This window comes from Zea mays, chromosome 3, assembly GCF_902167145.1.
Source record: "Zea mays cultivar B73 chromosome 3, Zm-B73-REFERENCE-NAM-5.0, whole genome shotgun sequence".
NCBI classification, from domain to species: Eukaryota; Viridiplantae; Streptophyta; class Magnoliopsida; order Poales; family Poaceae; genus Zea; species Zea mays.
The window spans coordinates 216,087,152-216,158,244 of record NC_050098.1 but is presented as its reverse complement, the minus strand read 5'-3'; the positions used below and the strand labels follow the sequence as shown (position 1 = coordinate 216,158,244).

At 45.9% G+C, this 71,093-nt stretch overlaps 5 protein-coding genes across 9 annotated transcripts; 3 read left to right on the top strand and 2 right to left on the bottom strand.

Annotated features, from left to right (window-relative positions):
• The first annotated feature begins 33,426 nt into the window (after nt 1-33,426).
• On the top strand, nt 33,427-35,124 carry LOC100193085 (Ras-related protein RABA1f). Its single transcript, NM_001358608.1, has 2 exons — nt 33,427-33,986; nt 34,448-35,124. The coding sequence occupies exons 1-2, from the start codon at nt 33,763-33,765 to the stop codon at nt 34,884-34,886; spliced, it is 663 nt and encodes a 220-aa protein (NP_001345537.1). The 5' UTR covers nt 33,427-33,762; the 3' UTR covers nt 34,887-35,124.
• A 204-nt stretch (nt 35,125-35,328) lies between these two features.
• LOC103651381 (protein ALP1-like) lies at nt 35,329-39,993 on the top strand. 5 transcript variants are annotated; one of them, XM_035966443.1, is made up of 4 exons: nt 35,329-35,755; nt 35,949-35,992; nt 37,962-38,345; nt 38,447-39,993. In XM_035966443.1, the coding sequence occupies exons 1-4, from the start codon at nt 35,695-35,697 to the stop codon at nt 38,990-38,992; spliced, it is 1,035 nt and encodes a 344-aa protein (XP_035822336.1). In that variant the 5' UTR covers nt 35,329-35,694; the 3' UTR covers nt 38,993-39,993. The 5 variants fall into 5 exon arrangements, with proteins under 5 accessions (XP_035822336.1, XP_020406111.1, XP_008675231.3 ...); XM_020550522.1 differs by lacking the exon at nt 38,447-39,993 and adding an exon at nt 36,809-37,034 and having other exon boundaries at nt 35,704-35,755; nt 35,949-36,729; nt 37,110-38,047; XM_008677009.4 differs by having other exon boundaries at nt 35,725-35,838.
• A 7,665-nt stretch (nt 39,994-47,658) lies between these two features.
• LOC100285691 (Grx_I1 - glutaredoxin subgroup III) lies at nt 47,659-48,702 on the bottom strand. Its single transcript, NM_001158582.2, has one exon. The coding sequence runs from the start codon at nt 48,549-48,551 to the stop codon at nt 48,072-48,074; it is 480 nt and encodes a 159-aa protein (NP_001152054.2). The 5' UTR covers nt 48,552-48,702; the 3' UTR covers nt 47,659-48,071.
• Nucleotides 48,703-59,110: 10,408 nt separating this feature from the next.
• Nucleotides 59,111-61,701, top strand: LOC103651380 (CBL-interacting protein kinase 17). Its single transcript, XM_008677006.4, has 4 exons — nt 59,111-60,462; nt 60,553-61,021; nt 61,186-61,295; nt 61,381-61,701. The coding sequence occupies exons 1-2, from the start codon at nt 60,201-60,203 to the stop codon at nt 60,894-60,896; spliced, it is 606 nt and encodes a 201-aa protein (XP_008675228.1). The 5' UTR covers nt 59,111-60,200; the 3' UTR covers nt 60,897-61,021; nt 61,186-61,295; nt 61,381-61,701.
• A 1,023-nt stretch (nt 61,702-62,724) lies between these two features.
• LOC100192072 (uncharacterized) lies at nt 62,725-63,761 on the bottom strand. The gene has a single exon (NM_001137495.1). The coding sequence runs from the start codon at nt 63,677-63,679 to the stop codon at nt 62,930-62,932; it is 750 nt and encodes a 249-aa protein (NP_001130967.1). The 5' UTR covers nt 63,680-63,761; the 3' UTR covers nt 62,725-62,929.
• Between the last annotated feature and the right edge of the window lie 7,332 nt (nt 63,762-71,093).

Here is a 71,093-nt window from a genome sequence, read left to right as displayed (position 1 = left end):
TTCACCCAGATTTATTTATGTTTTTCAGCAGCTGAAGACTTCTTTTCTGCTATGCTCGACTAGAAGGGGGTTGTATCTGCACCCATTCTGCCTGTGGCTTGGGCTAGTTGATCTTCCACTGTGCTTTGTATTTCAGGCTCGCTAGAGCTTGTATTTTGGTATTGTAATAACTTTTATTCGAAACTTTGTACTATTTGAAGTAAGGAATGTGGTTACTAGCCTACTGGGACTAGTAATTGTTTCACATTTGAGTCCCAAAGGATCAGGACGCTTCAGGTGGTATCAGAGCCATAGGACTGCCCATAGATCGCAGCCCTGACCTTAAAAGTTTTTCTTAAAAGAAAAGACCTCTTACCCTCTAAAAAGAATCTTCTCTTCTTTCCCCGATATTAACAAACCCTTCTTCTCTTGCTACCACATGGAAGGCTCCTTTGTCATTAGGACATCCTACTGCTCGGAGGTGGAAGGATTCCCTCATCTTCTACGGAGTTGCGCGCTTCGCATGGGGATCCGCAAGAAGCCGGAGTACGTCTCGAAAGAATACCACGAAAACGGAATTGGGAAATGCTCTATGGCAGTCTACCTACGAGAAAGCCGAAACTACCCAAATCACCCTCCCTTCCAAGTCACCGCCACTGGGCACCGCTTTCTAAACACTTGCCAGAATGCTACCCAAAGAGCCCTCCACCAGCTATGCCAAAACTACAGCAGGGAAGTCTCCGAGACACCCCTTCGTTACTTTCCACCTAGCAACAAAAATATCCCTACCTGGAGGAAAAAACTTCAGGCCTTGTCAGGGAGAAATCCTAATGAGGATGACCCCACCATAGTCTACATGGCCGGATATCTCCACACCCTTGACAACCACTGTGACGACCTTTTCTCCCACTACACCCACCTAAATTCACGGGTGGAAAGCCTAGAGCAACAAATCAAGGAATTAAAAGAGGAAAAGGCGTCCCTCCAAGAAAGTCTTGAAATAGCAGAAGGAGAAGAGGCCAACACTCGTGAGGCCTACCGAACTCTGAAGATGGACTACGCTAAGAAGTTAAAGAAGCTCACCCCCACTAAGAAGATCCAGAAACGGACCAAGAGCCAAGGATGCCAGACTGACCGAAAAGAGGAAGCCTCGCCAACACTGCCTCCCTCCAGGATAGAAAGCTTGTCAGACGTTGAGGAGATGTCCCTGGCTAGCCTTGACGATCTTCTCAGGGAATTTGGGACACCTTAGAAAGGGAGTTTGGAAGCACCTTAGAAAACGCCCACGCGTAGCGTGATCTGTGACAATTGTATGCTTGTAATGAACTTGAGTGATGAATAAAATAATGTGTTTAAAATATATATATGGCATGTGCATAGTAGTAATCCTTTCCCCCTCGCAGATGGCTTCGGATAAAACTACGCCTACCGCCTCAGGGATTGGAGCAAGGTCACCCCTAGGTGCCGAAGGAGACATCGGTGGAGAAGGGAGTGAAACCCACCTCCCACACCTCTGGAGCTGCCATTAGATTTAGCCCAAGTTCTGGCCAACCAAACCCGACTCATTGAGGTCCTCACCATAAGCCTTGAAAACCAGCGCCCAAATGGTGGAAGGCCTCAGGACAGGATGGGAGATTTTCTAAGGCTCAAGCCTCCCACATTCGCTGGATCCAGCAACCCGCTCAACGCTGATGACTGGTTGCGCACAATAAAAAGGAAGTTAGAGGCCATCGGATGCCCTGAAAACCAACGTGTTCATCTTGCTTCTCATCAACTCTCCGGGATGGCCCTATCCTGGTGGGATACTTTCAGCGCCACCATCAGAGATGCTATCTGGGCAGAATTTGAAGCCGCCTTCCGAGAGCATCATGTGCCCCTAGGGATCGTCCAGCTCAAGGAAGAAGAATTTCGGGAATTAACCCAAGGAGGGAGATCTGTTAGTGAGTACGTCCACAAGTTCACGTAATTGGCTCGCTGTGCGCTTGATGATGTCAGCACAGAAGCCAGGAAGATGGCCTGTTTCTTGAAGGGACTAAGACCAGAACTCAAGACTATCCTCGCCAGCCAAGGTTTTCTCAGCTTCTCGCACCTCTCAAACAAGGCCATACAAGTGGAAAGGGCTAGAGAAGAAGAAAAGGGTCACCTCAAGAGGAAGTTTCAAGTCCTCCGAGCTCAGCAGCAGGACATGCACCAGAGAGTTCGATCTTTTGGGTTTCCTCCCAAAGGACCAAGCTTCAACAAACCAGCAGGGTCTGCTCCGTCACGTTTTAGTCAGCAAGCTCAAAGTTCTTTCCAGGCCCCCTCCGTTGCAAGCAACCAACCTCCATCCAATGCTTGTTGGCACTGCGGAGACCCCAGTCACTACAAGAATAATTGTCCTCAGTTGAAGACATCCGTGCCTACCTACTCCAACTCGGTGAATGGCCCCAAGAGTGCCCCAGCACCCACCTCTAAGGCACCCTCCAACAACCAGCTAAGCAAGACCCAGTATCATGGCAGGGCACGAGTGAACCACGTCGACGCTCAAGAGGCTTAGCAAGCCCCGAGAGTAGTACTCGGTGAGTTCCTAGTTGAATTTACCCCCGCTGTTGAACTTTTTGATTCAGGAGCATCCCATTCATTCATAGCCACTGGTTTTGTGGAAAAGCATGGCATTCCCACTGCATCTCTAAAAATTCCCTTGGTCACCCGAACCCCAGGGTCAGACCTTCTATGCCACCTCAAATGCTCCCAAGTCAGGATTCTTTTAAGTGGGGTAGTGTTCTTGGCAGACATAGCCATCTTGCCATCCCACGGAATTGATGTGATCTTAGGGATGGATTGGTTAACCAAGCATAATGGCGTCATAAGTTGCGCAGATAAGACCAATCTTCTCAATGACCACCAAGGAAAGTCAGTTTCATGTAAGGCTCAGCCACCCGCCCAAGATCCAATGGTGTTTAATCTAGGAGCAGAAAGCATATCTATAGTAGAAGAATTCATGGATGTATTCCCAGAAGAATTGTCAGGAATGCCGCCAGAAAGAGATGTGGAGTTCTATATTGATCTAATTCCCGGCACCGCACCAATCGCAAAAAGACCATACCACATGGCTCCCACTGAATTGGCAGAGCTAAAACTCCAGATCGCAGAACTTCAACAGAAAGGGTGCATTCGTCCCAGTTCATCTCCTTAGGGAGAACTAGTCCTGTTCGTCACCAAGAAGGATGGAAGTATGAGGATGTGCATTGACTATCGATCCTTAAATGAAGTTACAATAAAAAAACAAGTACCCACTACCTCGGATTGATGACCTCTTCGACCAGCTTCAAGGGGCCAAGTATTTCTCCAAGATTGACCTAAGGTCAGGATATCACCAGCTGAGAATCAAGGAAGCAGACGTTCAGAAGACGACATTTGTCACCCGGTACGGACAATATGAGTTCACAGTAATGCCATTTGGACTAACCAACGCACCAGCCTTTTTCATGAATCTTATGAATAAGGTATTCATGGAAGAGTTGGAGAAGTTTGTCGTAATCTTCATTGACGACATCCTTATCTACTCCAAAAGTCGCAAGGATCATGAGCATCACCTTCGGATTGTCCTCGGAAGACTCAGAGCGCATGAACTCTATGCTAAGCTCAGCAAATGTGAATTTTGGTTAGAGAAAATAGCCTTCCTCGGACATATCTTAACTGCAGAGGGAATAGAAGTGGACCTATCCAAAGTAGAAGCAGTATCCAAATGGAAGCAGCCATCCAACGTTAGTGAAGTTCGAAGCTTTTTGGGAATGGCAGGATATTACCGCCGTTTTATCAAAGGGTTCTCTAGCATAGCAAGACCCATGACCGAGCTCCTCAAGAAAGACAATAAATTTGTGTGGACCCCAAATGTGAGGAAAGTTTCCAAATCATAAAGAAGAAACTCACGACCGCGCGAGTGTTGACACTACCAGACATCCACCAGAGTTTCGTCATCTTCTGTGATGCTTCAAGGCAAGGTTTGGGATGTGTGCTTATGCAGAATGAGAAAGTCATCGCCTATGCATCACGCCTACTCATGCCGCATGAGCAGAATTATCCAACACATGATTTGGAATTAGCAGCCATAGTGCATGCCCTAAAGATATGAAGGCACTACCTGATTGGGAACAAATGTCATATCTTCACAGATCACAAGAGCCTAAAGTACATTTTCACCCAGCCAGACCTGAATCTCTGTCAGCGAAGATGGATGGAATTGATTAAGGATTATGACATTGAGATTCACTACCACCCCGGAAAGGCCAATGTAGTGGCAGACGCCCTCAGCCGGAAACCTTTCGGGGAGAAAGCAACTACCTTTTTAGAAGACTAGAAGAGAGAATTAGCCCAGCTGAATGCTTGCTTAGGGGACAGTGGCAGCCTAGAAGTTAAGCCGATGCTAGAAGATCTCATAGGCAAGGCTCAGCGCCTGGACACCGAGACGACAAGTCTTGCAGAGAGAGCTCGTAAAGAACAACCCCCGGACTTCAAGACAGATGAAGAAGGAACCCTCTGGTTCAGGGACCGTTTGTGCGTGCCGAAAGGAGAGGCACGAGGGATCCTGTTCGACGAAGCCCATAACTCAGCCTACTCTGTCCACCCAGGGACCACCAAGATGTACCTAGACCTCAAGACCAGATACTGGTGGAGAAGGATGAAAAAGGAGATAGCTCAGTATGTGGCCCGGTGTGACACTTGCCAGCAAACTAAGGCAGGACATCAGAAGCCTGCAGGTCTACTACAACCTGTCCCAGTGCCCAAACGGAAGTGGGAAAAAATAGGCATGGATTTCGTAATCGGACTGCCTCGGACCCAAAAAGGGAATGATTCTATCTGGGTTATAATCGATCATCTTACCAAGGTACCTCACTTCATTCCAGTAAAAACTACCTTCGGAGGAGCAACCCTTGCCCGGATATATCTTAAAGAAATCGTCAGACTCCATGGTATTCCACGGAAGATAGTGTCAGACAGGGGAACACAGTTCACCTCAAAATTCTGGATGAGTCTTCAGCAAGCTATGGGTACCAAGCTAGACTTCAGCACCGCCTATCACACCCAGTCAGATGGTCAGACAGAAAGAGTCAACAAAGTCCTCGAGGATTTATTGAGAGCTTGTGTGTTGACCTTTGACAAGAGTTGGGAGTCCAGTTTGCCGTATGCAGAGTTTTCTTATAACAACAGCTACCAGGCTAGTATCAAGATGTCACCGTTTGAAGCCTTATATGGGCGGAAGTGCGAGACCCCTCTGATGTGGTCCAACGTAGGGGAAAAGACACTGGAAGGGCCTGCCTTCATTAAGGAGGCAGAAGAGAAAGTTGCCCTAATCCACAAAAGATTACTCGAAGCTCGGAGTCGGCAGAAGAGTTACACAGACAATAGAAGGAGAGAACTCAGTTTCGAGGAAGGAGACTTCGTCTACCTCAAGGTCTCCCCAATGCGTGGGGTCAAAAGGTTTCAAGTGAAAGGGAAGCTAGCACCGTGATTCGTCGGCCCCTATCCTATCATCGACAGAATAGGGCCCACAGCCTACTGCCTTCAATTGCTAGAATCCATGTGAGATATCCACAATGTGTTTCATGTATCTCAGCTCCGCAAATGCCTAAAAGTACCAGAGAGTCACATCAAAGAAGAGACAATTCAGATTCAGAAGGATCTGCAGTACCGAGAAAAGCTAGTGAAGATTCTTGATTCAACCATCCAAAAGACCCGAAACTGAGAAGTGAAACTCTGTAAAGTTTAGTGGAGCAGAGAAGGAGAAGAGGAGGCTACCTGGGAGAGTGAGGACTCATTGAGGAGGGAATACCCTTACCTTTTTTAAAACTCAGTCTGAATCTCGAGGGCGAGATTCTTTTAAGTGGGGTAGGTTTGTAACATCCCAATTTTTCCCCAAGGTTAGAAACCCTAAACTCCTAAACCCCCCTATTTATCTCCTAAGACCCCATCTCATGAAACATTTCATTCATCATATGCATACACCATGTTTGCTAGTAGCACTTCACATAGAATATTTTATTTTGGGCACCTAGGAAATTTATATGAATATTTGCTAAAAAGGAAAAAGAGATTAAGAAAAGAAAAGTGAAAAGAAAAAGGAAAAAAGAAAAAGAAACCCCCCTCGGCCGGGCCGAATCCGACCCAAGCCTTCCCTCTCTCTCACGCGCGCTCGCGCTCTCCCCCTCCCTCGCGGCCCACGCAGCCCAACTCCCGCAGCGCCGCACTCTCCCCTGACAGCCCGACCCCGCCTGTCAGCCGCGCCCGCCCTCCTCCCTCACGATCGCCCTCTCTCTGGCAGGCGGGCTCCTCCTGTTAGCTCTCTCTCTCTCGCCTGTGTTCGGTTATCGATGCGATCACCGCCGGACACCGCTCCGCCACATCCCCTCGCCATTACTCGCCCACCAGCCGAATTGGCACCTTGCTCCTGCCCCGAGCCATCCCGTCGCCACCACTATGCACCATCATCGCCGCCGCGACAAGCGTCGTCGGTGCTCGCCACCTCTCCTCTCCCCTCCCCGGCCGCCTATTAAAGGGACCGCCCGAGCTCCAGCTTCCTTCACACCAGCTTCAGCCACCTCTCTTCCCTTTCCCTAGCTCAATCGAGCCAGCGCGCCACCCTCTTTCTCCGCTCCGGTGAGCCCTCCCTCCCTTCTCTGGTAGCCTAGAGTTCAATTGGTTTGGCTCACAAGGTTCACTGCTCCATCACGAACACGGCGCACTCTTTCCCTTCACCTATTACACCCGTGGGCATCACTGGCCACCTCACCGCCGCGGGCGCCCGCCACCTCACCGCAGACCGACCGTTCTAAGCCCCCACCGGCCAAATTGACCCCTCCACCACGACCCCCTATCCCCACCGTGCTTTGCCACCTCCCCGACCGCCAGGAACCGGGTCACCGGCGGAGAATCGCCGTCGAACTCCAGCGATCGGTTTTCTTCTCGGTCGAACCCCCCATCACCCCCTAACACCGTTCTTCTCCCCCCTCGCTGGCACGTGGGCCCACTCCCACGGCGCCGTCCCCGCGCCACTCGCACTGGCGGGCCGAGTTGGGCCGCCTGCCCGCGTGGTCGCGCGCCCCCCCGGCTGGGCCAAAATTTCCCCCCGGGCCCATTCAGCAAGGAAATCCTTTTCCTTTTATTTTTCCCATTTCTTTTCCCATTTTCACATATATGTCTTTAGGTTGATATTTTATGCACCAAAAATAGTCCAAATAATTTTATATGGCACAAAATAATAATGTTTAAAACTTGGCACACATCATTAAGCCACCATGGTTGATGTATTGTTCATTGCCTACTTTTGCTAGGAGGAGAGGGATCCGATCCTCCAAAAATTGTAGCTCCGGAAGAAGGGCAGGAACCCGACCTCTCCGAAATAGACCTTTCGTGCCAGGAGAGCTTCGACGAAGGCAAGTCCATTCTTCCCTTGATGCATAAATTACCTACTCTTTCTACCACTACCTAAGCTAGGAATAAGGGATTGGGTTCTTTGCATGGTGAGAAGAGAGATAGCCCGCATTAAAGAATATCTTTTGAGTACAAAATGTGGGATGAGAAAAGGGTGGTGTTTTTAATGAATAATGTTTTTAAAAAAAAGTGTATGATGAAGGGTATTCACCCTTATCACCTTTTGAGCGGGATAATCAGGGACTCCCTGGTTTAGGGGAGGGCCTCAGGTGTTGGCTCAGTCGGGTTAGGTGTGAGAAGAAGGATTGTCCCCTCATATAAGGACCGGGTTGTCATCCTTCACTATCTGTACTCATGACATGTACAACCACTCGAGACTGTATGGGCAGTCACTCAATCTAAACTCGTACGGTCCAAACCCCAAGGTTATGATGGCTGGGGAGCACCGGGAGGATAAAGAGGGGGAATGTTTTGTCCGGTTTGGACATGGCGGTGGCCTGAATCCTTCCGGTATAACCGTTAAGGTAAGGATGTGCGGGGAAGGAAAGAGATTCGGATTCGGGTCTCATTGGCCATGAGACTGCAAAGCCGGACTAGTGGGTAAAGTGTACCCCTCTGCGCAGAGTTCAAACCTATTCGAATAGTCCATGTCCACTGGTATGGACGAGTCTGGTGTAGTATGACAATTAGTGTTTATGATCTCCGTAAACAGGGAAATGTGTGTGTGGGTGTTTTTGGAAATAAAAACAATGCCACAGGAGCGGGAAGCTCAGTGGTTGTTGAGTGCGAAAATGTGCTGCTTATTTCTTTGAAAACCATCAAAGTATTGCCTTTTCCTGAAAAAGAAGAGTGACTTCAACTCCATCATATCAAGCATGTACTATATAAGTCCCTCTCTCTTTACGGGCGAGATGGGCTTGCGGAATACCTAGTGTACTGACCCAGATTTATTTATATTTTTCAGCAGCTAAAGACCTCTTTTCTCTGCTATGCTCGACTAGAAGGGGGATGTATCTGCACCTAGTCTGCCTGTGGCTTGGGCTAGTTGATCTTCCACTGTGCTTTGTATTTCAGGCTCGCTAGAGCTTGTATTTTGGTATTGTAATAAATTATATTCGAAACTCTGTACTATTTGAAGTAAGGAATGTGGTTACTAGCCTCCTGGGACTAGTAATTGTTTCACATTTGAGTCCGAAAGGATCGAGACGCTTCAGCCTCCCAGTGGGGGAGGTTGAGGAGGAGCATAACACGGAAGATAAGGAGCACGCAAAGGCGACATTGCAGGGTTACAACCATGGGGTTAGGGCCACCGCCGATTAGGTAGATGAGGGCGCGATGTGTCCACCACCGTCGGGCTCACCCACAGTCTCTGATCCTATGAGCATGAGAGGGACCGATGGGGTGTGCAAGGAGGAGGAGGAGGAGGAGGGGTGCCTCAACAGTCGTCGGACATGGGGATCTCTCGTGGTGCACGGGGCAGCGAAGAGTACGACTCCACGTTGTAGAAGACAAATAGAGGAAGAAGAACATGGGATACATAACGGGATGCAACTATTTTCTTTCTTTAAGAGTTAATTGGTATAGGGGTGATAAATAAGGGAAATAATTGGAGAGAAATTGTAAATAGGGAAGAATCTTTTAGTGGGATAAAGTAATATATTGTAGATAGTACATATAAGGGGAGTTGTATAGGGGGATTGTTGGAGAGATCCTTATGTGACCATATGATTTATCGAGTGCGAGGAGTCATGGGTAGAGTCAGGAGTAGACAAGTAGATGCCATAAAAGATATGTAAGATTGTTTTTATTTTTTTTACAAATTACTAGTTGCTTAATTTGTTGTGCTTAGGGTATGCCATAGCATAGCTTCATAGTCCATTAGGTCTCCCCTAACTATAGCAAAGGTAAAATATTAGGAGTCATTGGTCATTTCAATGCCCATCCAATTGTCGCCCAATTACTAAATTTTCTATAGTACTCAATATAGAATTTAGGACAACAAAGCATTTCCAAGTTAGGTATAGCTGACTTTAGCTTTGCCTTCTCTCGTGTAGTAAGAAATCATTTTATATCTTTTATTAAAATAAACTAGGAGCTAGTATAATCATTATTTTTAACTTATTCATTCACTATGCTAACGAGCTAGGGCCATCTGTGCTCTCACATCCGTCTATAGCACTGGTACACCACAGCCGCTATATTACTAAGCTATGGGCGAGAGGACAAAAAGAGATATTATGCAATGCCATGTTTGGATGTTGTACGGCTACATGTTGTGTAAATGGCCTTACATGCCAAAGGCACTATGGTTTATACTATGCTTTCAAAAAATTTAGGCTATTGTTGTTTGGATGCTAATTTTAGCCATGGATATAAATTAGCCAATTAGATATTAGTTGGATGGTGTTTAGATCCTAGCTAACTATTAGTTGGTTGACGTTTGTGTAGACTATATTGGCCCTCTTATCCCTTTTTGTTGATCTCTTAATGCTAAGCCTTGAGCGGTCGATGCAGAGGACGTTGCTCCCGCTGTTGGAGGGTTGTTTGATGGACACCTTTCAGTGCCCTTGGCTCCTGGTTGAAGGTATTTGGGGTGAAGGTGTGAAGGGAGATGGAGGTCGATTGATGTTGTTATTGTCGCCCACGAGTAACTGTTTGACTACCTCCTTGAGACTTGGGATTGGATCTAGGCATAGGAGGCAGAGGTGGATTGGTGTGGCAGGTGGTGGAGGTAGCAAGGGGGAAAATTAACATGGGGCGGTGGAGGCATTGGTAGTGTTGTATGATGCTATGTCGTCGTTGGGATCTACTTCACATAGAGGAGGCGAAGGAGTCATGTTGAAAGGAGGTTAGAGAAGAGTTTTTAGAAGCAAGTAGTAGCTTTGATTTGAAGGCCTAATGGACTAATGGCTAAGTCAGGATGGGGGGCGGGGATGACTAAAAATTACCCCACTATTTAGCCTCATGCTATATAGCTCTTTTGTTTGGATCTTTTTAGGAGCTAAAAATCAGCTGCTATGCCCTTATTATGACGTGTAGTTTTAAACAATAACTACATTCAAATGTCTCGTGTTTATTTTGGTCTCCCTTACAAGACATATAAACAGTTTACTTTCACCGTAATGATGTATAAAACTGGGGAAAACATCACCTGATAAAGCAGGCCTTCCTTTGTTTTTACATTCCTCTATTATGTTGTAATTACATATTCTTTCACGTGTTTTTTTCTCGGTTTCTCTCTGTCTTTTCTTCTTCTTCTTGTCGAATTCTCGGTTCCCAGCGACTGGTTCGACCGTGCGGCCTGGAAGATGTAGACCAGACGTGTGGCCGTGCTGGCTGTGGCGCCCTCCTGCGCAGGGTCTGTGCTCTGCTGAAGTCGCGTGTCTCCTCGTGGGGGTCGACCCTGACACCTGCCTATGGAAACACGAACATGAACGAGCTAGGCCCGCCCAAATGAGCGAGCGAGAGAGAGAGAGAGAGAGAGAGAGAGAGAGAGAGAGAGAGAGAGAGAGAGAGAGAGAGAGAGAGAGAGAGAGAGAGAGAGAGAGAGAGAGAGAGAGAGAGAGAGAGAGAGAGAGAGAGAGAGAGAGAGAGAGAGAGAGAGAGAGAGAGAGAGAGAGAGAGAGAGAGAGAGAGAGAGAGAGAGAGAGAGAGAGAGAGAGAGAGAGAGAAGCAACGGCGCTGCAGAAAGTGCGGAAGGCAATCCCGTCGTTCGTGAGGCAGGATGCAGAGCGGCCACCGCCCAGAGCCCGCAGTCCGCGCAGTGAATGCCATGCCATGCCAAGCGGAACGCCAGTTGGGGACGACCTGCGTGTTCGGGGCCTTGGGTGCGCACGCACGGCCTTCCCCTCTCCGCTCTCTTCGCGTACTAGTACTTCTATCTCATCGCCCGCTTGCAGTTCACGTCACGGTCGACATGGCTAACTAAAGCTGGAGTTCAATTCAGGCTACTAGCTAGCCATCTCCGTGGTTTTTCCCCCTTCCCTCTTTGCTGTCCGTCCCGGTACGATCCATGACGCATGCGTCTGCAATTCTGCATGGGCCATGACATTATTATATTATATATAGTACTATTGCTTACCTAGCCGCAGAGATTTGCTTGGGCGGGCCAATTTTTATTAATAAATGGCTGATCTTGTGCAATCCAAGATCCAGGCTCGTGCGTGGTATTTGTTTGTGTCCGCCGGTGGATCCGTGGCTGGCACGGAAACCCTCGTTTGGCGGTACGTAGTAGCGCGCCGTGCTGTGCTGCCGCCTCTCTGAACCGGTCGAGGTCGTCTGTGTTTTCTCCAGCCCTTCTGCTCAATTGGCGGGGCTTCTCACGGGAGCGTCGATTAAACAAACTGCCAGGGGAACGAAGCCTCGGTTGTTGACTTGCAAGCAAGCCTCCCCCCTCATTTCTCACCCATCATCCACATGCCATCCCCGTTCCGGCCCGTGCATGTGCAGCACACGACTACACGAGTGCTGGCTGATGAGATGAGACAGCGGGCGGCGTCTGCAGACTGCATGCGATGGGTCGTCGTCTCCTCTTTCTTTTTTTTCTCCCTTCTCCGATCAACAGGTTTTCTTGTTTGCGGTCTTGCGGATCTTACACGAGACCGTGCATCATCCCTTGTGTTATTGGACCGTCTCAATTGTTGTGGAGGCGGCGTACGTACGTGTACGGTGCATCATCATGACCCCTTGGATGCCCCATGTCCTCTTGCCCCTACTTTCTTTTTTAATATAATGCATTCAAACTGGCTCGAAAATCTTTTATACATGTACATCCAGTTTGTTTCAGAAAAGAGAGAGAGAGAAGAAGAGCGTACTACATCGAGTAAGCAAGTTATGGGCCGGGCCGGCCTCGGCAGCCCAACGCTCCTATCTGCCGGCGGGGCGCGTGGATGAAGGCACCGCAGCTTAGGTCCGTTTGACTGGAGAGACGTACGAGTGGACTGGTTCCATTTTAGATTTCGAGAGTGAAATAAAATCGTTCTATTTTTTTTTGTTTAGATTCAGTGTAAAGAGAGAGAAGTGGAACGGTAACATTCTACCCATTTTTTGGAGCGAGCTTGTCCCAAATCTGATGGGAATATTCTTGATCTAGAGTTACTCCGTTCAAACCAAACAGAGCTATCTAACCAAACACATTAGCAGCTCCATCCCACCTTGCTCTCCAACCAAACGACTCACTTGCTCGTTCAACATGGGTTGGTGAGATTGTGGGGCATTTATTTTTTATTATCTTTATAGATATCACCAAATCATTAGTTACTGATTAGTGTGCCTAGTTGAGTCACTAAGGTCATTCTCAATGGATGCTTTCATTGCACTGTTTTCCGAGGCTACCGTATCAATATTTATCTAGAAAACAATGTATTTAGAGTTTCATCCCCATAAAATTCTCCTGTATCTAGTGAAACTCTCTCATATCTATCTTCATTAAATTCCATGTCATCACTCTGTTTGCTTCGGTGGCATCTCATATAATGAGAATGAAACCCCACTAAGAATGGCTTAATGGGATATTTAGGGCCTGCTTGGGTCTCGACTAACTACATCACAACTCGTCTAAAGTTAGTCGGTTAACTTGAAGAACTAACATTATATAGAAAAAGTTAGACATACTGCAAGTTAGACAGTGAATCAAACGGACGTTAGTCTGTCATTCTCTCTGTACTAGTTAGGTGCCCGTGCATTGCTACAATTTTTTTTATATTACATGGGTAGACTTTGTTTTAATAGAACACAAAAAATATATGTGTTTTGTTGGTTAATTGGATGTGAATGTGGAGCCAACAATCAAGGTTTGAACCCTGCCAAACAATAAGTAAGAATGTAATTGCAAGAGTGAGTAGATTGCAAATCAAACAGAGCAATAGATGACACTAGACTATCATATCACCAAATAATTAGTTACTGATTATGGGACATTTATTTTTTATTATCTTTAGAGATATCACCAAATAATTAGTTACTGATTAGTGTGCCTAGTTGAGTCACTAAGGCCATTCTCAATGGATGGTTTCATCGCGCTGTTTTCCAAGGCTATCATATCAACAATTATATAGGAAACAATGTATCTAGAATTTTGTCCCCTTAAAATTCTCTTATATCCAGTGAACCCCTCTAATATCTCTCTTCATTAAATTGCATGTCATCTCATCCTGTTTGCTTAGGTGGCATCTCATCAAATGAGAATGAAACTCCCACTTAGAATGGTTTAATGGGTTATTTAGGGACTGCTTGGGTCTCGACTACCTACATCACAACTCGTCTAAGGTTAGTCGGTTAAATTGAAGAACTAACATTATATAGAAAAAGTTAGACATGCTGCAAGTTAGACAGCGAATCAAACAAACGTTAGTCTGTCATTCTTTTTGTACTAGTCAGGTGCCCGTGCATTGCTACGGTCTCTATATATTACATGGGTAGACTTTGTTTTAATAAAACACAAAGATATATCTGTTATGTTGGTTAAGTGGATGTGAATGTGGAGCCAATAATCAAGGTTTGAACCCCTACCAAACAAAAGTAAGAATGTAATTGCAAGAGTGAGTAGATTGGAAATCAAACAGAGCGATAGATGACACTAGACATATCCCTGAGGTTTGGTTTCTTGCTGGCAACCTACATCCTCATTGTGGCAAGTCCCCACTTGATGGTTCACAAGCTAACAAGAGTGACAAACTTGAACCACAAAGGATGCCACAATAGTCACTCAAATGTTGCACTCCAACTAGGCACGGTTCCACTAGAGTTGCTCTTCGTGCGGGGATGAGCAAAAGGGACACATACAATTGCTTTGATCGATGCCCACAGCAGCCACCAAAGCCACTCAATGATCCCTTCAATCATTAGGCCGCCTAGGTGACATCAATCACTAAGACTAACAATATTTGTAGTAGTCACCAAACTCAACTAGTGCCACAAAATGCAAGAACGGTGATACAAATGCACTACAGGCTCTCTAATCTCACCCAATTGATGAATCAAAGGGTGCAAGTGAGTGGAGTGTGTATTAGCTCTCAAAGGGTGTGCACATATGTTTTGAGGGACCAACAGTGTGGCCATATATAGATACCAGGGGTATTTATATCTTGAGCCAAATAAACAAGCCATTAATCACATGATATAATTTATGTGAGGGCACTGAGCGCCCCAACTGTTGAATCACAATGGCTTTAGAAACTATTTCTTGGGTACTATTCACATTCAATGCTCCTACATCAGACATATTCGGTGAACGTAAGTCACTCTCAGCTGCCCTGACTATGAATTAGCTCCTATCCGATGGCATGTCTGGTGCAACACCAACCACGTTTGATGAGCCATTTTGAAAAACATGTGCTCGGTTAGGCTACAAATGTATCCCTTCAGTGTTGCATGACCAATGCACACTAGTTACATGGTGCTCGATTGTAAACTTTTTTATTTTATGCACATGCCAACATATTTGGTCCATATGTCCAATGCACCATCAGACAAGTTTGGAGCATGCAAAATTGTTGCATCGAGAGCACTCCTCCTTGGAAGCATACTGAAAGGGAAATGTGCCCTTGGACCATTTCTAGTTGTTTTGGTGATTAGATGCTCAATACATTGTCTTGGACTAACATCTTGATGTATGAGCATAGGCATAGTCATTTGAAAGGCAAATTGAGAAATATAGGAGTATATTGAATTGAAGGAACAAAGGTATGAGTCTAGCACTTAGTAAACTGTTTTAGTTGCTAACTATGTTCGTCTAAGTGCTAGGAAACTCTCAAAGTCGAGACAAATTGGAGTGAAGAAGTTTGGCTAAGTTTAGCCAAACTTACACCAGTCTGGGGAGCAACGGACTGTTCGGTGTGCACCGGACAGTGTCCAGTGCCCAGCCAATCAGCTGGCCGAACATGCCACTCTCAGGAAATGCTGAGGCTCGCTGGCTATAATTAACTGGACTATCTGGTATGCAATAGAATGTTCGGTGTGCTAGTCGCGCGCCTGGCCAACGGTCGACTGCACGATCAGTGGTGGCCACGTCATCTCAGCAACGACCACCAGGTTGCACCGGATTGCACAGTGTGCCAAGTAACCGACAACGTGCAACGGTCGGCTGTGCTAGGAATGGAAACAAATTAGCTACTCTCCAGTGTGCATCGGACAGTCCGGTGCACCTTGAGAGCACCTAGAGGGGGGGGGTGAATAGGTGATCCTGGGAAAACTTAACTTATAGCCAAAAAAACTTGTTAAGGGTTAGCACAATAATTGCCAAGTGGCTAAAGAGGAGACCTTGCACAATACGACTATCACAGAGAATTCAACACAAAGAAGACACAGTGATTTATCCCGTGGTTCGGCCAAGTACAAAACTTGCCTACTCCACGTTGTGGCGTCCCAACGGATGAGGGTTGCAATCAACCCCTCTCAAGCGGTCCAAAGACCCACTTGAATACCACGGTGTTATGCCTTGCTTATCTTTATCCCACTCGCGAGGAATCTCCACAAATTGGAGTCTCTCGCCCTTACACTTAAGATTCACAAAGAAACACGGAGTAAGGAAGGGAAGCAACACACACAAATCCACAGCGAAATGCGCACACACACGGCCAAGAATCGAGCTCAAAGACTATCTCACAGTTTCTCACAAGAACGGAGCTCGAATCACTTAGAATCACAAACGGATGCGCAAAGACTTAGTGTGGATGATCAAGAATGCTCAAGAGTTGCTTGGTATCCTCCTCCATGCGCCTAGGGGTCCCTTTTATAGCCCCAAGGCAGCTAGGAGCCGTTGAGAGCAATTCCAGAAGGCCAAACTTGCCTTCTGTCGTCGGGTGCACCGGACAGTCCGGTGCACACCGGACACTGTCCGGTGCCCGATTTCCTTCCTTAAACAGCACAGTCGACCGTTGCAGATGCGGGAGCCGTTGGCGCACCGGACATGTCCGGTGCACACCGGACAGTCCGGTGCCCCTTCCCGACCGTTGGCTCGGCCACGTGTCCCGCGCAGATCGCGCGGCCGACCGTTGGCCCGGCCGACCGTTGACTCACCGGACAGTCCGGTGCACACCGGACAGTCCGGTGAATTTTAGCCGTACGCCGTCGGCGAATTCCCGAGAGTGGCCTGTTCGGCCGAGGCAGCCTGGCGCACCGGACACTGTCCGGTGCACCACCGGACAGTCCGGTGCCCCAGACCGAAACAGCCCCTTGGCTGTACACAGCCATTTTTTTCTTTTCTTTTTCTTCCTGTTTCCAATACTTAGACAAGTATATTAGTACACAAAACCAATGTACTAAGACTTAGAAACATACCTTTGCTCTTGATTTGCACTTTATTCATCCATTGCATAAATTCACATTTAAGCACTTGAGTTGGCACTCAATCACCAAAATACTTAGAAATGGCCCAAGGGCACATTTCCCTTTCAATCTCCCCCTTTTTGGTGATTTATGCCAACACAACATAAAGCAACTAGAATAAGTGCGAAATCACTTCAAATAACACTTAAATTGATTTTGACTCAATTTTGGCATATATGGATCATCCTTTGCCACCACTTGGTTTGTTTTTGCAAATTAAACTCAAATCTCTATCTCTAAGTCAAACACACATGTTGAAGCATAAAGAGAGTCATTCCAAAAGAGATTGATCAAAAACTCCCCCTATTTCCCATAATCAACACTTCTCCCTACAAGAAGCCAACTTCTGACAAGAGAGACAATAAAAGAGTTTAACAAAACAAAAACTCCCCCTATTTCCCATAATCAACACTTCTCCCTACAAGAAGCCAACTTCTGACAAGAGAGACAATAAAAGAGTTTAACAAAACAAAAACTCTATTCTACTATTTTCAGAATCTCTCAAGTGGTAGCTGATCCATTTATCACTTTGGCCTTTATTTTCTCCCCCTTTGGCATCAAGCACCAAAACGGAATCAATCTTGGCCCCTTTAACCCCATTGCCTCACCAAAGTCTTCAATTAAGAGCAAATGGCAATAAGATTTCATGAGATGAACTTGGAATTAGTTACCCTCTCATCGGAGTGCAGTGGAAGTCTTTCATGGTCCAAGTCCACCTTTTCCCTTTCAATCCTCCTTCGAGACTAAATCATCAAACTCAAGCACATGGTTAGTCTCAAAGGGTCAAGTTGTAACACATCTCCCCCTAAACATGTGCATCACTTTGCAACGGACTTGTGAGGTCCAGGGAGTGTTTGTACAACTTGAGCACCATAATAAGCAACAAAATGCAAAAAGGAACATGATCAAAAGCATAAATACATGTATGCTACAATTCAATCCAGGTTCCGCGAATCTAAGACATTTAGCTCACTACGCAACCTGCAAAAGGTCTTCTCATCTAGAGGCTTAGTGAAGATATCGGCTAGCTGGTTCTCAGTGCTAACATGAAACACTTCGATATCTCCCTTTTGCTGGTGGTCTCTCAAAAAGTGATGCCGGATGTCTATGTGCTTTGTGCGGCTGTGCTCAACAGGATTCTCCGCCATGCGGATAGCACTCTCATTATCACATAGGAGTGGGACTTTGCTCAGATTGTAGCCAAAGTCCCGGAGGGTTTGCCTCATCCAAAGCAGTTGCGCGCAACACTGTCCTGCGGCAACATACTCGGCCTCAGCGGTGGATAGGGCAACGGAGGTTTGTTTCTTAGAGTTCCATGACACCAGGGACCTTCCTAAGAATTGGCACGTCCCCGATGTACTCTTCCTATCGACCTTACATCCAGCATAGTCGGAGTCTGAGTATCCAACTAAGTCAAAGGTAGACCCCTTTGGATACCAGAGCCCGAAGCAAGGCGTAGCAACCAAATATCTAAGAATTCGCTTCACCGCCACTAAGTGACACTCCTTAGGATCGGATTGAAATCTAGCACACATGCATACGCTAAGCATAATATCCGGTCTACTAGCACATAAGTAAAGCAAAGAACCTATCATTGACCGGTATGCTTTTTGATCAACGGACTTACCTCCTTTGTTGAGGTCGGTGTGTCCGTCGGTCCCCATCGGAGTCTTTGCGGGCTTGGCGTCCTTCATCCCAAACCGCTTTAGCAGATCTTGCGTGTACTTTGTTTGGGAGATGAAGGTGCCGTCCTTGAGTTGCTTCACTTGGAACCCAAGGAAGTAGTTCAACTCGCCCATCATCGACATCTCGAATTTCTGCGTCATCACCCTGCTAAACTCTTCACAAGACTTTTGGTTAGTAGAACCAAATATTATGTCATCGACATAAATTTGGCACACAAACAAATCACCATCACATGTCTTTGTAAAAAGAGTTGGATCGGCTTTCCCAACCTTGAAAGCATTAGCAATTAAAAAGTCTCTAAGGCATTCATACCATGCTCTTGGGGCTTGCTTAAGTCCATAGAGCGCCTTAGAGAGCTTACACACGTGGTCGGGGTACCGTTCATCCTCGAAGCCAGGGGGTTGCTCCACGTACACCTCCTCCTTGATCGGCCCATTGAGGAAAGCGCTCTTCACATCCATTTGGTACAACCTGAAAGAATGGTGAGCAGCATATGCTAGCAAGATACGAATTGATTCTAGCCTAGCCACAGGAGCAAAGGTCTCCTCAAAGTCCAAACCTGCGACTTGGGCATAACCTTTTGCCACAAGTCGAGCCTTGTTCCTCGTCACCACCCCGTGCTCGTCTTGTTTGTTGCGGAACACCCACTTGGTTCCCACAACATTTTGCTTGGGACGAGGCACCAGTGTCCAAACTTCATTGCGCTTGAAGTTGTTGAGTTCCTCCTGCATGGCCAATACCCAATCCGGATCTAGCAAGGCCTCCTCTACCCTGAAAGGCACAATAGAAGAGACAAAAGAGTAATGCTCACAAAAATTAACTAATCGAGATCGAGTAGTTACTCCCTTGCTAATATCACCTAGAATTTGGTCGACGGGATGATCTCTTTGAATCATCGCTCGAACTTGGGTTGGAGGTGCCGGTTGCGCTTCTTCCTCCATCACTTGATCATCTTGTGCTCCCCCTTGTTCAAGCGCCTCCACTTGAGGTACCTGTACGTCATCTTTGGTTGGGGGATGCACCATAGTTGAGGAAGAAGGTTGATCTCGTTCATCTTGTTCCTGTGGCCGCACTTCTCCAATCGCCATGGTTCGTATAGCGGCCGTCGGAACATCTTCTTCATCTACATCATCACAATCAACAACTTGCTCTCTTGGAGAGCCATTAGTCTCATCAAATACAACGTCGCTAGAGACTTCAACCAAACCCGATGATTTGTTGAAGACTCTATACGCCTTTGTATTTGAGTCATAACCTAATAAAAACCCTTCTACAGCTTTGGGAGCAAACTTAGAATTTCTACCTTTCTTCACTAGAATGTAGCACTTGCTCCCAAAAACACGAAAGTAAGATACATTGGGTTTGTTACCGGTTAGTAGCTCATACGAAGTTTTCTTGAGGAGGCGATGAAGGTAGACCATGTTGATGGCGTGGCAAGCCGTGTTCACGGCTTCCGACCAGAAACACTCGGGGGTCTTGAATTCTCCAAGCATCGTCCTCGCCATATCGATTAGCGTCCTGTTCTTCCTCTCTACCACACCATTTTGCTGTGGTGTGTAGGGAGCGGAGAACTCGTGCTTGATCCCTTCCTCCTCAAGGAACTCCTCCACTTGAAGATTCTTGAACTCGGACCCATTGTCGCTCCTTATCTTCTTCACCTTGAGCTCAAACTCATTTTGAGCTCTCCTGAGGAAGCGCTTGAGGGTCCCTTGGGTTTCAGACTTATCCTGCAAAAAGAACACCCAAGTGAAGCGGGAAAAGTCATCAACGATAACTAGACCATACTTACTTCCCCCTATGCTCAGATAGGCGACGGGTCCGAAGAGGTCCATATGCAGCAGCTCCAGGGGTCTTGAAGAGGTCATCACATTCTTGCTGTGATGTGCTCCTCCCACTTGTTTACCTGCTTGACAAGCTGCACAAGGTCTATCTTTTTCGAATTGCACGTTAGTCAAACCTATCACGTGTTCTCCCTTTAGAAGCTTGTGAAGGTTCTTCATCCCCACATGTGCTAAGCGGCGATGCCACAGCCAGCCCATGCTAGTCTTAGCTATTAAGCATGCATCTAGACCGGCTTCTTCTTTTGCAAAATCAACTAAATAAAGTTTGCCGTCTAATACACCCTTAAAAGCTAGTGAACCATCACTTCTTCTAAAGACAGACACATCTACATTTGTAAATAGACAGTTATATCCCATATGACATAATTGACTAACAGATAGCAAATTATATCCAAGACTCTCTACTAAAAATACATTAGAGATAGAATGCTCACTAGAAATTGCAATTTTACCTAACCCTTTTACCTTGCCTTGATTCCCATCACCGAATATAATTGAATCCTGGGAATCCTTATTCTTGACGTAGGAAGTGAACATCTTCTTCTCCCCCGTCATATGGTTTGTGCATCCGCTGTCGATAATCCAGCTTGATCCCCCGGATGCATAAACCTGCAAGGCAAATTTAGGCTTGGGACTTAGGTACCCAACTCTTGTTGGGTCCTACAAGGTTAGTGCAAATTTCCTTAGGGACCCAAATGCAAGTTTTGTCTCCCTTGCATTTTGCCCCTAACTTCCTAGCAATTACCTTCTTACCCTTTCTACAAATAGCAAAGGGAGCATTGCAAGCATAATAAATGGTGGAAGGTTTGTTCACAATTTTTCTAGGAATATGAGCAAAATTTCTCCTAGGCATATGCACAACATTTCTCTTACTCATATCTCTATCATGCTTATAGGAAGAACTAGAAGCAAACATGGCATGAGAATCATAAACATGTGAATCAAAATCATTATAAGCATTTCTAGCATGTCTCCTATCATGGTACAAGAAAGCATGGTTCCTTTTAGCATTACTAGCCATAGGGGCCTTCCCTTTCTCCTTGACGAAGATGGGAGCCTTATGGCTTGTTAAGTTCTTGGCCTCTCTCTTGAAGCCAAGACCATCCTTAATTGAGGGGTGTCTACCAACCGTGTAGGCATCCCTTGCAAATTTTATTTTATCAACTTCACTCTTGCTAGTCTTAAGTTGAGCATTAAGACTAGCCACCTCATCATTTAGTTTTGAAATTGAAACTAAGTGTTCACTACAAGCATTAACATCAAAATCCTTACACCTAGTGCAAATTGTAATATTTTCAACACACGAGTTACTTGCTACTTCTAGTTTAGCAGTTAAAACATTAATTTCACCTTTTAAAGAAGAAATGGTTTCATTACAAGTAGAAAGTTCACAAGAAAGTATTCCATTTCTTTTAACTTCTAGAGCAAGTGAATTTTGTGCACTAACAAATTTATCATGTTCTTCATATAAAAGGTCTTCTTGTTTCTCTAAGATTCTATCCTTTTCATTTAAGGCATCAATCAACTCATTAATCTTAGCTATCTTAGTTCTATCCAATCCCTTGAATAAACTAGAGTAATCAATTTCATCTTCACTAGATTCATCATCACTAGAAGAATCATAAGTATTAGCATTACGAGTGATTACCTTCTTTTCCCTTGCCATGAGGCAAGTGTGATGCTCGTTGGGGAAGAGAGCCGATTTGTTGAAGGCAGTGGCGGCGAGTCCTTCGTCGTCGGAGTCGGACGAAGAGCAATCCGAATCCCACTCTTTTCCAAGGTGTGCTTCGCCTTTGGCCTTCTTGTAAACCTTCTTGTTCTCTCTCTTCCCATTTTTCCCTTGCTCCTGGTCACTATCATTTTCGGGACAGTTAGCAATAAAATGACCAAGCTTACCGCATTTGAAGCATGATCGCTTTCCCTTGGTCTTGGCCTTGCTTGGCTGTCCCTTTCGACCTTTTAGCGCCGTCTTGAATCTCTTGATGATGAGAGCCATCTCTTCATCATTGAGCCCGGCCGCCTCAACTTGCGCCACCTTGCTAGGTAGTGACTCCTTGCTCCTTGTTGCCTTTAGAGCAATGGGTTGAGGCTCGTGGAGTGGACCGTTCAACGCGTCGTCGACGTATCTTGCCTCCTTGATCATCATCCGCCCGCTCACGAATTTTCCAAGTACTTCCTCGGGCGTCATCATCGTGTACCTGGGATTCTCACGAATATTGTTCACGAGATGGGGATCAAGAACGGTAAAGGACCTGAGCATTAGGCGGACGACGTCGTGGTCCGTCCAACGCGTGCTTCCGTAGCTCCTTATTTTGTTGATAAGGGTCTTGAGCCGGTTGTAAGTTTGAGTTGGCTCTTCTCCCCTTATCATGGCGAATCGTCCAAGCTCGCCCTCCACCAACTCCATCTTGGTGAGCATGGTGATGTCGTTCCCCTCGTGAGTGATCTTGAGGGTGTCCCATATCTGCTTGGCATTGTCCAAGCCGCTCACCTTATTGTACTCTTCCCTGCACAAAGATGCTAAGAGAACAGTAGTAGCTTGTGCATTTCTATGAATTTGTTCATTTATAAGCATAGGACTATCCGAGCTATCAAATTTCATTCCATTCTCCACAATCTCCCATATGCTTGGATGGAGAGAGAATAAGTGACTACGCATTTTGTGACTCCAAAATCCGTAGTCCTCCCCATCGAAGTGTGGAGGTTTGCCAAGAGGAATGGAAAGCAAATGTGAATTCGAACTATGTTGAATACGAGAATAATCAAATGAAAAGTTCGAATTGACCGTCTTTTTGTAGTCGTTGTCATCATCCTTTTGGGAAGAAGTAGACTCATCACTATCGTCGTAGTAGATGATCTCCTTGATGCACCTTGTCTTCTTCTTCTTCCCTTCCTTCCGTCTATGCCCCGAGCCGGAGTCGGTAGGCTTGTCATCCTTCGGCTCGTTGACGAAGGATTCCTTCTCTTTGTCGTTGATCACGATTCCCTTCCCCTTAGGATCCATCTCTTCGGGCGGTAAGTCCCTTTGTGAAGAGAACGGCTCTGATACCAATTGAGAGCACCTAGAGGGGGGGTGAATAGGTGATCCTGGGAAAACTTAACTTATAGCCAAAAAAACTTGTTAAGGGTTAGCACAATAATTGCCAAGTGGCTAAAGAGGAGACCTTGCACAATACGACTATCACAGAGAATTCAACACAAAGAAGACACAGTGATTTATCCCGTGGTTCGGCCAAGTACAAAACTTGCCTACTCCACGTTGTGGCGTCCCAACGGACGAGGGTTGCAATCAACCCCTCTCAAGCGGTCCAAAGACCCACTTGAATACCACGGTGTTATGCCTTGCTTATCTTTATCCCACTCGCGAGGAATCTCCACAAATTGGAGTCTCTCGCCCTTACACTTAAGATTCACAAAGAAACACAGAGTAAGGGAGGGAAGCAACACACACAAATCCACAGCGAAATGCGCACACACACGGCCAAGAATCAAGCTCAAAGACTATCTCACAGTTTCTCACAAGAACGGAGCTCGAATCACTTAGAATCACAAACGGATGCGCAAAGACTTAGTGTGGATGATCAAGAATGCTCAAGAGTTGCTTGGTATCCTCCTCCATGCGCCTAGGGGTCCCTTTTATAGCCCCAAGGCAGCTAGGAGCCGTTGAGAGCAATTCCAGAAGGCCAAACTTGCCTTCTGTCGTCGGGTGCACCGGACAGTCCGGTGCACACCGGACACTGTCCGGTGCCCGATTTCCTTCCTTAAACAGCGCAGTCGACCGTTGCAGATGCGGGAGCCGTTGGCGCACCGGACATGTCCGGTGCACACCGGACAGTCCGGTGCCCCTTCCCAACCGTTGGCTCGGCCACGTGTCCCGCGCAGATCGCGCGGCCGACCGTTGGCTCGGCCGACCGTTGACTCACCGGACAGTCCGGTGCACACCGGACAGTCCGGTGAATTTTAGCCGTACGCCGTCGGCGAATTCCCGAGAGTGGCCTGTTCGGCCGAGGCAGCCTGGCGCACCGGACACTGTCCGGTGCACCACCGGACAGTCCGGTGCCCCAGACCGAAACAGCCCCTTGGCTGTACACAACCATTTTTTTCTTTTCTTTTTCTTCCTGTTTCCAATACTTAGACAAGTATATTAGTACACAAAACCAATGTACTAAGACTTAGAAACATACCTTTGCTCTTGATTTGCACTTTATTCATCCATTGCATAAATTCACATTTAAGCACTTGAGTTGGCACTCAATCACCAAAATACTTAGAAATGGCCCAAGGGCACATTTCCCTTTCACACCTGCTGATAGAAGGCAACTAGGGCCTTCCAAATAAAGATCAAACGGCTCCTTGGGCCCTTGGGGCTCTAAAAGGACCCCCTAGGTGCATGGATCCTATACACAAGCGTACCTTGAGCATACTACAACTCCGAGACTCCGCGACCACGCTGTTGTTTCATTAGATAGAGATTTGAGCGCGTTTTTGAGCTATGACTCCGTCGTTTTGATTCCTGCCCTCTCTTCTTGACTTGTGTGCGTGTTGTTGCTGTGATTAAGTTCTTATGTGTGTTTCTACTCCCTCCTTTGTTTTGATGATGGACTCCAACTTGTGGACATTCCTCATAAATGGGATTTGATATAAGGAAGAAAAACGTGGTTCTCAAGTTTGATCTTTAGATCACTTGAGAGGGGTTGAGTGCAACCCTTGACCAAAGGAAGTCACTACAACATGGAGTAGGCATTGGCCGAACCACGAGATAAATCGTCGTGTCTCTTTTCTATTTACTTTATTGTGATTGTTGTTATCATATTCACTTGTATTATTGCTCCTAAGTTTGATACACATTAAAAGGAGCAATCAAGTGAAGAGTTCTCATTTCTGCATCTCTAATCATAACAACTTGGTTTTAGCTTTTACTAACACTCACTATAAACTAAGTTTGTGTTGTTTAGAGTTGATTTTTGCAGGATCACCTATTCACTTCCCCCTCTAGGTGCTCTCAATTGGTATAAGAGCCATTCTCTTCATCAAGGGACTAACCGCCCAAATAGATGGATTCTAAGGGCAAGGGGATTGTGATCAACGATAAGGAGAAGGAGACCCTCAATATTAATGAGCTAAAAGGTGATAAGCCCACTGACTCAGGCTGAAACAACAAGAGGAAGGACAGGAAGAAGAAGAGGCGCATCAAGAAGATTATCTACTACGATAGCGACATCTCCTCATCTCCACCAAAGGACGACGACGATGCTGATTCCACGTCAAAGAAAAAGATGGTTAATCAAAACTATTCCTTTGATTATTCTCGTATTCCATACAACTCAAATGTTCATTTACTATCTATGTCCATATACAAGTGAAAGTGACAGGGACGAGGACATGAAGGGAAAGAAGATTATTGAATATTTTTTCACTAAAATCCATATTGCTACAAATCAAAAAGAACATATATAATCTCTCAAAGTTGTGCACGTTCTCCTTTCAACCCAAGCACGTGAAGAGCTTGACACACTAGTACAACAAAGTTGATGATGCTAGGAATTTGCCATCACGTCAAAACTTTGGTAGATGGTGTTGAAGAACAAAGATGGCAGTGATCTCATCCAGAGATAACAAGAAGACACCAGAAGATTAGTAGTTACTAATCTCCCCTAATCATAATTAGCCATATAAACGTGCCCAAGCTGAACGGACACCAACTGAACAAATGCCGCACGGGTGTGAAGTCGTCCGTTCACTATGTATATATCTATTAACAGTTATTGAAATAGAACATAAGTGATTCATTCTCTTATTTCATTCCCACAATCTCTCTGAGATATAAACACGTTATCAAGCACGTCTCCAACCGCTGAGGAAGAAGTCCATCACCGAAGGCACGCAATGAAGAACTCGATGCTAACCACGATCACCGAAAAAGGACAAGATAGTAAGAACTCCAACGAGGAAAAGGAGAACAAGGTAACGACAATGCCGATGCTTACTCTTCATCGATTTGTGAAGAAACACTGGTACGTCGTCATCCGCGAGTTCATCAGTGCATATGAGGGAGTCCTTGACGACGACTGCATCGGCTTCATCATCCACAACGCCATCATGCAAATGAGCATCAATGGCTTCACCTGCATGTGGCTTGCCATGCTTCACAGAACTGATCACCGTGAACCACCCCACTGTGGACCCACGCCACACCGCGCACAAGCGTCACTAGTGGCGACGTTCCTTCGTTTTCGGCTCGAGTGGAGGAGACACCGATCTCCAATATGTACCCATAAGGATTTTGCTCGTTCCATGGGTACGAGCCCTGTGTGCTGTCTGCTGTGCGACGTCGGAGTCCTCGATACCACAATCATCAATGCTCGTCACACCGTCACTGCGACCTCCACCAACCCACCAACTACAACACCGACAAAAGAGGAGAGGCCTCGATGAAGGCCACCGACACCAGCGCCCGATTTTGGTAGGCAACCTACCATGGCGGCTCGGACGCGATGCCCACCGTTCTTATCCAACGACGTGGTCAATTGCCCGCCGCCTTCTCCCGATGTCGTCTCCCGCACTGCTCCCACCACATCGCCACTCCCGTGACGCCCAGGACTGCGTACCGTCAAGGACGAGGTCGAATTACCCAACGACAGTGGCGACGACGAACTGTTGTCCTCTGACGAGAAGGAGTATTACATCTCCTAAATTAGCAAGAAAGAGGGGGAGGACAGGGGCTCGTGCTCGAGCCCGAAGCTGGTGTGCTCGCGCCTGGTGCAACAACACGACGGGCGGATGGGCTCACGCCCGTGGCTGGTGGTCAGACTCACGGTGGCACGACCGGGGGCCGATGTGCCCGTGCGTGGAGGTCTACGCACCCTTGGTCGAAGGCAGACACACCTGCGCCTAGAGGATGACAGACCCGCGGCTAGAGGCCAGGCAGGCCCACGCCCGTGGCTGGAGACTAGGCAGGCTCGCGCCCGAGCAGTAGATCGGCTAGCGACCAGACCTCGCGGACGAGCGACACCGACGAAGAATCTGTGGTGGTGGATGGTGATGAGGTAGATGGGCGCACGGGTTAAAACCCTAGCCGTCTACCTAGCCAACACTTCATCCATGGCTTGGATGGGCCCCCGAAATGGGCCTATATACCTCCTGTGACGCAGAGAAGAGGTCGTCGCCAGAGCACATAGTCATTTATCATTCAATTAGTGAAGCAAAAACTCCCCAAATTACTCCCTTGTTAATATGGCTATGGTTCACTTAGACCCATACCCGCTTTATTAGTTTGTATATATGTGTTAGTTTACAAATTCCAGCAAGTTTCTTTTACATTTTAACTATAACATTAGTTATGTGTTTACATATTATATTCCTGTTGTAATATGCAACCGTGAATATGTGAATGTATATATGTGTTTGTGTACATTCTTGTCTCTTGTGAATATTTTCACATAAAATTACACTGCACTACACATTTAAACTCTCACAATAAAATATATAAGAGTTTCAACAAAACTCTCACACTTTATATGTATAAATTTGATTTGTTCTTAGGGTTAAAAAATATATACATTTACATATTTTGCAAAACTTATATAACACAGGTAACATTAAATTAGATATATCTTACATTCTTTTTGAGAATAAACATAGAGTGCTAGATGCTATGACATAAGCTAGGTCTTATTCAAAAAATGAATATTTTAGCATAGAGACCATGACTTGTTAAGTAGCAATTTAATGTCTTAATATGATGATTACTATACATGTTCTTCTCATAAAATAATCCTCTAGATACTTGGTCTACTCCATTACTGGAGATTACCTTAATTACGAGTTTTTCACTAATCTGTGATAATCCATAATTTTGGAGGTTATAACACCTTAAAGTATCTAAGAAAAATATATAATAATTTGAATTTACAACACAACTATAATAATTTGAATTTACAACACAAACATTAAGGTTTTATATTTACCACATAGGTAAATTAATAAATTGATGGCTATACCTTGTAGGAAAAATGCAAGGAATAAAGATGGTCACATGTATGATTATTGTCTACTAGAAACCATGCTTTTGCTAAAACAATGTCTCAAATTATAAAGCTAAAGGCATATTGTCCTGAACATCGGATCCAATCGATCCGAATGGACAATGTTGTTGAATTCTCCTCCCATGCCTTTAATGATTATTGCATGGCTTTAGGAATTTAAGTTCAGCACTCAATTCCACATGTCCACACTCAAAATGGTTTGACTGAACCTTTAATCAAAAGAATAAAGCTCGTTGCACGTCCATTACCAATGAATTGCTCTTTGCCTACTTTATGTTGGGGTCATGTAGTTTTACACGCTACCGATCTACTACAACTAAGACCAACTTCATATCACGACTCCTCTCCCTTGGAGTTTGTACAAGGGGCCCTCCAAGGATTTCACATTTGCGTAAATTCAGGTGTGTCATTTATATACCGATATCATCACCACATCGTACCTCTATGGGCCCCACAGAAAGTTAGAGATTTATGTGGGTTACCAATCTCTGTCAATAATAAAGAATTTAGAACCCCTAACGGGTGATGACCCGGTCCGCTGATTGTCAAGTTCAGAAAATTATTGGTTTGCAAAATATTTCAAATAACCTGCCCGATGCATTCAATTATTGCAAAGGTGTAGTAAAGTTTTTCATTCCGGCTAGGAATGCGCCTGAAAGAGTGGAAGTACCATACAAAACCACTCAAAATCCTACTAACAAAAGGGGGATAAGTAAGGCAACTAATAAGGATTCATCTCCTTTAAAGAAAAGAAAGACGGTAAATGCACATCAACAACAAGTTGATGAAACACGATGTGAACTTGATACACAACCCTCTTGAAATGTGCGCATAGTCGAAGAAGTAATATCGGAAAACCTGAGGAGCATGGATACAAAAAATCCTGACGTGTCTTTAAGGGTAGATGAACTTGCTACCAATTATATTAAGACTGGCAAAACCTTTGACCACAAGGCTACTGTAGTTGACTCTTAGTTCTCTAAACAAGTTACCGATAACCTTAACGCTTAGACTGAAATCAGTGGAAAAAAGCTATTGGAAAGAGAGATTGTCTCGCTTTATAAAAGAGAAGTATCCTCGGAAGTGATGTTAACACCTAAAGGCACCTTCCTGGTATGATACAAGTGGGTTTTCGTTCGTTAGCAAAACAAAAATAATGAAGTGGTGAGATATAAAGCAAGGTTAGTAGCACAAGGCTTTACACAAAAACCCGATACTGATTATAATGAAACATACTCTCCAATAATGAGTGGCATAACCTTCTGGTTCTTAATTTCACTAGCAGTACAAAATCGTTTGTCTTTGCAGTTGATGGACGTAGTAACCGCATATTTATATGGGTCACTGGATTTAGAGATTTACATGAAAGTCGCAGATGGAATAAATGCGCCAAATCCATCAGCAAATCGCAACATGTACTGTATAGAGTTGAAAAAGTCATTAGATGTCTTAAAACAATCAGGGCAATGTGGTACAATCGCTTAAGTGAATTCCTTTCTCTTAAAGGATACACTAATATTGATGATTGTCCATGTGTATTCATTAAGAAGTCCTCCACTGAATTTTGTATCATTTTAGTATATGTTGATGACCTCAATATTGTTGGAAATGAAAATGATATAAATGAAACACGTCATCATTTAAAGACGGAATTTAAGATGAAGGATTTGGGTTAAACCAAATTTTGCTTAGGTATTCAACTTGAGCACTTACCTTTAGGATTTTTTATATATCAATCGGCATATATCCAGAAAGTACTAGAGCAATCCAATATGAATAAAGCATATCAGTCAAAACTCATATGGTTGTAAGATCTCTCGATATGACCAAAGATCCTTTTCGACCAAATGACGAAGGAGAAGAAACTTTGGGATATGAGTTCCCATATCTCAGTGCTATTAGAGCAATTATGTATCTTTCAAATAATTCTCGGACGGACATTGCATTTGCAGTGAATTCACTTGTGAGATATAGTGTGGCTCCTACAAAACACCATTGGGCTGGAATTAAGAATATTTTTAAATACCTTAATGGCACAAGAGATCATGGTCTTTTCTATAGTAGAAGTCAAGACCCTACTTTAATTGGATATACTGATGCTAGCTATTTATCTGATCCCCATAATGCCATATCACAAACTGGTTTTGTATTTTTACAAGGTGGAATCGCTATCTCATGGAAATCATCCAAATAAACTACCTCCACTAATCATTCTGAAATCATTGCATTATATGAAGCCTCGAAGGAGTGTAGTTGGCTTCGCAGAATGATTAACCACATAACACATGCATGTGGTATTGGTTCAATTTACTCACCAACCATTATCTATGAAAATAATGATGCCTCTGTTGTTCAGATGGAGATTGGTTATATAAAAAGTAATATCACAAAATATATTGCTCCAAAATTATTTTATCCTCATGAGTTACAACAGAATGGGGAAATAAACATTTTGCAAACAAAGTCATGTGATAATCTTGGTGACTTATTTACATATTCATTACCATATTTCACATTTTCGAAGTATGTTAAAGGGATAGGTATGAGACGACTTAGAAATTTGCAGGAATCCGAGGGAGTATCACTCTCCGAAATGTAAACTAGTTGACATTATATTATACTTTTTTATTTCTATGGATTTTTCCTCAATGAGGCTTTACCATATAAAATTTTTAATGAGATAATATCAACATAGGAGATGTGTCTTATTGTCTATTTTACCACAGTGGTTTCGTAAGATGATAAAAGGATAGATATAGCACAGTTTCTATATCCCTAGATAATGTAATAGGAGATTGATGGATTCGATTAAGGGGGAGTGTTGAAGAACAAAGATGGCAGTGATCTCGTCTAGAGATAACAAGAAGACTCCAGAAGATTAGAAGTTACTAATCTCCCCCTAGCCATAATGTAAATGAACGGACGCCGCACGGGTGTATGAAGCCGTTCGTTCACTGTGTATACATATCTATTAACAGTTAATGGAATAAAAGAGAAGTGATCCATTCTTGTGGAGGTGTTTGGTTTGAGGATTCACTACATCAAAATGAGGTGATACATCATGAATTTATTTCTCAAATTTGGTGGGATGACTCTATTCCTCGTATTAATAATCTCTACTATACTTAAAGCACCAGTTTCAATGGTCGTCCTGCGTCATCTTTTTACAAAAAAGTCTCTACATTTCTTCTAAATCAACTCAACGTAAAATATTAAAAAACATTATAGCAGTGGGTTTGAACCCACACCCTGATGGGAGAAGGGTGGAAGACACTGGGCGAAGCTATCTAACAAGTAGAACATCATGCTCAGATGTTTATAATATTGAATATACACTATACTTAAAGCACTCGTTTCAACGGTCGTCCCGCGTCATCTTTTTACAAAAAGTCCCTACATTTCTTTCAAATCAACTCAGCATAAAATATTAAAAAGCAGTGCAGCAGGTGGGATGTTAAAAGGCGTTGACCCTGATGGAAGAAGGGTGGAAGACAATAGACAAAGCTGTCTAACCAGTAGAACATCATGCTCAGGTGTTCATAATATTGAATATATACTATACTTAAAGCACTCGTTTTAATAGTCGTCCTACGTCATCTTTTTACAAAAAGTCCCTACATTTCTTCCAAATCAACTCAGCGTAAAATATTAAAAAGCAGTGCAGCAGGTGGTTTGTTAAAAAGCGGTGCAGGAGGTGGGGTTTGAACCCACACCCTGATAGAAGATGGGCGGAAGACACTCGGCGAAGCTATCTAACTAGTAGAACATCATGCTCAAGTGTTTATAATAGTGAATATAAATTGTACATATGTATATAAGATTTTTTTTTGTAAAATAAAAAATAATCGTGTGGGGCCGGGCCATCACTACGGGCTGAGGCTATGGCCCAAGCACCGCACGACGCTCGTGCCGGGTTGGCCCAGACAGTATTAAATGGGTCGTGCCTCGGGCCGGCTCGCTAGACACGGCTCATTTGGTCATCTATACCTTCACACGATAATGATGGTCCTCGCCTCACTTGTCACCACCTCGTTCGTCATTCTACTTATTTTCTCTCTCCCATCATGCCTCCAGCTCCGCGCCACCCCATTCTTGGCAGAGGGCGTAGGAGCAGGTGCCTCCTCCCTATATTCGTCTGACACCAGCCCCGACACCGACTCGCACAGTGACTATTGCACGTCCACGAGGACGTTTCACATCATGCGCGCACCATCGTTTTCGCCGTCGTTGAACGTCTCGTTCGTCTTCCCGGTCGTCGCCCTGTTCTTCCTCCCCCAACCTGTTGCCCCCTCGCACGATCGCAGCCGTGAGCCGACCAATGCTCGTCGACGCGGGTACGGGGCGAGTCGGTCATGCTGCTAGCCTTTCTCCGTGCATAATGTCGAGGAGGACATGGTGGTGTCTGCCACGCTTAGGTTATCTTAGTGATGAGGAGTCCAGGTTAGAGATATTGGACAACTAAGGCCCGTAGTGTGGCAGCAGTCGGCATATGCTACAGAGTTGGTGGTGGTGTTGGGTCGATTCAGTAGGTTCAGGGCTAGGAAGACACTCGCATTCTCTCGCCCTTCTCGGACTGACGCCTGGTGCGGGTGCCTCTTGGTTTAGCTGCTCTGGCTGGACTTCTTTCTCCGCTTGCGTGCTCTCTCCCTATATATCTAGCGGTATACTACCTATGTCGCCTCCAGATGCTCAGGTCTTCGTCGTGTCCTTCTCCGGCAATGAACAGGTATGCCCGTCTCTTCTTTTCCCCTCCTGCTATACGAAACCTTAAAGTGGGAGACACGAGGGATGTGGTCTGATTTACTGCCTATTTACCCGTGCGTTTATAAAAAAAATATTATGCGAATAGTGGAGATAACCAATAAAAACTTTTAAGATCTTTTTAGTTAATAATTTACGTAAATATTGTTGTGAGCTATCGCAACACACTAGTAATCGACTGTTACTGACTAACTCATAAGTCACGCAAACCGTGTGCACATGTGTACGCACCAGCCGAGTCAGCGAGACGGAACCAGGACCCAGACAACACCTCGTTGTCTGTCTGTCACTTTGTCCACCTCAGCAGTCACCACGCGTCCCAACTGCCAGTGCCAACCCAGTCTCCAAGGCCACAACCACGGCTCCCGGCTGGCTCCAGGCTCTAGTTCCAACCTCCACCTGCGCCGCCCGATAGCAAAACGCAGCGACCTCGCCCCCCCTGCCCCGCTCCTCCCCTTTTCCCGGTAGCAGAGACGGAGCACCGCAGCCCGCCAGAAAGGAAGACGAAACGCGCCGCGGCGCAACGCACCGCGTGCTAGTGAAAGGGCGCAGCGGAAGGCCGCCGCCGCGCTGCTATTTAGACAGGAAGCGGGGCGATCGAATCGCGTCTCTCAACCAATCGATAAATCTGCCGGTAGGTCGATCAAGGAGAGCGCGGTCCACGTCTCCGTTCCGTTCCGTTGCGGGGAAGGAAGGAAGGAGAGAGAGGAGCGATGGCGTCCGGGTACCGCGCGGAGGAGGAGTACGACTACCTGTTCAAGGTGGTGCTGATCGGGGACAGCGGCGTGGGGAAGTCGAACCTGCTGTCGCGGTTCGCCAGGGACGAGTTCAGCCTCGAGACCAGGTCCACCATCGGCGTCGAGTTCGCCACCAAGACCGTCCAGGTCGACGACAAGCTCGTCAAGGCACAGATCTGGGACACCGCCGGGCAGGAGAGGTACGCCCTTCTTCGCTGTTGTACGCTATGCAGGTTGCAGATGCAGCTCTAGGATCTGTGCACCATTTTTCAGGGCTTCCTGGTTAGTAGTAAGGATTTAGTTAATGGTTGCTAATACGGAAACTTAAGCGTAACCGACGGTTTCCAACATACACCTGTGCTTCTGATTCGCATTTCAAAAATGAAACCAAACCACTGGCCTGTTCATGACTATGTTTTACGGCTGAATACGAGATTGATGTCCATACTACTACAGTTGGGAGTTCATGCCGTAATGAATCCATCAATTAACATAGCATCGCGATCGCGATCACTAAAAAGCGCGCGCGCTTTTCAGATTGTTGCTTGCGTATCACATTTTATTCAACTCCAGCTAACTTTACGTGCGTTTCGCTAGCGTGCCATTCAGTGTCCTCGACCCTTTCGGCGATCGCAGCTGATTGCTTGTGTGCCGGCCTCAGGTACCGCGCCATCACGAGCGCATACTACCGCGGCGCGGTGGGCGCGCTGGTGGTGTACGACGTGAGCCGCCGCACCACCTTCGACAACGCGGAGCGCTGGCTGCGGGAGCTGCGGGACCACACGGACGCCAACATCGTGGTCATGCTGGTGGGCAACAAGGCCGACCTGCGCCACCTCCGCGCCGTCTCGCCCGAGGACGCGGCGGCCTTCGCCGAGCGGCACGGCACCTTCTCCATGGAGACGTCGGCGCTGGACGCCACCAACGTGGAGCGCGCCTTCGCCGAGGTGCTCCGCCAGATCTACCACGTCGTCAGCCGGAACGCGCTCGACATCGGGGACGACCCCGCCGCGCCGCCCAGGGGCAAGACCATCGACGTCAGCGCCGCCAAGGACGAGGTCTCCCCTGTGAACGCGGGCGGGTGCTGCTCGTCGGCTTAGCCCTGGTCAAACATACGCTTTGCTGATTAAGGAAGACATAACGTGATGACAATCTTTGTTGACTTCGTCAAGCGGTTGGGGGTGGTTGGCGCTCGTGATGTGTTTGCAGACTAGCAATCGCTGTCCTCGATTGTATTTTTCGGGCTATTTTTTGATTGATGCACTTGGGTGACGCACACATTTACAAGTGGCAGGTTATGGACCATATGGGGAGCGATTTACACTGATTTGGATGAAATATTGACATGTTTTGACAACTTCGAGCAAAAAAACATGGATAAATTGCCATTTTGATGCCGTCATCTTCAAAAAAAAATGTACAGCAGGATCCATGTTCTATTAATTCCATCAAAGTAAATAAATATATACAGTGCTGCCTACGCCTACCTAGAGATGCCATTTGTCTCCCTGGTTCGCCACTTCGCCTTATCATACATACTGGAGGGCGAACATTTAATACATTCTACATTTCAAGAAAAAGAATACGGTGGTGCATATTTCATATTCTCATCTACAGAGTCAACACATGCATACTAAACATCATTCAAGCTACCACTCTAACTAAGATCCATGCCTACACAAGCAGCAAGGGGCGCGTTTGGTTGCCTGGTTTTGGCCCAGCCTGGCCCATGAAATCCTATGTTAGGGTGTTTGGTTGCCTGCACTGCATCCAGATGCTGCATGCGCTCGTGCAATACCCCCTCCCCAGCCTGGCTCCGGCGGAACGCCTGGAGTTCTCGTTTCTCCTCGGCCTGGCTGGCTGCGCACGCGAGCGGGCGAGCGCGCGCTCCGAAAGGCGGCTCCCGCCATGCAGCCGCGTTCGCGCGGGAAGCTCCTAGGGTTACCGCCTCCTTTCGCGCCAATCTCTGGTATATGTACCCCTCTGTGGCGTCGCAGCCCTCTTTCGTCCCTTCATCTTTCTCTCTTCATTTCTTTCTGTCGGTGAGAGCAGGTGATGTTTTGTGCTATTTCCTTCTTCATTTTCGGGATGTGCAAGATCTGTGGTCGCTCCTAACATTTTTTGTGTTTCCCCTTTCCTTCGATCTGTTGGAATCTGGTTAGGGTTCGTGGTTATCTCGGTTAGGGTTCTTGACCAAAAAGCGCAGGTAACCTCAAATCCGCCCTAGATCTTGTGATTCCCTGTGGATTAGTGTTGAAACTTTGCATATGATTCATGTCCCTTACTGAAGTTTCATTTTATTATCTGAGCACATGTCTTAGTCATTGATGTTTCATTATGTTATCTGAGCACATATCTTAGTCATTGATGTTTCATTTTGTTATGTGAGAACATGTTCTGAGCCATGCATTTTCCATTCTTGCTATGTATTAGATGGAACCTATGGATCAGAGAACACTGCTTGTCAATCAAGCGACTGCTTTTGTTGCTGTTATTTATGCATACTTCATGAGTAGGCTTAGGGTGGCACAAGCTACGCGTCCTCAAATCACATACGGCCCATTAAGTGCTATGGATGAGGAAAGGCAAGCAAACCTGAACAAAATTTACAATTGCAATGATGTAGAATGTATTAGCATGCTGCGCATGCGTAGAGCTCCATTCTTCAACTTGTGTAACCTGTTTAGGGATAGAAACTTGCTAAGGGACACCATACACAGTTCTATAGAAGAGCAAGTGGCAATGTTTCTTCATGTAGTAGGCCACAACCAAAGATTTAAGGTCATTCACCAAACATTTAGGAGGTCCATGGAGACAATTTGTAGGTACTTTAGGGAGGTTTTGTATGCAACTGGTGAACTAAGGCAGGAGATGATAAGACCACCATCACTTGAAACAGCTAGTAAAATCAGGACCAGCCCAAGGTGGTACCCATATTTTAAGGTAAAAACATAACAACTAATCAACTAAAGTGACATTTTGGAATATACAAATGGTGATGACAGTTGTTGGTATGATGTAGGACTGCATTGGTGCAATAGATGGAACCCATGTTCATGCTAGGGTTCCAACAAAGATTTCTGCAGCATTTAGGGGTAGGAAGCATTATCCTACCCAAAATGTACTTGCTGCAGTAGACTTTGATCTGAAGTTCACATATGTTCTTGCTGGCTGGGAGGGCTCTGCACATGATGCCCTCATTCTGGCTGATGCTTTAGAAAGGGATGATGGGTTAAGGGTTCCTCCAGGTACTTATACAACATGATGGTCCACATACTTAGTTTCCCATTGATGTATAATTGATGTATAATACAACTTTTTAGGGAAATTTTACCTAGTGGACGCCGGTTATGCTTGCCGACCAGGATTTCTCCCCCCTTACAGAGCCACTAGATACCACTTGAAAGAATATGGTGGAAGGAATTATCCTACCAATGCTAGAGAGTTGTTCAACTTGAGGCATTCTAGCCTGAGAGTGACTGTTGAGAGGGCTTTTGGCGCGTTAAAGAATCGATTCCGTATTCTAGATAACAAACCATTCCATCCTTACAAGACCCAGGTGCAATTAGTGCTTGCATGTTGTATTCTTCATAATTGGATTCTTGATCATGGACAAGATGAGGTGTTTCCTGACGAATCTACATGGGAACCCAATTGTAATACCAGTTCACATCTTGATGGTACTGATGTGGTAGACAATGTAGCTTGGGGTAATAAGAGGGATGAAATGGCCAACCTGATGTGGACCAATAGGGGCAACTCCCATGTTTAGTTGATGTCAACCTTGTTTTGTAACCTTAAAGACATGTGTTTAATAACCTAAGACTAAAGACATGTGCAATGATGAATTATGTGTTGAATATACTGAGACTAAAGACATGTGCAATGATGATTGTATTTTAAATCTGAAGCAATGGAGTTTTCCAATCTGTGATGATCTCCTTGCATTTTTTACATCTGAGGCAATGGACTTACACTATCTATGATGATCTCCTTGCATTTTTTACATCTGAGGCAATGGACTTACACTATCTGTGATGATCTCCTTGCATTTTTTACATCTGAGGCAATCGAGTTTTCCTATCTGCGCTGATCTGCTTCTAATATGAGGCAATGGATTTTTCCTATCTATGATTGTGTTCCTAACTGAGGCAATGATTGAATAACCTAATTAGGGGATGGCCGAGGACAGTGTTCAAGTAATTGGGGAGGTGCAGGAAGTGGTGGAAGTGCATGCTGGTACTGATCAGCGTGGCAGGGGTGCAATGAGGTGGACTAGTGTTATGTCTGCCTTTGTGCTCCGCCGTATGTGCCAGCTGATCTCAAGTGGTGTTAGAACAGACAAAGGGTTTAAGGAGGTCCACCTGAACCAGGTTGCCAAGGCTCTACAAGAGTTTATTGGCAGTGAGGTGACCGGTACTCAGGTGTACAACCACTTACGTAAATGGAGACAGAGGTGGATGAGGGTGGCAAAATTAAGAGAGTTGAGTGGTGCCAATTGGGATGAAGACTTATGCATGATAAGTCTGGAGGATGAGCACTACAATGGCCACATTAAGGTCTGTGTTTATTCCTAACTTGTCCTGAACATTACTACAGTGGTGGCATTCCTTTTTCCACTTGTATTGTATGCCTAACTTGTCCTGAATGTTATACTTAGGCCCACCCTAAGGATGCTGAGTTCTTAAACAAGCCTATAGAAAACTATAAGGAGATGATGACTATATTTGGGACAGGATTAGCAACTGGGAAGTATGCTATGGGTTCAAATGAAGCTTTAGGATCTCCATGCGAGGTTGCTACTAGCTCTGTTAAGACTGATTCCCTTGATGAAGACAAGAGTGGTAAGTCAGTTAAGACTGATTCCCTTGGTGAGGCAACAAAGGATATGAAAGAAGGTAGTAGTGGTGTAGGCAATAAGAGGAAGAGGGGTGTGCTCACTGATGAGGACACTCTGATGTTGTCTAAAATGACAGATGCTGTCAAGGATGTGGCAGCTGCTATTCGTGAGACCAAAGTGGAGGTGATTAATCCTGACCTATATGTTGCAGTGATGTATATGCCTGGATTTAGTGAGGAAGCTTTAATTTGTGCTTTCTCTCATCTGGTGGACAACAAGGCGCAGGGGGATGCTTTTGTCCACATGACTGACTCCCATCGTGTCCTGTGGCTAAGGACATGGCTAGCCAAGAACTACTTCCTGTAGATGCATATTATGCTAACTGACTGATCATTCTTTTGGGTAGCCAAACATATACCATGAGAGGTTTTGCTTTTGCTGTGAGACAACTTGCTTGTCTGTAAGGTCACTAATTTCTGGGGGTCTTTAGGTCTGAGGGTGATCCTTTGCTGGGTTGTTGGAGTACTGAGAGGTTGAAGGCATATGTGATCAGTCAGATTGTTGCCTGTGATGTGGTGGACCTAGATTCAAAGTTCCAGTTGCATTTGTAACCATGACTTTGATGCATGAGCTAATTTCCTTTGCCTCTATTGTTTCCTTTGCCTCTGTTCTTTCCTTTGCCTACGATCAGTCAGATTGTTGCCTGTAATGTATGTGATTTTCATGCTTGATCTGAGATGGTTTCTATTGCCTATGATGTATGTGATTTTCATGCTTGATCTGAGATGGTTTCCATTGCCTATGTTGATTGGCAAATTTTGATACCTTGATCTGAGATGATTTCCATTGCCTATGATGATTACCAAACCACTACCTAACTGTGTTGTAAGTATTGAATTACCAGTTCAGTTACTGAGCACAATAAATGGCCTATGATCATTCTATGATACTACCTCAAATTGTGAAGTGTCCTAACAAAATTTACAGCTATGGCTTGGTACGTAGTACATGTTGGCCGTCAAACTGGTGTCTACTCTTCCTGGGAAGCTTGCCATGCTCAAGTAAATGGTTGCAAAGGAGCTTGCTACAAAAGATACAATTCAAGAGAAGAAGCGATGACAGCTTTCAATGGTCACGACAATGAGGACAAACAACAGGAAGTTCCAGTACTTCTTAGGAACAAAGCTAGTGCTATTACAATTAAAGATGTAATAATATTTGCAGGAGGTGTTGTAATATTAGTTCAAGCTTTAATCATTACAATTTTAGTTTCCAAATTGATGTAATAATGGTTACATTAGCTGTTTTATCCCCTCTTGGTCTGTGGTGGTAACCTTACCAATGTATGCAAGAGGTGACTTTAACAACATGCATGCAGCCAACCAAACATCCATGTGCTTGCATCTGCAATTTGAATCCGCATCTCATACAAGCAACCAAACATAGACTCTGTGCAGCCAGGATCGACTTGACCGAGTAACCAAACACTGGGCTGTTGGAGGAACTCAACCAGGCCAGCTGTAACCTGGCTGGTATGGTGCGAGCCAGGCAGGCCTGGGAAACGATCCAAACGCGCCCAAGGCTATCAGCACCGCTACACGAGCTTATGTTCAGACTACATGTAAGAGAAGTGATGCGATCAGCAAGGCTATACGACTATACGAGCGCAGCAGCTGCAACGTTTATGTCAAACCTTGGGGCAGGTAGCTGGATGATGATTCATTGTTTGGAACAGCTGAAAATTAGTTTTCAATAAAAACAGTATACAGCAAAGGAGTATATGACCTGGCATATTTTTTTTAAGTTAATATGACCTGGCATATTATGCGAGCATCATCCTCTAGTGAAGATTTAGATGGCTGATCAGACATGCTCGCTATTCCTGGAACATATAGGCTAGTCCTCAATTTATCTACAATGTGACTTTTTGTCAGACCAGTATTGACATCTCCAATCTGCTCTTCTAATGCTAAAGGTTCCTGTAGTAAAAAAAACAAAGAAGAATTTCAGTCAATAGCTAACATGTGATGTGAATTTACAGAGCAGCGGCATCCAAATACCTCATACGTCACGCCGTCTATATCTAGACGCGTATCTCTATGCTCATCTACAGTATCTGACACTTCATACAATCTCTAAAAATCCATTATTATGGCGTGCTGCTGGGACAAAAGAAAAGGCCATATGAGCTACATGTGCTGTTAACATATATCCTTACTAGCAGCACATTTCAACTGCTGCAAAGACAACTGCCAAGAGTACATCGGTTCACTCTAGTATGTAGTCAATACATATACTTTCATGAAGACACATTTCATGAAGAAATTAGTGAATGTAATTCAATGTTGTATATGATGGTGCACTTTTTTTATAAACTTGGTCAAACTATAGAAGTTTTACCTAGGACGACAAAGTTAGAGTGAACTATAATTTAGATTGGAGGGGCCGAGGGAGTATATATATAGTACTAATGACAGAAAAAAGTTATATGCTGTCATAAATCAGAAAGGGTATGTCATATACTACGCACGGTTACTATGCAACAGCATAAAACCTTATTTAAGGCTGTGTTTGCTTGTACTTGCAGCGGCTGCATCTGTTGCTGCTACAGTAGCTGAGTTGAAAAATTGCATCCGCAGCTGCTGCAACAGCATGCTGGTCCAAACATTCCCAAAATGTTTTTTTTTTTCCAACTGCAAAGGCAGGTAGCCAGGAAGCAACTCCCAGAATAGAGTGAAGTCTGATGTTAGCTCGGGCGGTAGAATCCTTATGTTGCGGTGGTTAACTGGATTTGCCAGGATTGGATGCTGTGGACAAAAGTACGTTCATAACTGGAACTCGTGGCCCGCTCGTCCACGCCTAGCGGGTAGCGGCCTCGTCGGCTTGTAGCTACAATGTCGGCATGTCGCACGCCCACAGGTGCAGGAGCGAGGCCTGCGTTCCTCCCATTCAATTAATTAGCCAATGTGTAGCAACTGGTAACGCACAAAAGATGAATAGATGATGTAAATGGGCGGTGGATTTGGATTTAACCTAACAAATAGTAAGATGCTCTATATTCTATGCAATTTCTTGGTGCTTGTTCTTGATATATTCAGTCTTTGATGGTACACACCACTTATTTTTGCTTTCAGGAGAAAAACAGCTTTACTTAGCATTTAGTCCTTATTTTTTTTATTTGTCAGTCTCGTATTTAATTCAGCATTTTTAAAAAAATAGATTATTTTATCTTACAACCTTGTACAACATTCTAGAGCAGATTTCTTGGTATGTGGTGTCGATCCCGATCGATCTAGCGTCAGCAAGGTCGTAGACATGACGCGCGCCTTTTGCATCAATCGATACGATCCAGTCACACTAAACTTGGTTCGTTTCAACGACCAATCAGACGACAGGTACACTGCTCGTTTTCACGATTTAGGGTAGGAAGGAATATGTTGTGACCTCAACGATCGAAAACAACAAATACTTCATACCATTCTTAGGCATGAGCGCTTTCATTTTATTTCTACTCTACCATCGATCTACCTCAGTGCTTGGATTTGCCCTTAGGCGATTACAAACACGTGCCTGATAACGATGATCGACGAAGAACGCAATAGGCTTCCATAATACTTCCTCTCTTCTTTCTTCTTTTTTATTTGTCACGGTTTAGTTTAAAAATAAACTAGCAAACCATAAATATTCGAGAACGAAGGTAAGTATCTTTTAGCTTGAGTGATGAGCTGCTCAGCATGGGTTATTATTGGCGTTGCATACGGACGACGTAGCGCACAAGAGTCTTCAAATTCAGTGACGCCCGTGCCGCGGACACCACTGGTTCAATGACAACAAACGTTAACAAAGCTAGCTAGAGGACATACGTCATTGAGTTGGCAAATCGGCGGCACATAGTCATGGAATAGTCTTTGCGTAACATAAAAAATTTGTGGTCTCAACCACAAGCTCTCTCTCCAACATTGTCAAGCCTGCTGACAAGCAATGAGATCTCCTCAGATCAGTGTTTCGGACTTTCGGTATGGCCTCTGACACTAGGCTTTTCAATGTTATATAGTCGGAACTTATTTCCCCGTCGACTACACTGTGTCTGTCGTAGTGTTCTTTCTCAGATGTCACGTTGTTGCAAAATATAGTTGCCGCCGGATTCAAATGCATTAGAGCTAATAGTTAACCACTAAAATTAGTAAAAACATGCATACTAATAGTTCAGCTATCAGTCATTTTTAACAAATTAGCTAATAATTAACTAGATAATTTTTTTAGTAATTTTTAACCAACTAATTATTAGACCTGGTGTATTCAAACACCCCCGAAGTCCACTCGTCCTGAAATTCTAGTGAAACAATGTGACAAATATATTAGTTGTGCCGATTTAGTTCGTATTCGTACACCATAATATCATATCATAAGGATATGGATATCGAATCCCCCGCTTCCATCTCACCTGGCCACGCTCGGTCACGTCACGCAGATTGAGAGTTGTGATTTGTTAAACAGAGCAAGTCGTATGATTAGTCATTATATCATCATTATAATAAGAGTTTACTCTCAACTTGTACCGGTATCCACTTGACATTTCCTCTTTGGAAGCTTCTTTATAGAGCTACTTTGGCAATTCATTTGTACAAGTGATTTTCATTTTTCCAAAGAAAATGAAATAATTTTCTTTAGAAAAATAAAATTCTTTTAGAAAAATAGGGTTCAAAAATTGTTGGATCATATAATCTGAGCAGATTATAATCTTAAACAAACACTCTTTAGTATGGCTTGAATGACTTAACCTGAGCTTATCATGACGTCTCCAGTGACGAATCACATCATGATAATCATCTAGCTGATAATCATTTAGCGTTCTCTGCTGGAAGCAAAAAGGTGCAAGAGAAACGCTATATTTAAGGTACAGGACCATTTACGGGTTGTTGTCGTTGGAAACCTAAGCTTGTATGCTAAGTTAGCTGAAGAGGAGCTTAATATACAAGCCGCTGCTGGGGGCTGCGGCTGCCCATGTGGGCGTTCATGCTACGTGGCACAACGGGAATCACATTCGACCGGACATCATGCGCACTAGTAATCTAGTATCTGTCATGTGTGCAAGGCAGCACAGTCCGCCCTACATGAGTTCTATGCATGGGTTCAGTGAACGAACGTCGCGTGTGGATGGCGTCTAGTCCGTGTCCGTCCCTTCGGACGCAGGACGGACAGGGACAGGGAAGGAGACAGGCCAATCAGAAGCCTCAGAAGATGCGCGGATCAGCGTGCAGATCCATTGGACCGCAACGCATAAACAGACCCCGCACACGCGACGCGACGCGAGGGCGACGATGCACGCTGCTTGTCGGAGCGGGAGCCGCGAATGATGTGGCAGAAACGAGGCATCGGCGGCCGACACTACTACACAAATCATTTCGCCAGACAAATCATAATAATCATTAATAAACGGTTATAAAATTCGACCGCCTCCTAAAATATATATTTTTTAAATAAAACAGAACACGGACATCTTATTTATTTACAGAGATGGTCTGTCTCGAAAAATACGTTTACTTAATAAAAAGTTTAATTACAGAGACGAGCCTCATAATAGCTCTACCTCAAAACAAAAACAATGGAGTTCACTTTTGAAGACCGACCGTCTCGCTAAATAAGCCTGAGGCAGCACAAGAGCGTTCCTCACTTGGGTTTCTCATTTCTATTTCTGCAAACGAACGCAGCGACCGTCTGTAAAAAAATGATGATTAATGCCCGCCTTTGAAAAAAAAAAATTCGACCCTCCTTCGGAAAAAGCTTTTAAGTCATGGTGTGAGTCCTGGGCGGCGCGTGAAGCTAAATAAAAACGACTCTGTCGGGCGAGCTTGTGTCCATCGTCGCGGCGGACACCGCGTGGTGGTATACTGCTTGTCGATCATCGGCGTTGTTGTTAGGGCAGTAGCCGCTGCCGCAGCGTGTCCGCTTCATCGCCGACAGCGCCTCGTCAGCGGCGCGTGCGCGCGCGCTCCTGTGTGCTCTACTGCGCTGCCCCCATGTCGTTGATCCCGGCCGTCAGCAACGTGCGGTCGACCATATATGATTGGGTGCCTTTGACTTGTTTACTTGGGCCACGTATCATCTCTGCAAATCCTCTGCCATACGAGACAGCATACCAAGTTTCTTCTCCCTGCTTCTTTTTTTAACTCTTTAGGACTAGTTTGATAACTTTATTTTCCCAAGAAATTTCTATTTTTTTAAGGAAAATTGAACTAATTTTTCTTTATAAAATATAAATTTCTTGAAAATACACTAGCCCTTAATAACAAAAGAGTCCATAAAGGAATGGCGCGCGCAGGCGGCGTGGTACTCGATCAACTGTCATGCAAGGGCTAGTAGGTTAAGCAGAAGCTTACGGTTGCAGAATGCAGATTGTTAGTCTCGAGTCTTGACGCACTGAATGAAGGCAGCCGCGCAGACATAATTTATAAGGAGAGGAGAGGTTACACTTGGTTGTATCTTGCTTATCCTAGACAGTTCATGGTGATGCATCGCCGTCAGTGCCCCGAAATGGCCATTGTAATCATGAAAGGGGATATTGTCGTTAATTTATTATTAAAGGAACAACAACACCCCGAAATGGTCAATGTAATCATGAAAAGGGAGATTGTCGTTAATTTATGATTAAAGGAATACTAATATGTTTCGTCAATTAGTCTTAAGAAGGTACTATCTTCTTCAGTATTCCCTGTCCCAACATATTCTTTCTAGCCATGGCTATCCCGGAGGGGGTGTGGAGGGTGCCACCTCACCCCCCCAAAAACAAAAATAGTGGGCCCCTTATTAACTGGATGGTAGCATTTTTTCATGTTAAGCCTAGCTGCTCTAGACTACAAATACGCAAAGAGAGACACATTATCGTCATCTCTCATTTAGGTTGTTAAACTAATGCCTCAATTACTTATTGAATATTATTTACTATACACGTGATCGACGACTTTATATCACAAAATGTTAGGAGATATTTTTAACGCGGTATCAAGTAACAAGTAAGTGTTTATGGCTATATTTTATATTTGTTATCTTAGAAACTTTAAAACATTGCATAATAGTTTTTATATGATGAATATTCAATATTATGTGTATAATTATATAATTATATATAATTATATGTTTGGATAGGGTTTCCATATCGGATTTCGCGCTAGATCCAAGAAACCAGGAACAACCCTAATTGTATCCCTCTTTGTTCCGTCCAATGTCGAATACATGATAATGAATATATACATATATACGAACTATATCCACATGTTAATCAATGAAATTATATTTATTCTAAAAATGAATTATATTTCAGGACGAGAGGGGTATTATTCTAAACGTTTAAACTGACTAAGCGACCAAATACGATTTATCTATTTATTTAAGCTAAACGTTCATTTAAACATACTAAACGAAATAGACAGCTGCTCAAACGGACACGATAAACCACCGGGCTAAACAGCCGTGCGTGAACACTGAACAGTGTGGTCTTCATCAGCCCACCATAAGCAGAGAAAAACAAAGATCGCGGATTACGTACGTGGAGATGACTCGGATAACCAGTGGGCGTGTTGTGTCACTGGCATGTGGCCTGTCATCTGTGGTGGTGTGGCCTGCCTGGCCATACATGCACATACCAAATGAACATGCGCGCAAGTACAGCAAGTAGCCATTCTAGCCTCTCCTCTGCTCTGCAGGACTGCAGCCAGGACGGAGAGGACCACGACAAAACTGCGTGGAATCTTTCCGCTCGGTTCGGCGGCTGTACCTGCAGTACCGCCGTGCGTCTGGGCAGTATGCTTTGCTTGCCGCTGTTTGTTTGCCTACTCCTATCCTAATCCTACCGTCGTGTGGTCGGCTGCCGAGTAGAAGTACAAAGTAAACGCAAGCAGCTGGTGCAGCGCACATGGCGTATTTGGTGCGGTGGGCCGCGGGACGCGTTTGGTGGTCCGGACGCGGCTCCGTGCGCCTGTCGATCCCGCCGCTTTGTCGCTTCTACTACCCGCCCTCCCATGCTTTGCTCCAGCGTTTTCGAGAGCGACTGGGCGGTCGCGCGACAAGACCAGGTTGTGCTCTGCCTGCTTGCCTGCCTGAGAAAAACCCTGCCATTGGAAATTCCTCTGTGCCTGACTGCCTGCTACTGTAAAAGGTACTCCTCTCCTAGTACATACACCTGCACAACAGTGTGACCAGGCGGATAGAATCCTTTTAGCCTTGTCAGTTGTCACGCCGCCCTGCAAAGGGAGTGCACGCCCCTTTTTGCCATTTCCCCGTCCGAGGAACAAGGCACGGAAGTCTTCTGCACTGGTACATCCGATTGCCGCGCGGATTTGGCCGAGACCGAGAGGTTCGATGTCTCCGCTGCCGCGTGCTGCGCTGTACTATACTCCCTCTTTGCGGCTGTTCCCGGTTCGCGCTCATCACTGCTTACGCACCTGGTTCTCCATTTGGCAGCATGGCATCACGTGTTTTTCTTTGTTGGGACGGAAAATAATACCCACTAGCACAGTACTCACGCAAGAGTCCAACGGACGGAGCAGGGAAGAACCGTGGAGTCGTCCTTCCTCTCTCCCTGGTATACACTAGCTAGTAAAATAAAGGCAACCGAGCATAGCGTCGTCCCTGATTCGTCAGCCTTTAACTGTTTGTCTGTTTCTACTAGTAGCAATGGAAATCACGCAGCTAAAATAGTCGGGTCATTATACGTCATCAGATTTGGTGTATAGGTAGTCCAGCTTTCAACTTTGCATGCTGTTGACGTCACCTTCGTTGATTTTACTCAGAAGGAGAAGGGAAAAAAACAGATGGAGGATGACATGTCATCTGATCGCATCAAAAGCTAGTGACGTCCACTCATACGATTACCACCTCAGCAACCGGCCATGAGTCGAGCCAGCCCAGTCGAGTACAGGACAAAACATGCCGTATACGGGCGGCAAATAATGAACGGTATGGAGTAGTACTACTATATACTATCAGGTGATGCACGCAAATGGTCCTCCAGAGTCCAGACCACAGGAGAAGATGGGAAACTGGACAGCTCATCCCTCATTAAAATCTGAAACGGAAAGGATTGTACAGATGCCGGCAGCAAACAAACGTCCGTCCCCTCTGTCTCTCGCCCGTCTTCCGTATTCACATGATGGAAGAAGCGAAGCGACCACTTGTCATCGCACGCACACGCTTAGCGGACAATAAAATTACTCTGTGGTTCGAATTCTCACCATTCTTTTTTTTTGCTTCGCCTAAATAAATAAACAGATAAAAAAGAAACCAAAGTCCTATTTCCAAACTCATATCATGCATCAGCCGCGGTGTGGTGTTGTGATGCTCGATCCAACGGCCACGGGCGAAACCACGGCGCCATCGTTTCTGAGAGAAGACAGAAGAGGCAGGAAGGAAGAAACACGCCGACGTACGGATTGATTAGTAATAGAAACTAGAGCCAGAGGGCACCGGCCTTCTTGAGGATGGGCACGAGCTCGCCGGAGATGTGGACGGCCATGAGCCGGTCGAGCCCGCCCAGGAGCCTGCCCCCGACGAACACCGCGGGCAGCGCGCCGGCGGCGGCGCCGGCGCCGGCCGGGACGAGCCCCGCGAGCGCCGACTCGTCCGCGACCTCGTGCACGGCCGGGTTCACCCCGAGCCCCTGCAGCAGCCGCTTCACCACGTGGCTCAGGCAGCACCCGCGCCGCCCCACCACCAGCACCGGCCTCTCCGCCACGGCCCTCCCCACCTCCGCCCTGCCGCCGTCGTCGTCGTCCCCGGCCGCGGCGTCCGGCCGGGCGCGCTCCTCCTCCGCCGCAGGCTCCGCGACGGTCGCCACCGGCTCCGGCTTCACAGCGGCGACGCCCGCCTCAGCCGCCGCCGCCGGCATCAGCCACGCCCGGGCGCTGCTGTAGGGGATGGCCTGGTACATTACTTTCCCGACGTGCGTCCGCGTTTCACGTTCCGGTCCCGGCCGCTGAGTCTCCTCCTCCCCTGATTTTTTCTTCTTCTTCTTCTCTCCCGGTCTCTCTCCGTCTTTTCCACGCGGGCGTGGAGCGATGGTTGGGTTGGGGCGCCGGTGTAAACGGCGCGGGCGGGACGCGGGGGATATATAGAGGGGAGGTGAGGTGGGCGGGTGACGTCACTGCTCGGCCCCACCGCGACGCGGGGTTGCCTTTCGACCGCTTCGCCTTCGCGCGGACCGAGTGACTGCTGCACTGCACGCGAGTCTCGGGCTCAGGAACTGCACGAGAGTGGCGTTGGCGTGGAGGTGGAGGCCTGGAGGGGCGTCAGCCGCGCCGCGCCGGGGGACGCCGGCTCCGTGACGACAGCTGCTGCGGACGCGGACCCGCGCGCCTTGCGGCTGGACTCATGATGGATTGATGGGGTAGGAGCGTAGGGCCAGGCGTCCGGTACTGATCCTGTGCGAGCGGAGAAGCTGCGGGGCCGCGAACAGCGGGGCAGGGGTAGGGATGGCCACAGGGAATTCCCCGCCGGGGAATAGCCCCATCCCCGTCACCGCGACAAAAAAACTTCCCCGCGGGGATCCCCACGAACGTTTGTGGGGAGTATTTTTTCCCCATCCCCGTTCCCCGCGGGGATAAATCCCCAACGGGGATCCTCATCCCCGTTTAAATTACAATTAATACATACGTACTTTGCTATTAATATTAAATTTTGTCATTTATACACATTGTCAGATATAAGAAATCATTATGCATACATCAAAATGAACACATTTGTACAATTAGTGGTCTCTTGATAAGGTAATTATTTATTTTTGTCGTTAATTAGTACACAAAAACATAGTCACGTACAAGTTTAACGGGTCCCCGCGGGGAACGGAGATGGGGAATGCTTCTCCGTCCCCATCCCCATTTACCCGTCGGGAGATAAATTTTCCCCGTTTATATCCCCGCGGGGGAAGTTTCTTCCCCATCTCCATCCCCTAATGGAGGAATTCCCCGCGGGGAATCGGGGATCGGGTCCCCATTGCCATCTCTAGACAGGGGGCAGCCGGAACCATCTTTTTTCTTCGCTGGAGAGGTAAACATGCGGAAGCGGTCCTTCGTGTTGGAAAGTAACGAGACGAGTCTGTTTCAAAATAAAAATCGTTTTAGCATATTAGTAGTTCATACAATACTTGATATATGTGTTTAGTATATGTGTCTATATTTATCGTCTTCCATTTAAATATGGACATAAAAACTAAGAGTTAAAACGATTACTATTTTGTGACGGAGAGGGTAGTAAATAGATGATTGTATTGATATCACGAAGTGTGTACATATATATATATAATAAAGGGATACCGCGAAGGGACATGTCTATTAGAACATGTAACCCCTTACATCCTTTGGAATTAGATCACCTGAAATATTTTCTAACATCCCATTGACCAGTTCCAACTTCATTTGATAATCCTTCAGTTATGTTGTTAATTCCTTCAAGAAAAATCTTGTGGAAAAATCTTAGGAATATATGTAGATTAAAAAGTACCAAGTGAACTCCTCAAAACCGGAGTATATCATATACTACTTTTTGTGGTTGGTGTGATCGAATGTAAATTGATTGTTCGTGCACAACACGATAGGTTTATAGATGTTCAGGGCCACCGGGGTGTGTAATACACTATGTCCTATGCTATGTAGAGATAATATTGATCTAAGTTTGAGATTACAAGGTAGAATGATCTATCAGACAGGGGGGTGTCGAATCGTTTCGTAGCGGTACCTATCTTGCCTTATATAGATGACGAGATTAGGTTTTACATGTTGACGTTTATCGCACCCCTACGCATACAAAAGTATGTTATGGCGATGACGTTGCATGCATGGTGATCATGTTCTGACTTATGGACGACGTAGAACTCTAAGCCATCTTCATCGATAGTGATTACTACGATGCCTTGATGCTCAAGCAAGCTTTACGCGGTCCTTGGATCTGAGTTAGCCATCTAGCCTGCGACTTAATTAATAGGCCCACTCAGGGCCTTTAATGGTCCATAAACTCAATCCATGCTATAAGAACCCGGGGATATCTATCTCCCACACAGACCATCCACAACTACATAGAGAGATGTGCTACTCCTCTGCAGGCGTGCAGACGGTCCGCACTTCGATAGAACCAAGATCTCGCCTCTCGAGAGAGACCATGCCAAGAGGAAAGATATTTGGGGTTGCTTTGGCGTCGACAAGTCACCCAAAGCTCCCCTAGACGACGTATAGTCGAAGAGAGGCAAAAATTAAAGAATGGAGGACTACAACTAAGGCTAACACATAAGGGAAAAAAGATAAATTGATGTTGAGTTCGATTGTTGGATAATTCAATCCGTTGTATCCCTTCCGTTTTTAGGTAGAAACTAACAAACTCTCTTGAGATATTATGATAACCTCAGAAGATACAGGGACTCTGGTCTGAATTAATCTGATTGCGCACTATCACACTCATATGACCGAACCGTCCGGTCGTAACATCTAGACTTTGTGCGCGTATATGCTCAACACCACGCAGGCGCCTTTGTCTACGTCGTGTGGTGTGTTTGGTATGCACCGCACAGAACATATGTAAGCCAACAGCTTTGACTTACCACGACTAGTCCGCGCACCGCCCCAAGTGTTGTCTATACTCTCACGATGTCACACGGTCCTTAGCGATGACTTGTATGGTACCTAGTATATGGTGATGCTACAAGACATGCATAACCGCAAACCATATCCTTGCTCGGCTAATCATGTCCAGAAGCCAAATTGCTTGTCGACATTGTCCCTACCCGTTGCAAACCAATAGAACACTGCACATGTACTGCAACATCCGACCAGCTTGGCGGGGGAAAGAAATGAGTAGACAGAAGTCGGCGGCTGTTCTGGGCTTCTGGCAGCGGAATGCTTCTACGTGGGCCGTGGGAGAAACAATCGAATCAGCGCGTGCAGTATTCCGCCCGGCCGTGTAGTCTCCGTTCGCGGCCTTGTAGCAAAGAGATCAGATATATAGCAAAGGTCCTCCACCATTAATTTGCGCATCTGCTTGAACCTGATTGATTTACGTTATATAGCACATATATAGAATCAATGCACAAAGTGCAGGGACATGAGATCAGTTGAAATAGGCACAAGTTGGAGAGTAAAAGAAAACACAGGTTTTTTTTTCCGTTCCACACAACATGTACTTTAGTAATCACTGCCAGCGATTAATTTTTAAAAGAAGGTGAAAGACTAAATGAAAGAAGTCGAAATCAAATATTATAAATGGAAAAAAGAAATGAAAGCACAAGAATAATGGAAAATACTTTAAAAAAGGAAATAAATGAGAATCTAAATTACTAAGATAAGTTAAATGAACCAAGCTACGTATAACAGGCCCATCAGACCATCACATATGTTACCGACACTGCAGAAGGCTGGACGTTTTTCCTTTCTGAAATGCTGCGTGTTAGTGCGCTGTCGCGTTTCTCGTCAATGGAGTAAAAATTTATATTACTGCCACGATGACTTGTGCGTATATTCAAATCTGTACAACATATTAAGAGAGCAAGAGTAGTCTGTCTCCCTGGTTCTGCCGTTCTGCCGTCCATGGATCCGGACCGTCCATATCGCATCGTGTGTCTGCGTCTCCCACACTCCATCCTTCTCCACCGCGCGACCACCCAATCCCTAACCTCCCCCCGCACGTTCCTCTCTGCCGCGTTGCTCGCCCCCTGCCTCCACCGCCGACGCGACCTCTCTCCGCCTCCCCTCCTCCCTTTGCCTCCACCGCCCCTCCCCAACGTCATCGCCACCGCCGCGCCACTCGCTCCCGCGGGATCCAGATCCGGTGGACGTAGAGCAACCGCAGTGGGAGACATGCCCCTTGCACAGGGGTTGGGGCTGGGGCTGTGCCGCGCCGAGTAGTAGGAGCCGGGTGGCGGTGACGGACGGAACAGAAGGCGCGGGTCCTGTTGGGCGGCCGCCTGGTTCCCGGGTCCTGTTGGGCGGCCGCGGCTGGGCGGGCCATCCATCATTGCCTCCTCCGCGTGGGTGTTGGCTGCCTCCATCGTCGTCCATCGCGGGTCGCGCGGCCGAGGTGGAGGTGAGGACTGAGGAGAACTTCCCTTCCCGTCTCATGGAGACGGGGGACTTCTTCTACTCGGCGCTCCCTTCGGGTTCTCTTCTCATCGACTCTGCTCTGTTCGTTCGACAACCAGGCGGGAACCAGAAGGCGCGGGTCCTGTTGGGCGGCCGCCAGGACTTCTTCTACTTGGCGCTCCCTTTGGTTTCCCTTCCCACCGCCGCGCCACTCGCTCCCGCGGGATCCAGATCCGGTGGACGTAGCTCTGGGGCCTCGACGCAGACAGCCTGGGATCGAGATGCTCCACCAATGGGGGATCGAGAGGACGACCGCTCCCCACCGGCGCAGCCCAAGCCCAAGCACTGGAGATCCGTCCGCTCCTCTCCTGACTGCGGGATGGGCATTATGAGCTTCGTACCTGAGGAAGCAGGGTGGGCATTGAGGTCGGTGGCTTCCTAGGGTTTGCCCCCAAGCGTCGTGCCATGGTGAGTGTCTGTCTTCTCAACCCATGATGATTTTCTGCTAAAATGTAACTGGTGGTAATTGTATAGCTTAACCAGTTTCCTTGTCCTTATGTCTCATCCCATTCGTGTTTGTGCTTGCGTGTAGTGAATTCATGCAGGGAGCAGGTCGATGAATAGCAATTCCTTGGATTTTCTTCTAACCGGTAATTTGTTCGCATATCTATTACCAATATTGTTGAGCTGGTAAAGATTATTCTTTGTGTTTCTTCTTGGGCAGTTCTTGTTTTGTTCAAGGTACTGAACTGACACCAGATGTCTCCCACCGCAAAGAATTGTTCAAAAAATTCGTACGATTATGTTTTGGTACACAAATTATCCGTTACAATATTAGTGCACAACAATTACATGAAAACAAACAATATCTCACAAATTCAAGTGGAGATATTCTAAACCCATATGTCGCAACTATCCATTATGACCACCTGATGGATACGGACCAAGCAGTTTGCGTCGCTAACTTGTTTCTGTTATCCTTAACCTAAGTGACATGGAGCTTGTGTATTTTCAATAGGCACAAGTTAAACCTTATTCAGTTTTGAACCGAAGGCAGATTTTGTTTTGTAGACCTACTTATAGGTATACTGAGACCCATTGCCTATACCAAGATCCTAGCACTCAGATGCCAATTATTGCAATGCACCTGGCTACAGCTTGCAATCTCGAAGTGCCTCACCCTCCAATTGGAATCATGATGAGCAGCAGATGGGTGAACACACCTGAACTGCATCAGCCACTCTCATGGTCATGCAATCATGTTGTTGCAGGTAAGACGATGCCTCCTAGGATCTTGGTATAGGAGCAGCAGATGGGTGAACACACCTGACCCACTTTCACTAGACCGGTTGATGGACTTCCTTAGGAACATGTCTACAGTTCCTCGAGGCAGCATTGACCCATCGAGTGAAGTACTCCCAATCTCATGATCTGGAACCTTTAGTGCATTTACCTTCGAAGTGCCATGCTTTGAACAACTAACAACAGTCTCTTTGTCCAGTGATATTGGGTCACTATACAGACCAGTAGATTGTTCAGCCAGTTTGGCACCATGGCCTGCTGCTTTCTTTTCACATTTTACACCTGGTTTCTCTTCCCTTCTTGCATCCGAAACAACACTATTTTTCTCCTGTTGAGAAATATTCTGATGTGCACTATTATGACAGTGCGAAATAGCTGCTTGATCCACCTTACAAGTGTCAGAACAACCATTCAAACTACTATGCGCCTTGGCATCTTGATGTTCGGTTGATACCTGCCTCCTGTCAACAAGTTTTTCCTTTCCTTTAGGTTGTGCAATTTCAAGAGGATCTGCTTCTGACAGAAGCTTGAGACTACACTTCAATACTTTCTCAGCTGTTGCGTCTTGAGGCCTTTTGTTGCATTTACTGTTACTGGGGAATTTGATGGTCTGCTCTAACTTTTTGTTAGCTCTTCCACCAAACTTTTGTAGTTTATCAGATGATGTTGCACCACTAAATTGGTCAGAACACTCTGGAGCAGAGTCGTATTTATTATCGCTTTTTGAGCAAGAAGACGCAGCAGATCCTCCACTCCCCACTCTTCTTCCAGTTGACATCTTGCTTCTTTGTGCAGTCTGTTGTTGGTCAGGTTTCACGATGTTATCAGCCTTAGCAGCACTATCCTTTCTTAATTGTCTTTCTCTCCACAGGATTAAACAATCTCGGCGAAACGCCTCAGACTGAGTAAAATTATCTGATATTTTCAGTTGTATATTCCTCTCTGTATGGGTGACTGGAATATGCTGCAGTATACCTCTTTCAGTGCAACCATCAACGTAGTTGTCAGATTTTGGATCCATGTCATTACTTCCTTCGCTCAAATTTGGTGTGTGTGATGAAGCAATAGTTTTGCTGCACTTGGGACTTAATATATTTTTCCCATCACACTTTGTTGAGTCACTAGAAGCAGGAGCTGTAGCATTCTTCTTTTGGTTGAAGTTCCGTTTTGCTCCATCTTGACACACTAACCTGGTCATTTCAACATTTCCCTCCCGACTATCATTTCTCATCTCGTTGCACTCAACCTGTTGCCGTTGGTCCTGCTCAAGGGGGCAGCGAAGCCTTTTAGACCTGTCCTTATTTGTGTCATTCTTCCTGGTTTTCTCTCCACCAAAATGATCTGCATTCCTTTTCCTGCAACTGTTTCTATCATATTTACCAACACAAGCACCATTGTAAGTGTTTCCAAGGAAATCTTGTTTTATAAATTTCCTTTTTACTACCTTGTCATTATAAGCATTTCTGAATTTCTGACTGCTATCAAAGCAATCATGAAAATCTTCATTGGGACGACGCTCAAGTTGCTTATGGTGGATGGGATGAAATCGATTAACTGGTCTCTGCTACTTCATCCCTTTGACATGATTGACCATGTGAGGGGTGAACAGGAATATGCTTACTTGAAGATTGAAAATCGCATAAGTAAGACTGATGTTTTGCAGCATCTATCTCAGGAAAATGGTCATCCAGGAATTTAGTTGGTAGATATCTATCATCATGATACGGTATGTTCTGACTGCCAGCTCCAGCGACCCATTGTGAATTTGGGGCGATGCTGTTCCAGTAGTGTCCACAGTCCCCCAAACCAGTCTAGCCTGGGGCGAACCTGCTCCACTCAGCTCCAGCAACCCCGCACACATGGCATTGTGCTGGGGTGGAACGTGAATATCCAGGTCCAGCGGCCCAGTACCAGAGCGCATCTCGAGCCCATCAAAACCATTACTATGCTGCCCACTTAATCCATCAGCAAAATCAGCAACGATGTCAACTTGACTGTGCATCTTCTTCAACATGTCACCTCCAGTAATGTCCCCAGAACCCGATACAAGTGTAGACTGGGGCGATCCTGGCCCATTCAGCTCAAACAGCCCCGCACTCAAGTTGTCATGCAGGGGTGAAGCATGAACTGCCAGGTCCAGCGGCCCAGTCTCAGGGTACAATTCAAGCCCATCACATCCCGAAGCGCCTGTCATGAATGGATCTGCGTTCGTAAGCGTCGCAGCGCCCCATCCACATCCCTCTGTCTGTTGTAGACCCAGACGAAGATGAATTGATCGCCGCTGACCGGCGCCTTTACGAGGATGCCGAGACGGGGAATCCGGTCGATGGCGTTCATTGTCTCCATCTGGATGCGTGCCATCAGCCGGTGGGGGGGGGGAGGAGAGTCCTCAGCCCCCGACGAAGCATCAACCGGAAAGGCCGCCATACTAATATTGTATGACAAGCACCGCTTCTCACTTGTCACCATCCCAGGCTCAGCGATGTAGAGCTTCATGTTTCGGTGGAGTTTTTTTGGGTCAAAACACCAAGCCCTCAGCTTGAAGGACGAGAGGTCTGACTTCAAGGCTGTGGCAGGATGGATATCTGAAACCAAACAAGAATCATGCAGGAGGTGCTCCGCCGTTGATCTTGCCCATGCATGAGCCGAGATCCCCCAAATCTGAACGTCGACCAGAAATGGGAGAGCCCCCGCCGTTGCATGCGTAAACCGCGACCACCGCTTGAACTGCAAGTTGAAACGAGGCCCTCTGAAAACTTTGCCTTCATTGAAAACCCTTGTGGCGGTGTCTTCGTTAGGGAGGAATAGCAGAAAGTCCTCGGGCATGGCTTGATGAATTGCCAAAGAATCAGCATCTATGCCGAAACAACGTGCCACTTCCTCCACAACCTCAGCGCCAAGAACCTTTGGTCTGGTGCCAACCACCATGACGTACAGAGCTCGTCGGAGTGCCACTTCCTCTTGGGCCATTCCAATAGAGAGTTCTAGAACGCAAGTAGGCTCCACAGAAGATTCATCACTTCCAGCTTCCTCCTGCATTACCAACGGGGCATCATGATCCGAAGGAGGAGGTAGCGGAAGAAGCACCTGCTCCACACCTCCCCTCCGGCGCTTAGCACGTCGCCTCTTCCTCATGCTGCGCAACTCCGGGGCAGTTGCACCACTAGAGGCAGCCATCAGGGCCGGCTGTGTGGAACTCTCAGTCCCTGCTGCCGACTGTGACGGGGTGATCCGCCTCCACACAGATCCTTTTCGCTAGAGATCCTGATGGCCAGGTCCATCCATTCCGGACAGCCGCTGCCACACCGGAACACGCAACCCTTGTTGGTCTCGCTGCTGCCCTGCCGCCTTCTTCACAGCTACAGTCTGAACCGAGCACAGAGTTGCGCGGTGGCCGAACTTGAAGCAGCGAGTAGGCCGCCAGCAAGAAGAAGCACGGTGGGAGAAGGACAGACAGTTAAAGCATCGTCCTCGGAGATCCACTAGGGACCTACGACGAGAAACCTGCTCAGAACGTCGCGCTCTCCTACTCTTTACCAACTGCCACCCGCCCGCAGCAGAGTCTAGCTTCACAACAGGCTTCTGGCACGACACCTCTGCGCGTCTACCGTCGTCGTACCGTCGATTGGCGACCGTGCGTCCGACGTAGAACGGGGAACTGTGCTCTTAGAGCAGGACAACACAGCCGCTTTTGTAGGAATCTGGTGCCAGACTAGAGCCGCCAGAGGATAACGAGTAATCACTGGCGTCGGTCCATCTCTGGGATTTTGAGCGTCCAGTCTGGGAAGCCGGAACGTGGTGGGTGGAGGATCCTGGCGCCGGAACGTGGTGGGCGGAGGTGGTCGCCGGCTTCAGATTGAAGACCGGCAGGGGGCTGCGGTGGATGAATACGCCAGGAGAGGAAGATATCTTGGCCGCATGGGAAGTTGGGCGGCAAGGAGCGTCGGGTCCCGACACCAGTGGGGTGGAAGACGACGGGGTGGCCGCCGGGTCCGGGGTGGATGCCGGCGTGAGGCTGGTGGAGAGGTTGGCGCCGGGAGGGGAAGGGACAGGGGCGGAAGATGGAAGGGCGGGAGACGGAAGGGCGGCCATCCCTGACTAATAGCATGCTTTTTCGACGTGTATTTAGCAAACTCTGGCTTTATGTTCTCATGGAATAACTTTGCAGATTGTGCATTTGCATAGGTAGTGGATAAACTTCAAAAAGTTATAGTACAATCAATGTTGACCAAGCCATTCTAAAAAAAGTGATTTTGAATATGTTAAGTTATTCCATGTTTTTTAGTATATTGTACTATTCATGAAGGTTCTAGACTGACAAGGATTGATCTTACTTTCAGGTTCCATAAAAAATTATTGGTGTTGTTTTAGCAAGTCAACTAGGAAAAGAATAGGTAAATTAAATTACTTACTTCCCTTCTATTGTGTGAGTGATTTCATCAATTGGATGCCTTGCTATTTAACCTTTTGCCCAAACGGTGGATTTATATAACATACAATGCTATTTTCAGTTTTAGATTGATAGAATTGACTTTCAAGAAACACCTCTTTAACACATTTTACTTCCTGAAAATACCTACCGTGGATTTTAGATAAATTTCTTGATTGTTTTTGTTCTGACACATACAAATGGTAGGTTAGTATGGTATTTAGAACTATAGGCTTAAGTTTATCTTTAGGATTAAGTTGCAGTAAATAGGTGACAGATGGATATTTTTATGTTTATCTGACCTTCTGATGATCTTTGGATTATATATTCATTCATCCATTACATGTTAAGTGTGCGTCAAATATTTGGTTAGTTGGTCTCGAGATGCATCACAACAATAGAGTTGTGGGGTATTCCCGTGCGTTGCTACGGAATCAATATGATAAAATACATTGACATGTAAAAACACTAATTTCCATTGCCCACCTCGCTACTTCCCTCTTCTCTCCCTCGCTCCATCCGTCTTCCTTGCCACTCCCTCTCCCCCGGCGCTGCAGAGCTCTCTCCCACCCAGTCACCCTTTACCTATCCAGATCTCCTGACTGGTTGCCTCGACTGAACCTCCCTCAGAGCAGAGGTCGTTCACTCCCTTCTCCAGATGAAATTTTCCTTCTGTCGTGCGAACTGAGAATGCTTCTAGGATCATATATCTCATCCAACAACAAACGGTTGACAAGGTCTTAGATGTAAACTACAACCTACAGATCACATGTAAACTGCAAGCTGTCAAGTTGGGACCATATTTAACTGCAGATTTTAGATATAAACTGCAACCTGTAGATTACTGGGAGATGAGCGTTAGACCAACATATCTTATTCACGTGACATTGGACGAGTTCCAGATTTGAGGAGTTTTTGTGTTTATTTATATAGCATTAGGACCACGGGATTAAGGTGTAATGAGAACTATTGTTATCCAAGCTTTTAGAAAGCATGCTGACTCTAATCCAAGCCCCATTTCTGTTGTTATCTGCATGGCATATTGAGACGTCGTAGCTATATATCAAACAAACAAAAAACACTTTTACTCCACACTATGGATTTCCCCCCGAGGAACCACACTATGGAATTTCAATATTACATGTTGTATTTGTGTTATTCTGTTCAGTACACATCTCATCTCAGGAAAGTGGAAACTACAAGTAGTCATTTGTTGGTAGGCAAGCCAATATGTCATATGCTTGGTTTATTCACTGTCACACAGAAACAGAAGACATCCATTTTCATTTATGCATGACAACTTTGATTAGTTCTTTAGAACTACAATCGCAAAACAATGCTGATTAGTTCTGCACATTTATGGTCTTGTAACCCTCTGTTTACAAGACAACACACTCCATACCCCTGTCATCTTAAAATCCAGTATATTTCCATGCCTAAATGCTAATTATTTTCCACTAAGGCCAAGCCGCTTTACACATTTTTGGTCATCTCTACCTGACAACCTGGTTGCCTGCCAATCCTGCACTCCAGTTCTATTCTTTTGCCAGTAGGAGTACTTCTCTTCAGAATTTTTGAACTTGGACAACTAATAAATTGTCTTTTTTTGTCGTGTGGCTTGTGACAACCCAGTGTTGCTTCCCTGCTAACCCGGCGGCGCACATGTGCTCGAGGTCCCACGAGCACTCGGAGGCTGGGACAACTCATTTTAAACTACCTGTATGTGATACCTACAACAACTCATTTTTGTACCATTCTTTTCAATTTAGTTGGGTGATACTTCGCCATGGAGTTCGTCCGCGGCGGGGAGCTCTTTGCGCGCGTCGCCAAGGGCCGCCGCAAGGAGGACACCGCGCGCAGGTACTTCCAGCAACTCATCTCCGTCGTCGGCTTCTGCCACGCCCACGACGTCTTCCACCGCGACCTCAAGCCCGAGAATCTCCTCGTCGACGAGCGCGGTGACCTCAAGGTCTCCGACTTCGGCCTCTCGGTGGTCGCCGACCAGTTCCACCCCGAAGGCTTCTTATCATCGGTTCATGTTACCGAAGGTAAAAACAAATATGCCATCTGAATTGAATTTTTAATCTCTCATATATGGATTGTGCTGAAAATGATGCACAGTATGTACAAATTCTCAGAGCTGGCCATAGCAGAAGTTGGTTTCGGACACCCAGATCACCTATCAAGAGCAGAGAAAATGCAAAGCCTAATAGAGTGCTCTTTACAGCACGTTCTTGGGTGCAATGTGGAGATCAGATTCAAACTTGTACCTTGTCCAGTGAGAAAATATGCTAGGTTGAAGAGACACTCGTTCAGTTTTCTCAGTTGCTCTGGCCGGAAGCAAGAGCTGTCAGATTCAGTTGTGACTGATGAAGACGAAGCTGTGAGGCCTGGGGCAAGGGAGACACCGCTTAAAGGCTACAAGGGCCAGCAGATTCAGTTTTGTCAGTTGCGTCAAGGCTACAAGGGAGACACAGCTTAAAGGCTACAAGGGAGACACCGCTTAAGTTGTGTCAGATTCAGTTTTCTCAGTTGCGCGTATGAGCCTTACGAGCAGTGTCCAAGATCAGTTTCAAGGGCTACTTACAGTTCAAGAGATGATGACTTGTAAGCAATCTGAACCTGTCACTGTTCCACTGTTGTTTGGTGACATCGTTATATGACTATTTGGTAGCACTTTATGCATTTTTTTTTGAATTGGCCAAGTAGCGTGGTGTCGTGCCCATAATAGAATAGTGACACTTAGTTGATCTTTTGTTATTTTTTTTCAGATGTGAAGACTAAGTAGGAGACAACTCATGGGCATAAGCAGATTTTCTAGAAGAGGAGAGCAGCACTTGATGACTTTGATAGGTTCAAAGTCATGCTGGCAAAGATCGAGGTCAGGAACCTCGCTATCAAATGTTTAGTTCGTGTTGGCACTGTTTCTATTGCTCGCTCACACTTTTTTCTTTATGTAAACAAAGGGGTGGTGCTATCAGGCAAGAGCTCGCCAAGTTGAAGAAGGCATCCATGGCTTAATGGGTATCTTTTAGTGGATGTCATGTTATAGTTTTTGGTTCTAAGTTGGATCAACAATTCGATTGAGTGTCGACAAAGACAGACATACTAATATGTTCCCTGTGAATACATTTCAAACTTTATCAAGCATGGAAGTGCTCTAGATATTTTATCGTGAATGATAATGAAATATATAAGGTAGCTTGCGTCAAATGCGTGATCTGTACCATTTTTGTTTTGTTTAAATATTGGAATAATCTATTTTGTGATATTGTCTAGGTTGATATATCTTTTTTGGGATTATATCACGTGCAAATGTAGCTATTTGTGTGAGAAGACGTCTGATCGACTCTTTTTCTTTTTTATATAAATAGCATTGAGATCAATTGTTTGTATATATCTTATCATAACATTTTTATTCGTAGCAATGCACGGACATTTACCTATTGTATATAAGTTATCATGATATTTATAAGTTGCCGTTGCAACGCACGGGCACTCACCTAGTCAAATCAGAAGAATCAAATGAAAGCGCCGGTGGTCCGTGCCAAAGTGGCTCCTACCTACCAGCTATGCGTGCTGGATAATCAATCGTCCGTGCTGAGCAAAACGGAGTGTACCGACACTGCTAGCTGGCCGCTGATGATTGAGAGTAGTGACGCGTCGCAACTTGTATATACTCCCGCTTGAGTCCATGACAGCGCAGAGAAGAGATGCCTGGTGCAGGATTGGCTACGGTACGATCTGCGTCTTAGCTGAGCAACAAGCCAGCAAGAGCAGGCCATCGACGATCATAAATTCATAATTCGTGTATCGTTGTTTGGAATCTATTTGGGTATACCATTTGATCGATTTGCTTCCCAATTTGAATCTACTGTATTTGGGTAAAGTTTCTGCTTCGCAGAAAACCAGATGCATTCAACCGAAGACCCTGCAGCCTGCATTGCAGAGTACTCCGTACCTGAGTGGAAGAAGAATCGACTGATTACCAAACGAGCGAACCTGGCACCACGTGCTCGCCCAAACCTTTTGCGCTCCGTTCCACCAGCACCAACCAACTCCATTACTAGCCTGACTGACCCCCATTCGTTGATAAATCCAAAACCGAAAACTAACGTCTAATGCCATCAATCAGAGAACACATTTGGACCAACTAATAAACGTTGCGTCAATTTTCTGGATCATTGTGTCCCACCGAACAAGAGAAAAGCACCACGTTTCACTGCAGCTAAGAAAATGATGGATCACTGGATGTGACCTCTTACAAGGATTTGTAGTTTTGTACCCACAAATGACTCAAGACTAGTGATGCAGTATCAACAGCGGCAGGCGCATAAATTGAATCACATAAGCCAATCTTACAAACCACCAATAGTACAAATTAAAGAAACTAGCGAGATGAAAGAAGTTTAAATAAACAGAGAGAAAGAAGGGGAAGGGAACCCGGGCATAGCATTCTCATCTTCAACTAGCTTGTCGTCCGTCCGTCCCTAGAAACGACGCACGGTCTCACTCTCACAACAGACAGCCAAGGACGGCGGCGAGGCCGGCGAAGCTCCAGCCGACGACCCTGGCGCCGGCGGCGCCCGTGGGCGCGGCGTCGTCGGAACCGGCCGACCCGGAGGGAGCGTCCGAGGACCCGCCCTTCTTGGGCTTCCCCTGGGACGCGGCGGGCGCGGCGGCGGGCGCCTTGGCCCCGAACAGCTCCAGGGGCAGGAGCACCTTGTCGACGGAGTAGACGGCGAGGGGCTTGACGGCGCTGAGCGCGTTGTTGATGGTGACCTCGGCGACGCCCGAGGAGACGTTGACCTGGTTGTTGGCGGTGGCGGTGATGTTGAGCGTGTAGGGCCCGTCGCGGCCGGAGGCCTGGGTGCGGACGGGGTTGCTGGCGGTCTGGAAGGAGTCCATGCTGTAGAACTGGGGCAGGACGTGGCCCTGCACCAGCGCCACCTGCTGCTGCTGCGTCAGCGAGTTGAGCGTGCCGGGCTTGAGGTTGTTGAAGGCGTTGTCGGTGGGCGCGAACACCGTGTACCCGCCGCCGCTGCTGGCGTACGAGCTGTTCAGCTGGCTGTTCAGCTGCGTGTCCTGCTGCGTCTCCTTCATCAGCCGCATGAACATGGTGAACTGCCCGCCCTTCTCCAGGATCGCCGTCACGTTCGGCGGCCCGCTAGGCGTCGCCGCGGGCCCGGGAGCCTGCGCCAGCGCGGCGGGAGCCACCACGGCCAGCGCCAGGAACGCTGCCGCCACGGCGATGCGCCTCGCCATTGGGGATTTGTGGGTGGTGGTGGTGGTGGTGGCCTGGTAGGCGGGCGTGGTCAGGATCCGATCGGAGTAGCTAGCGGTCGCGTAGTGAGCGATGGGTACAGAGGGTAGAGAGTGGTGGGGTTGGTTGATATAGGGGCTCGGCTGAAAGCGGGGGCGGGGTACAGCGTCGCACGGCTGGAGCTGAGCTGGTGGTGGGGCGGGGCGTACTGAGTGAGCCGGGCGGTGGTTGCCCGGTGGTTACGACCGGCGGGGGCGCGTGGAATATGAGAACATGCGTGCGCGACGGAGCAGATAATGGCCGTTGCTCCAATTACGTGAGCAGGAGGACATGAGGTCCAGGGCGTCCGCCGTCCGGCTCGGTGCCGGGGCGCGGCGAGGGGTGGAATGGATACACCTCGCTGGAGAAGACGTGTTACTGCCTGTCCGCACGCTGTCCAGGTGGTGCACGATGATAAATGGTGAATTGGTGGTGGCCTGGCGGCAAGTTCTTGGCGCTTCATGTGACGCCGACGCGTGAACGGCGGCGGCCACGGACAAACGGTTCCGCAATGACGCAATCGCGGGGTCGCACGGAACGGATGATAGGGGCGGTACTCAACATTTTAACTATTTATTAATACTCTCTCCTCGGTTCGAGAAAGGATATCGTTTTTACTTTTTGAGACTAAATTTAACTGACTCATCTTATTTAGAAGAATTTATAATTATTATTTATTTTTATTCTGATTTAGTTTAACATACAATTTACTTTAACTATCAACCGATTTTTTCTCAGTCTTCATAAATATTTTGAATAAAACAAACCAGTCAAACTTAACATAAAAAAAGTCAGACGACTTCATTTCTGGACAGAGGGAGTATCAAGTTTTATTTGTACTCATTTGTAAACTAAATTAATTAAAGGTTCACTTAAATTTTAAAGAAACATTGAAATCGTGATCCAATGGATCACTACGTTCTGATAGTGGCCGTTGCAGCATGTCTAAAGAGTTTTTTTTGTAAGAGTCGTTTTTATATGTTTACTCTATAACAGTTTTTTATATCTTAAATATAGAAGAAATTTCTCTTTTCTCTATTATATAAAGCATCGATTTTCATGGTCGCCATTTTCCTTTCTCGTTATATACAAAAATAAGGTAAAATTATAGAGCAGTAAAGGTTCAAACTTTGGTTGTTGGCTCCATATTTGCACTCATCTAACAAATAGAATACATATTTTTTGTGTTTTATTAAAGCAAAGTATATAATGTGATATATTGAAATTATAGCAATATATACACGGGTATCTGACTAGTTTATTTTTTATATTTGCTAGCGATCTTATTCTTGTAAATCCGAAGCAGAAGATACTTATATTTAGATAACTAAATAAAAACGGTTAGAGAGTATTTCATTAAAATTTCTACTCCTAATTATTTAAAAATGTTAAAGAGTATTTGATTATAGAGTTGTTGCTCTTACCGTCTTACGATTTGTGGGCTATTTTTTAGGTTGTATTGTACATTCTCATGTGGGCTTGTGGCTCAATGGCCACGACCCGCAATACAGTTATGCACGCGCAAAGGCGTCAGGATCAAGATTTCAAGAGCTATGTGTTGACTTTTACATGTCTTAGATTGTAACAGTCACGGGACTAGGAAATGTTTTTAATTTTTAAAAAATATACAGAAGGTATTGTACTAATGCAGTATGTACCTGTACTCAAGACACGAAACAAAAATAGCAGCGCAGGAGACCAAGGACAACGTAGTAGTACATCATACTCCCTCCGTTTCTTTTTATTAGTCACTGGATAGTGCAATTTTGCACTATCCAGCGACTAATAAAAAGAAACGGAGGGAGTATCAAGTTATAACTCATTTTGGCTTTGTATAAGCTAAAATTCGTCGTTCAAACCATTTTTAAATGAAACAAATTAGGTGATCTTCAAACAAAATGCATATCAAAATATAATTCGTGTAAAATTTAATAAAACTAGTTTGATGTTTATATGTTGCTACATTTTTCTATAGACATGGTCATTGTTTTAGTCTTTTTACAATCGCGACATGTGCATAGTCCTTTAGAAACTAATCATCAATATCCATCAACAAAGGCATGGATACTTCTCGATCCCAATCATCATGCATTATTGTGACCATAACTTACCTTATGTTTGCAAAACACATATTAGTCATAATAACCTTATGTTAGCATTAATAACTAAAAAACAAACTAGAACCTACATGTTTTTACCTTCTTCCGGCACATGTGAGGATACCCTACTCATGTAGTTTGAGGTTTCTCCGCACACCTCAGCGTCTGACATGACTGTGTTGACCCCTTTAGAGAGCCCTTAGGTTTTGTAGTTTTGGGTGCTTGCGGCTAAAGAGGGAGAGGGAAGTATGTGAGGATAGGGAGAGTGATAGGTGGATGATTTGCTACCATTATGTGTAATACTCTTATATCTTCATATGTTGCATACATATTTTCTTTATGCATTGTATAATACTTTACATTTGCATCTGTATGATATATCATGGCATGTGCTACTCCCTTTATATTATGTCATGTCACACTTGCTCATTTGTGATATTTCTTATAATATTTGATTCAAACGAGCTTATTTAATCATGTACATGTGCTTAACCTTTCTCTTATAAAAGCACATGTTGTGGACTTGATTTATATGAACTTGCACTAACATCATGTTTTAACGACACAAGTTCATGCAGATCAAGTACTTTGAAAACCTTAAATCTTTCTTTCACATACTCGACGTTGTGTTGTCGTCAATCACCCAAAAGAGAGAGACTGAAAGCATCTAAGCTACTAATTGGGTTTTGGTGATTAATGCAATACTAGATTATTATAATTAATGTGTGTTTTGCATAGACAAATTGATTTAGGTCACATTGATTTTTTATTAATTGGGCTTACTTGTTTTTCATGCCTCTATTGATAGTATTCAATTATCGGTTTTGAAAGGATGAGAAACAAAGTTAAGAATCATAGGTCTGCTTAACTCTAACTTCTGTGCACGGAAAGGTGGATCTACCGTTATCAGAAATGTCCAAAATAATTTAGTCATTAATAGTAACTAACGCCATGAATTCGAATGCATCCATTACCATTCGTTGAAAGCCTACAGACTTGATACGTCAAGCCAAGCTCAGCACACGCGTGTGGCTCAGTCTTCCCTAATTTCCATTTCTCAATAGGTGGCCACTAAACCACGTTATTTAAGTTGATTAAATTTTCCTCCAACTTGACATGCGTACTAAGGGTATGTACAACTGAAAGGGAAATGTGTCCTTGGGCCATTTCTAAGTATTTTGCTGATTTAGTGTTCAACACAAGTGCTTAAGTGTTAAATGGTGGACAAAGTACAAATCAAGTATAAAGGTATGTTTCTCAGACTTAGTACATTGTTTTAGAGACTAATGTATTGTGTCTAAGTGCTAGAAACAGGAAAAATCAAATTGAAATTAAAGATAACTTTGTTCAGCCAAAGTCAGCTCTGTCTGGGTGCACCGGACAGTGTCCGGTGGTGCAGGCTGACTCAGACGAACTTGCTGCTCTCGGAAAGTGATTAACGGCGTACGGCTATAATTCACCGGACTGTCCGGTGAGCTAACGGTTGGCCGGGCCAACGGTCGGCCGCGCGATCCGCGCGAGACACGTGGCTGAGCCAACGTTCGGAAGGGGGCACCGGACTGTCCGGTGTGCACCGGACAGTGTCCGATGCGCCAACGGCTCCAAAGCGCCAACGGTCGGCTTCGCCAAAGAAGGAAAGAAATCCGCACCGGACAATGTTCGTTGGTGCACCGGACTGTCCGGTGCGCCAGGCGACAGAAGGCAAGAATTGCCTTCCTGGAATGCACTCAACGACTCCTAGCTGCCTTGGGGCTATAAAAGGGACCCCTAGGCGGATGGAGAAGTACACCAAGCATTCTCTAAGCATTCCTAAGCACCAAGACTTCGATTCCGCGCATTTGATTCTTTGTGATAGCAACTAGAGCTCCATTTGAGTTGTGGACTCGTCGGGTTGTGTTGTGAGTGAAAGGGAATTAGGCTTACACATAGTTCCTAAATAGTTTTGGTGGTTGAATCGCCCAACACAAACAATTGGACTAACTAGTTTGCTCTAGATTATATGTTCTACAGGTGCCAAAGGTTCATCTATAACTATACTAAATCGACTGTCCGGAATACCGTAGATTATTCCGGACAGGAGAAGCTTTTTGGAAAAACAGGCCAAGCGCGGACCGTCCGGGCCCTTGCGGCGGACCGTCCGCAACACAAGAATAACCCTCGGACAGAACCAATGCAAAAATCCGAGTCTGCACTGTGGACCGTCCGGAGGATAAGCGCGGACCGTCGGAGACCCCGCTCGGACCGTCCGGTCTCAGGCGCGGACCGTCCGGTAGGCAAGGATCCGAAAAACCCGAAGGTGACGGGTTCCGACAAATGAATTATAGCGGCCTCGCGGACCGTCCGGGGTGCACGACCGGACCGTCCGCGACTGGCTTTATCTGACATCTTACGACGCATTAAATGCAATATAGCCGTTGATATAGCCGTTACTGCTGACCGTTGCATTTTCAGTCGTTGATCTACAGGGGCGGACCGTCCGGACCTGGCACGCGGACCGTCCGCGCTCAGCAGAATGGAGCAACGACTAGGAAGTGGTTGGTGGCTATAAATACAACCCCAACCACCTCCATTCATAACACCCAAGCATTCCAACCTTCAACATTCAATACAAGAGCTAGCAATCCATTCCAAGACACATTCAAAGCCTCCATCTCTCCAAGTTTCACAATTGAGAAAAGAGATCATTAGTGATTAGTGGCTTGAGAGAGAAAGTGATCCGTGTGTTATTTGTCGCTCTTGTCGCTTGGCTTTTTCAATCGTGCTTTCTTGATTCTTTCATTGCGATCAAACTCACTTGTAATTGAGGCAAGAGACACCAAACTTGCGGTGGTCCTTGTGGGAACCTTGTGTTCCAAGTGATTGAGAAGAGAAAGCTCACTCGATCCGAGGGATCGTTTGAGAGAGGGAAGGGTTGAAAGAGACCCAGCCTTTGTGGCCTCCTCAACGGGGAGTAGGTTTGCGAGAACCGAACCTCGGTAAAACAAATCCGCGTGTCACACTCTTTATTTGCTTGCAATTTGTTTTGCGCCCTCTCTCGCGGACTCGTTTATATTTCTAACGCTAACCCGGCTTGTAGTTGTGTTTATATTTGTAAATTTCAGTTTCGCCCTATTCACCCCCCTCTAGGCGACTTTCAATTGGTATCAGAGCTCGGTGCTTCATTAGAGCCTAACCGCTCGAAGTGATGTCGGGAGATCACGCCAAGAAGGAGATGGAGACCGGCGAAAAGCCCACTACAAGCCACGGGAGCACTTCATCGGAAGAGTCCCGCACCAAGAGGAGGGAGAAGAAGAAGAGCTCCTCCAACAAAGGAAAGGAGAAGAAATCTTCTTCTCACCACAAAGAGAAGAAGGAAAAATCTTCTTCCCACAAGCCGCATCGGAGTGAGGACAAGCCAAAGAGGATGAGGAAAGTGGTCTACTACGAGACCGACACTTCATCAACATCGACCTCCGGATCCGATGCACCCTCCGTAACTTCTAAACGCCAAGGGCGTAAGAAGTTTAGTAAGATCCCCCTACACTATCCTCGCATTTCTAAACATGCACCTCTACTTTCCGTCCCATTAGGCAAACCACCAACTTTTGATGGTGAAGATTATGCTAGGTGGAGTGACTTAATGCGATTTCATCTAACCTCACTCCACAAAAGTATATGGGATGTTGTTGAGTTTGGTGCACAGGTACCGTCCGTAGGGGATAAAGACTATGATGAGGATGAGGTGGCCCAAATCTAGCACTTCAACTCTCAAGCAACAACGATACTCCTTGCCTCTTTAAGTAGAGAGGAGTATAACAAAGTTCAAGGGTTGAAGAGCGCCAAGGAGGTTTGGGATGTGCTCAAAACCGCGCACGAGGGAGATGAGCTCACAAAGATCACCAAGCGGGAAACGATCGAGGGGGAGCTCGGTCGGTTCCGGCTTCGGAAAGGGGAAGAGCCACAACACATGTACAACCGGCTCAAGACCTTGGTGAACCAAGTGCGCAACCTCGGGAGCAAGAAGTGGGACGACCACGAAATGGTTAAGGTTATTCTAAGATCTCTCATTTTCCTTAACCCCACTCAAGTTCAATTAATTTGTGGTAATCCTAGATATACTAAAATGACCCCCGAGGAAGTTATCGGGAATTTTGTGAGTTTTGAGTGCATGATCGAAGGCTCAAGGAAGATCAACGAGCTTGACGAACCCACCACATCCGAAGCTCAACTCGTTGCATTCAAGGCGACGGAGGAAAAGAAGGAGGAGTCCACACCAAGTAGACAACCAATCGACGCCTCCAAGCTCGACAATGAGGAAATGGCGCTCGTCATCAAGAGCTTCCGCCAAATTCTCAAACAAAGGAGAGGGAAAGATTACAAGTCCCGCTCCAAGAAGGTTTGCTACAAGTGTGGTAAGCCCGGTCACTTTATTGCTAAATGTCCATTATCAAGTGATAGTGACAGGGGCGACGACAAGAAGGGGAGAAGAAAGGAGAAGAAGAGGCACTACAAGAAGAAGGGCGGCGATGCCCATGTTTGTCGGGAATGGGACTCCGACGAAAGCTCTAGCGACTCCTCCGACGACGAGGACGCCGCCAACATCGCCGTCACCAAGGGACTTCTCTTCCCCAACGTCGGCCACAAGTGCCTCATGGCAAAGGACGGCAAACGGAAGAAGGTTAAATCTAACTCCTCCACTAAATATGAGTCTTCTAGTGATGATAATGCTAGTGATGAGGAGAATAATTTGCGTACCCTTTTTGCCAACCTCAACATGCAACAAAAGGAGAAACTTAATGAATTGATTAGTGCTATTCATGAAAAGGATGACCTTTTGGACACTCAAGAGGACTTTCTTATTAAAGAAAATAAGAAGCATGTTAAGGTTAAAAATGCTTATGCTCTAGAAATTGAGAAATGTCAAAAATTATCTAGTGAGCTAAGCACTTGCCATGAAACAATAGACAACCTTAGAAATGAAAATGCTAATTTGTTAGCTAAGGTTGATTCTCATGTTTGCAATGTTTCAATTCCCAACCCTATAGACAATAATGATGATTTGCTTGCTAGGATTGAAGAATTGAACATTTCTCTTGCTAGTCTTAGATTAGAAAATGAAAATTTGATTGCTAAGGCTAAAGATTTTGATGTTTGCAAAGTTACAATTTCCGATCTTAGAGATAAAAATGATATTCTACATGCTAAGATTGTTGAAATTAATTCTTGCAAACCATCTACATCTACCATTGAGCATGTCACTATTTGTACTAGATGTAGAGATGTTGATATCAATGCTATT

What these genes read in the sequence shown, in the direction of transcription:
- LOC100193085 (NM_001358608.1), top strand. Translation starts at nt 33,763, where the DNA reads ATGGCGTCCGGGTACCGCGCGGAGGAGGAGTACGACTACCTGTTCAAG. An exon ending in GACACCGCCGGGCAGGAGAG is followed by an intron (nt 33,987 to 34,447) that starts GTACGCCCTTCT and finishes TGCCGGCCTCAG; the next exon opens with GTACCGCGCCATCACGAGCG.
- LOC103651381 (XM_020550522.1), top strand. Translation starts at nt 36,220, where the DNA reads ATGGAACCTATGGATCAGAGAACACTGCTTGTCAATCAAGCGACTGCT. An exon ending in GGTGGTACCCATATTTTAAG is followed by an intron (nt 36,730 to 36,808) that starts GTAAAAACATAA and finishes GGTATGATGTAG; the next exon opens with GACTGCATTGGTGCAATAGA. An exon ending in TGGGTTAAGGGTTCCTCCAG is followed by an intron (nt 37,035 to 37,109) that starts GTACTTATACAA and finishes ACAACTTTTTAG; the next exon opens with GGAAATTTTACCTAGTGGAC.
- LOC100285691 (NM_001158582.2), bottom strand. Translation starts at nt 48,551, where the DNA reads ATGTACCAGGCCATCCCCTACAGCAGCGCCCGGGCGTGGCTGATGCCG.
- LOC103651380 (XM_008677006.4), top strand. Translation starts at nt 60,201, where the DNA reads ATGGAGTTCGTCCGCGGCGGGGAGCTCTTTGCGCGCGTCGCCAAGGGC. An exon ending in ATCGGTTCATGTTACCGAAG is followed by an intron (nt 60,463 to 60,552) that starts GTAAAAACAAAT and finishes ACAAATTCTCAG; the next exon opens with AGCTGGCCATAGCAGAAGTT.
- LOC100192072 (NM_001137495.1), bottom strand. Translation starts at nt 63,679, where the DNA reads ATGGCGAGGCGCATCGCCGTGGCGGCAGCGTTCCTGGCGCTGGCCGTG.